Source organism: Rutidosis leptorrhynchoides, chromosome 3, assembly GCF_046630445.1.
Source record: "Rutidosis leptorrhynchoides isolate AG116_Rl617_1_P2 chromosome 3, CSIRO_AGI_Rlap_v1, whole genome shotgun sequence".
NCBI lineage: Eukaryota > Viridiplantae > Streptophyta > Magnoliopsida > Asterales > Asteraceae > Rutidosis > Rutidosis leptorrhynchoides.
In genome coordinates, this window is record NC_092335.1 from 94,283,832 (window position 1) to 94,355,920 (window position 72,089).

General features: G+C 33.6%; 2 long non-coding RNA genes across 2 annotated transcripts; both read right to left on the reverse strand.

Annotated features, from left to right (window-relative positions):
* Positions 1-16,122: 16,122 nt before the first annotated feature.
* On the reverse strand, positions 16,123-18,734 carry LOC139896493 (uncharacterized). The gene is made up of 3 exons (XR_011776258.1): positions 18,603-18,734; positions 16,865-16,923; positions 16,123-16,312 (listed from the first exon to the last, which is right to left on the reverse strand). It is a non-coding gene; the product is annotated as an uncharacterized lncRNA (long non-coding RNA).
* A 3,441-nt stretch (positions 18,735-22,175) lies between these two features.
* LOC139896494 (uncharacterized) lies at positions 22,176-24,810 on the reverse strand. Its single transcript, XR_011776259.1, has 3 exons — positions 24,685-24,810; positions 22,922-22,980; positions 22,176-22,369 (listed from the first exon to the last, which is right to left on the reverse strand). It is a non-coding gene; the product is annotated as an uncharacterized lncRNA (long non-coding RNA).
* Between the last annotated feature and the right edge of the window lie 47,279 nt (positions 24,811-72,089).

Below are 72,089 nucleotides of genomic sequence, written 5' to 3' on the forward strand. Positions count from 1 at the left end.
TTTCAACGAGTCATTCATGGATAATTTAAAAGGCTTGCATTTGCTAATTTGATGATGATTGCTTGCTATGCTTGGAGTCTTCATTACATATCATATCAATTAAAGACATTTAATGTTCTAAATACAATGTAATCTATTTATCTTCCGCTGCAAAACTCAATAAAACGTCTCATATAGAGTCGTTCTCGTTTATACAACTGTGATTTGATATAATTAGTCACAAATACCCCAGGCCCTATTTGGGGGTGTGACAATTTAAAATATAAGAGAAGCCTGTATTTATATGCTAGGATGGCAAGGTCAAACGGTCAAAAAAATGAAAGGCGTTTTAAACTTGGAAAGAGCTTAATTTTTGGTAAAATATGGAAAGATCCTTGGAGATTTTTAAATGTTGTAAAATCACACAACACAAGAAAAGATTGAAGATTGATTTTGAAATAGGATTTAACCAGACTGATAGTGTACCCCATTTCTCGAACCTGTTTGAAGCTAAATTTTCAAAAATAACAATCGAAGGTAATAATACCTCACAAAGGTATCCCACTTACCAAAACCAAAGAGACAAGATTGTGTAACAGGATTGTCTAGGTTAAAGACAAAATATGAGCGAGATCATCACTTTCAAATATTACCGCCCAAGTGACAAAAGGGGAATGAAACAACCCAACCCGTATTCAACACGACAATTTTTTTTTTAAATAATAAACCATTTACGCGCCATTCGGATGATGTACACCATTCCATACAACCCATTAAATCATACAACAGGTTTAATGTTTACAATAAGAGGCATAAGGCCTTAAATCAATTGTTTACAAGTTCGACCCACTAATATGATACTCCGTAGTTTTAATCCAAACAACACCCGAGCATGGTTTGGGGCTAAACTACCCAAAACACTAGGACGACTTCCAAAAGCTTCAACAAGCATCCAAGAAGGGGTAACTAGTGTCCAACAACCCCCTTCCCTTTCTCCGCACCTGCATCTAAAAAGTAAACAACGAGAGGTGTGACAACCCGGAAATTTTTGACCAAATTTAAACTTTATCTTTAAATGATTTAACGTTTCCGACACGATAAGCAAAGTCTATGAAGTTGAATCTTAAAATTTTAGAACTGTTTCAGTACATTTGACTGCTCTCGACGATTCATGAACAATTATATGTATGTATGTATGTGTATATATATATATATATATATATATATATATATATATATATATATATATATATTATATATATATATATATATATATATATATATATATATATGTACAAGTAAAACACTATTTGCTACAGTAAAATGACTTTGCTACAGTAAAACACTATTTGCTACAGTGAACCGTATTTTGCTACAGTGCTACAGTGAAAACTATTTGCTAAAGTAAACAGTGATTTGCTACAGTACACTATTTGCTACAATGAACACTATTTGCTACAGTACGCACTATTTGCTACAGTAAACACTATTTGCTACAATACGCTATTTGCTACAGTAAACACTATTTGATGTCGATGAACTAGCAAACAAAAACGGATAAGGCGGCCATGCGATCGCATGGCAAAAACACTGAAAACTCATGCGATCGCATGAGGTACTGTAGCAGGCCACATACTATAAGAGCTCGATTCATTCCTCCGTATTATTATTATTTTTATATTAGTATTATTATTATTATTATTATTAAGATTAATATTATCATTATTAATCTTATTATAATATTATTATTAGTAGTATATATACCTAAAATACTACGACGAGGTTATGAGCGTGTCACCTTCAAAATGGGTTTTTGAGCGGGATAGAGCTAAGGAAATTATGGGTTATTGCCAAGGAGGTTATGGGTAATGTTCGAGGGTATATTTGTGAATCAAATCTAGTGTTTATCATCTCTGTTGCGTCTACGTACTTTCCTACAATATTGAATCTCAATATTGATACGTAAGCACTCATATTTTATCTTTTATACATTAACTGTGTATCCATGTCTAGTGCTCGAGTATATATATTTATGCATGTTTGTATGCTAAATTTTGTCGTTAAACAGTTATGATGAATCACGAAGTAAATACATATATTACTGATAAAAGGTATATGATATGCATGTTTTTGGAAAGCTGGCGAAAAATCAATAACTTTTCATTTAGAAATCGCGTAATTTCGGTGAACGAATTAAAAGATATGATCAACTGAATTATGATTGACATTGATTGAAATTGCTTTTGAAACTTGTTTGTAAGAATGATAAATTGGATTTTTGAATATTACCAGCCAAGTAAATGAATCCATATATAAGGCACGTCTCGTTTTGTTGAATTATTGTCAAAATTGACTTTTTGAAACGACTTTGGATAACTTTTGTATGTCGATCTCGAGCATTAGGATTGTTATACACTATGACCTGACCTAGCTTGATAGACATTATTTGACCAACATATGTTCTCTAGGTTGAGATCTACGGTTATTTGGTAATCCGAGTTTCAATCACATTTTGGTGAACGACTTTATATGCTGCTAAGATGAGTTTCATATGATCCCTTTTACTCAATATATTTTTAGGATGAGAATACATACGACTGTTTATAAATACTGAAAATACTAGATTTATATGCGTGAGTTTCATTTGCTCCCTTTTTAATTGCTTTTGCAATCTATATTTTTGGGCTGAGAATACATGCACTTTATTTTAAACGCAATGGATACAAGTACATACTAAATTCTACACCGAGTTTGAACCGAAAATCCCTTAGCTTTGGTAACTAGTAACTGCCGGTTATAAGAACTGGTGGGCGCGAGTAGTTATATATGGATCCATAGGGCTTGATATCCCCGTCCGAGCTAGAGCACTAGCCTTTTAACGGACGTATGCTATTTGAGAAGCGTACACGTTGGTTTGCATGTATTATTAAGATGCTTATACAAAGGGTACAAATTATATATACGTTAAGTTTAGTTACCAGGGTGCTCAATTTCGTAGAATATTTTGATAAACGTTTCTGGATTGAACAACTGAAATCTTGTGATCCACCTTTATATACAGATTATGCGCAACATTAAAACTATGAACTCACCAACCTTTGTGTTGACACTTGTTAGCATGTTTATTCTCAGGTTCCCTAGAAGTCTTCCGCTGTTTGCTTATATGTTAGACAAGCTATGTGCATGGAGTCATACATAGCATATTTTTCAAGGAAACGTTGCATTCACCAAATCATCACCATGTATCTTATTTTTGAATGCATTATCAACGGAAGTATTATTGTAAATTATTATATTACGGTGATTGTCTATATGTAGAAATCATCAGATGTCGAAAACCTTTGATTTAAATATTCATTTATGGTGTGCCTTTTCAAAAGAATGCAATGTTTACAAAACGTATCATATAGAGGTCAAATACCTCGCAATGAAATCGATGAATGACGTGTTCGTCCATATGGATTAGGAGCGATCGTCACAAGAGGGGTAAGCTAACGCTTAGTGAGTGCAATAATTATACATATACATATATAATCTATCTACTTGCATTCACTTACACAACACCGCATACAAGCTAGCAATTCAATTAGCATACCAACCTCACGTATAATGCTACTAACCTCCGACCACATAAGCTAGCATAGCAATAGCATATAACACGAACAATATAATATGCTACACTACAACACACACCCATGGTTAACCAATTGTACAAGGAATGGTACTCGAATTTCCCATCGGTATTCACAACAACCGCTAGTGTACAATAACATATATCACTAACCCTTTGGCGGAACGACAACACATATCCGTTCACAAACCGTTAGTGTACAACGATATATATCACCAACTCGGACAACACATATCCATTCATAAAACCGTTAGTGTACAACGACATATATTACTAACTCGGACAACACATATCCGTTCATATAAATAAATACATTATATACATATATGTATACTTATCCCACTCACCTTATCACGCCGGTGGTGATTAAACACTTTCGTGAGCTTCAAGCGAAGTACCTAATACATTAAGTACCCGAATCAACATACAAACTAGTGGAACTAACCACCAATACTTAACTCTTGAGCATTTAATGACCCAAATGCATTAAATGACCCACTTACACCAAAACCACTCATTAATGGCCAAGACTCATCATAAATCACTAAAAGCTAGTGATTAAAGTCTACTAACACCAATTAACCTAAACTTAGGGCATTTCATACCCATTTCACCCAATTAGGTCAACCATTATCCATTTGACCAATTTTAACACTTGGACTTACAAATTTGGTCAAACTTGAAACCATTAACAATCTTTCAACATTTTACAAGTGTATTAGTGACTAACAACACAATTAACACTTACTAACCTCAATTTACATGACCAAACCCTAGATTATAACCATTAGGGTTTCCTTACATCAATTTAACCTAAATTCACCCATTTAACCCCCAAATGGGTCTTACAAGTCTCAAAGGAACAAACCCTAGCCATAAATCAACTAAAACTCAAAACACGAAGTTAAGACTTACCAACACTATCAAGTCGTAGCTAAGAACGAGGGGAACAATTTTACTTGTTGTTCCAAAGACCGAATCACCATTCTTCACTTCCAAATCTCAATTTAGATCTAAGTGAGTTTTGTGTTTTGGAAGAGAAAATGGAAAGAAAATGAAATGAGAGGATAAGGTTTGGGGTATAAAAGCTGGTCACACACAATATTACCAAACTACCCCTAAAACCCCTTAAAATAAGCTGAAAATCGGATCAGGCCCGCAGGCAGGTCGCAGCGCGACCTCAATTGCCGCAGCGCGGCAATACACTAGTTTTTCGAGCTGTTTTAATCCATTCCTGATCTTGGTTTGCGTTCAATGTCGCGGCGCGAAGGTGCCTGTCGCGGTGCGGCCCCATGCCCACTTTTGCCCAGTTTTTGGTTTACAAACCCAAGGGTCTTAACCCGACTCGTACACCCCATTCTTGCTTTGTATATACACTTAGACTACGCCACAAAGTCTCGCATGACTTAATACCTTCCTAACCCAAACGCATATACTTATACATGTATACATTCTCGTGTGTTTATATATCTCGTATATGTCAAATTAAAACTTTAAATCATTTAATCATATATACAAACGAAATATAAACGTTCCAACGATTAAGTATGTACCTTAAGACGTATGAAGAAAACGAGATGTTACAACTCTCCTCCACTTGAATCGGAGCGCGTCCTCGCGATCCAAGCCGCATGACAAGCCGGAAGGTAAACCAAAACAAACTCTTCGGATTCCTACGTAAACTCGGAACCCTTTCGATGTCGCCATTGGACCTTAAAAGTCCTCACCTTTTTGTTACGCAATAATTTAACCTTTTCATCAAGAATAGCTATCGGTTCCTCGGCGTACTCTAATTTGTTGTTCAAAGCAATCTCATCTAACGGCACCCAAGTCGAGTCATCCGAAAGACACTTACGAAGATGGGAAACATGAAATGTGTTATGAATTCCCGCAAGCTCTTCGGGTAACTCTAGTCTATAGGCAACTTCTCCAATACGAGCTAAAACCTTGAAAGGACCAATAAACCGAGGAGCTAACTTTCCTTGTTTCCGAAACCGAATAACACCCTTCTATGGTGAAACTTTAAGAATCACCATGTCACCTTCTTGAAACTCAATCGGTTGCCTTCCTTTATCGGCATAAGATTTTTATCTATCTTGCACCGCCTTAAGTCGAGTCCGAATCATCTCAATCTTACTATTCGTCTCTAAAACCAAATCGGTACTCCCGATTTCTCTTTGTCCTACTTCGCCCCAACAAACCGGAGTTCAACACCTACGCCCATAAAGCATCTCATACGGTGGCATTCCAATACTAGCATGATAGCTATTGTTGTACGAGAATTCCACCAACGGTAAGTGCTCATCCCAACTACCACCGAAATCAATAATACACGCCCATAACATATCCTCCAATGTTTGATTCGTACGTTCGGTTTAAACGTCCGTTTGAGGATGATACTCCGTGCTCATCTTCAATTGAGTACCCATATCTTCATGAAACTTATTCCAAAACTGAGACATGAAATGAGTATCTCGATTCGAAACAATAGATATAGGAACCCCATGCTTCGATATCACCTCCTTGATAAATAACTTCGACAAAGTTTCCGACGATATCATTTCCCGAATGGGAAGAAACAAAGCACTCTTCGTCAACCGATCAACTATTACCCAAATCGTATCAAATTGGGTTCTCGCCGTCTTTGATAACTTTGTAATGAAATCCATAGTAATGTGCTCCCATTTTCATTTCGGGACTTCCAATGGTTGTAGCTTACCGTACGGCTTTTGGTGTTTGGCCTTAACTTGCAAACACGTGATGCATTGTTCAACATACTTAACAACATCACGTTTCCTGCCCGGCCACCAATACTCTTTTCTTAAATCAAGGTACATCTTTGTTGCACACGGATGAACGGAATACTTTGACTTATTAGCTTCATCAAGTAGCACCCTTCGGTAATCGCCCATCTTAGGTACCCACACTCTACCTTGAAAGGACAACAAACCATGCGGGCCTAAGGTAATGGACTCCGTTTGCCCCACGATTCGTTCCTCATGTTTGTTGTTAACAAAAGCTTCGATTTGGATCTCACCAAGCTTAACAAGAAAATCGTTGGTAATAATCATGCGTAACATTCCTACTTGTATTGCCAAATGTTGACTCTTTCGGCTTAACGCATCCGCGGCCACGTTCGCCTTACCCGAATGATAGAGTATCTCACAATCTTAATCCTTTACCACATCCATCCACCTACGTTGACGATAATTCAAATCTCATTGATTAAAGTTGTAGTGACCTGAACTTTTCCATGTTTATATATATATATTAAATTAAATTATTATTTACATGATTAAGTGTTTCCAACATGTTAAGTAATCAAACTTGTTAAGACTTGATTAATTGAAATAGGTTTCATATAGACAATTCACCACCCAAGTTGACCGGTGATTCACGAACGTTAAAAACTTGTAAAAACTATATGATGACATATATATGGATATATATATAGTTAACATGATATTCTGATAAGTAAACATATCATTAAGTATATTAACAATGAACTACATATGTAAAAACAAGACTACTAACTTAATGATTTTGAAACGAGACATATATGTAACGATTATCGTTGTAACGACATTTAAATGTATATATATATCATATTAAGATATATTAATATATCATAATATCATGATAATATAATAATTTAACATCTCATTAGATATAATAAACATTGAGTTAACAACATTTAACAAGATCGTTAACTTAAAGGTTTCAAATCAACATTTACATGTAACGACTAACGATGACTTAACGACTCAGTTAAAATGTATATACATGTAGTGTTTTAATATGTATTCATACACTTTTGAAAGACTTAAAGACACCTATCAAAATACTTCTACTTAACAAAAATGCTTACAATTACATCCTCGTTCAGTTTTATCAACAATTCTACTCGTATGCACCCGTATTCGTACTCGTACAATACACATCTTTTAGATGTATGTACTATTGGTATATACACTCCAATGATCAGCTCTTAGCAGCCCATGTGAGTCACCTAACACATGTGGGAACCATCATTTGACAACTAGCATGAAATATCTCATAAAATTACAAAAATATGAGTAATCATTCATGACTTATTTACATGAAAACAAAATTTCATATCCTTTATATCTAATCCATACACCAACGACCAAAAACACCTATAAACACTTTAATTCTTCAATTTTTTTCATCTAATTGATCTCTCTCAAGTTCTATCTTCAAGTTCTAAGTGTTCTTCATAAATTCTACAAGTTCTAGTTTCATAAAATCAAGAATACTTCCAAGTTTGCTAGCTTACTTCCTATCTTGTAGAGTGATCATCCAACCTCAAGAAATCTTTATTATTTACAGTAAGATATCTTTCTAATACAAGGTGATACTCATATTCAAACTTTGATTCAATTTCTATAACTATAACAATCTTATTTCGAGTGGAAATCTTACTTGAACTTGTTTTCATGTCATGATTCTACTTCAAGAACTTTCAAGCCATCCAAGATCCTTTAAAGCTAGATCCATTTGTCTCTTTTCTAGTAGATTTATCCACAAAACTTGAGGTAGTAATGATGTTCATAACATCATTCGATTCATACATATAAAGCTATCTTATTCGAAGGTTTAAACTTGAAATCACTAGAACATAGTTAAGTTAATTCTAAACTTGTTCGCAAACAAAAGTTAATCCTTCTAACTTGACTTTTAAAATCAACTAAACACATGTTCTATATCTATATGATATGCTAACTTAATGATTTAAAACCTGGAAACACGAAAAATACCGTAAAACCGGACATACGCCGTCGTAGTAACACCGCGGGCTGTTTTGGGTTTGATAATTAAAAACTATGATAAAATTTGATTTAAAAGTTGTTCTTCTGGAAAAATGATTTTTCTTATGAACATGAAACTATATCCAAAAATCATAGTTAAACTCAAAGTGTAAGTATGTTTTTCAAAATGGTCATCAAGACGTCGTTCTTTCGACTGAAATGACTACCTCTTACAAAAATGACTTGTAACTTATATTTCTGACTATAAACCTATACTTTTTCTGTTTAGATTCATAAAATAGAGTTAAATATGAAACCATAGCAATTTGATTCACTCAAAACGGATTTAAAATGAAGAAGTTATGGGTAAAACAAGATTGGATATTTTTTTGATTTTTGTAGCTACGGAAAATATTAACAATTCTATACAAATCATATCCTAGCTAACTTATATTGTATTATACATGTATTCTAATATATTATGTAATCTTGAGATACCATAGAGACGTATGCAAATGTTTTGACATATCATATTGATCCATGTATATATATTATTTGGAACAACCATAAACACTCTATATGCAGTAATGTTGGAGTTAGCTATACAGGGTTGAGGTTGATTCCAAAAATATATATACTTTGAGTTGTGATCTAGCCTGAGACGTGTATACACTGGGTCGTGGATTGATTCAAGATAATATATATCGATTTATTTCTGTACATCTAACTGTGGACAACTAGTTGTAGGTTACTAACGAGGACAGCTGAATTAATAAACTTAAAACATCAAAATGTATTAAAAGTGTTGTAAATATATTTTGAACATACTTTGATATATATGTACATATTTGTTATAGGTTCGTGAATCGACCAGTGGCCAAGTCTTACTTCCCGACGAAGTAAAAATCTGTGAAGGTGAGTTATAGTCCCACTTTTAAAATCTAATATTTTGGGATGAGAATACATGCAGTTTTATAAATGTTTTACGAAATAGACACAAGTAATTGAAACTACATTATATGGGTGAATGATCGAAGCCGAATATGCCCCTTTTGTTTGGTAGCCTAAGAATTAGTAAACCAATCTACTAATTGACGCGAATCCTAAAGATAGATCTATTGGGCCTAACGAACCCCATCCAAAGTACCGGATGCTTTAGTACTTCGAATTCGTTTTTATCATGTCCGAAGGATTTCCCGGAATGATAGGGGATATTCTTATATGCATCTTGTTAATGTCGGTTACCAGGTGTTCACCATATGAATGAATTTTATCTCTATGTATGGGATGTATATTGAAATATGAAATCTTGTGGTCTATTATTATGATTTGATAATATATATGTTAAACCTATAACTCACCAACATTTTTGTTGACGTTTTAAGCATGTTTATTCTCAGGTGATTATTAAGAGCTTCCGCTGCTGCATACTAAAATAAGGACAAGATTTGGAGTCCATGCTTGTATGATATTATGTAAAAACTGCATTCAAGAAACTTATTTTTGATGTAATATATTCTTATTGTAAACCATTATGTAATGGTCGTGTGTAAACGGTATATTTTAGATTATCATTATTTGATAATCTACGTAATGCTTTTTAAACCTTTATCGATAAAATAAAGGTTATGGTTGTTTTAAAAATGAATGCAGTCTTTGAAAAACGTCTCATATAGAGGTCAAAACCTCGCGACGAAATCAATTAATATGGAACGTTTATAATCAATATGAACGGGACATTTCAAAAGTGATGTTTCAAACTCTTTTGATCCGAATAAATTGTACACTTGACACCATACAAGTAGTGGCGCGAAATTTTCAACGCATGTACCACCGCCGCCAATTCAAGATTGTGAGTCGGGTATCTCTTTTCGTGTTCCTTTAATTGTCGAGAGGCGTAAGCGATGACTATACCTCTTTGCATTAGAACACACCCGATTCCATTTAATGAGGCATCACAATAAATCGTCATATCATCAATTCCCTCCGGTAATACCAACACCGGAGCTTGACACAATTTCTCCTTCAACAATTGGAAAGCAATCTCTTGCTCGTTTTCCCAATTAAACCTCACGTTCTTTCTCATCAACTTCGTCAATGGAGAAGCAATTTTAGAAAAGTCTTGGATAAACCGACGATGATAACCGGCCAATCCGAGAAAACTTCAAATTTCCGTAGGCGTAGTCGGTTTTTCCCAATTCTTCACCGTCTCTATCTTCCCCGGATCTACTTGAATACCTTCTTTATTCACAATATGGCCAAGGAATTGAACTTCCCTTAGCCAAAATTCACATTTGGAGAATTTAGCATACAACTTCTCCTTCCGCAACGTCTTCAACACCTCACGCAAATGGTGTTCATGTTCCTTCATACTCTTAGAATAAACAAGTATGTCGTCAATGAACAGAATTACCGACTTGTCCAACATAGGTTGGAACACTCGGTTCATAAGATCCATGAATGCCGCCGGTGCATTCGTAAGACCAAAGGGCATAACCACAAACTCGAAATGCCCGTAACGTGTTCAAAAAGCCGTTTTCTCTATGTCTTCCTCACGGACCCACACTTGGTGATAGTTGGACTATAAGTTAATCTTAGAAAAATACGTTGCACCTTGAGTTAATCAAACAAATCGTCAATCCGAGGCAATGGATAGCGATTTTTGATCGTCACCTTGTTCAACTCCCGATAATCGATGCACATCCGGATACTACCATCCTTCTTTTTCACAAATAAAACCGGAGCTCCCCATGGTGAGGCACTCAGTCGAATAAAACCCCTTTCAAGCAACTCTTGGGTTTGATTGAACAACTCTTGCATTTCCTCGGTGCTAAACGATAAGGAGTTTTAGTAATGGGAGTAGCTCCCGGAACTAACTCAATGCGAAATTCTACGTGTCTTTCCGCCGGAACATCCGGTAACTCATCCGGAAAAACATCTTCAAATTCATTAACCACCGAAATTTCACGAATAGATGGTGACTCATCATGAGTATCAATTACATGGGCGAGAAAAACCATACCACCACTCTTAAGAAGACGTCGCGCCCGTGCATAAGTGTATAATGGTACGAGTCTTCTTCGTTTATCGCCATGAATAATCAACTCTACCCCAATTGGGGTCTTGACACGAATAATCTTTTCATGGCATGCAATATCGGCTCTATATCGATCGAGCCAATCCATACCCACAACAATATCGAACTCACCCAAGGTCATCGGAATGAGATCAATTTTAAACGTTTCGGTACCAAACACAACATTACAATCCTTATACACATCAACCCCTAGCACCATCTTGCCATCCGCTATTTCGAATTCTACCGGATGACTTAACTTAGCTAGCGGTTTGTTAAGCTTAGACACAAATGGAGGCGACACAAAAGACAAATTAGCACCGCTATCAAATAATATCCTTGCCAGATTAGAGTTAACCATGAAAGTACCTGAGACAACTTCATTGGATTGCTTGGCTTCATCATTGGTCATCAAATAATATCGCCCCCGAGCCGTACCCGCCGCTATCTCCAATCTCTTAACATGATCACCCCCAACTCGGGACACTCTGTCCTTCGATGCCCTTCTTTACCACAATTAAAACACGTGAACTTGGTTGTAGATGATGGTTTCGGACAATCACGAGAGATGTGACCTTTTTGCCCACAATTGTAGCAAGTGACCACGTGACCACCGGAGAAACCCCCTCTTTACACTACCAACACTCTCACTCGCACCCTTACTCTTCTTGTTCGAATGACTAGTAGTGTAACATCCTGATGTCGGGCCTAGGTGATTTTACCTTTTTTCCCTTTAAGTGATTTTACGTGTATTTTTAAGTGATTATTATTTATTATTGTTTATACATAATTATTCGTCCAATGGGTGTATTTTGTGGCAAGGGTCGCAGAGATTGCTTGAAAATGCTAGTTTATGAATGTAAACATGTTAGTGATTGTTGTATGTTTGTGCTTGGTCTCAATTTTACTAGAAGTAACAAGAAATGGGGGTGCACCATAGTGAAACAGCAGCCGTAGCTGCTGTTACTATTTCTATTCCGACAGCTGACCGCCGCTGCCGGCTGCAGCTGGCAGCCAGCGGTGGTGGTTGGCGGCCGGTGGTGGTGGTTGTCGTTTTTTGGTGCACGCGAGGGTTCAGTTTACTTGATTGGACCTCAACCCGTTTGTGTATAATTGTGATTTTTACTTGGGGTTTTCATAGGTTCTAGTGTGCATTTCATATGAATTATTGTTATAATTCGTGAACCATTTAAATGAAATTGCTGTTCGGTATTGTCCGTTAGCCTTGAACCATTTGTGTAAATTATGGAATTGGAGTAACATGTATTATTCAATTACCGTTTAGCCTTTGACCATTTAGCTTTTAATTATTTGAATAATTAGGCATGTTAATGTATTGAGTACATATATGTGTATATTTAATGGTTAGATCGCCCATTTGAACTCATGACCCATTTGTTAGTTTTAGATTTAGGTTGTAACTATATGAGTATGCATTTATTTGCTTGAATCTTGATCTAGAATGTTGGTTTAAGTTTGTGGATTGTTATATACTTATTGTATATATGTTGTGCTTAATTGTTAACATTTAAATTGGTCTTAAACAGCTCGAATCGCGAAAATGGTGGGTCAATCGAAGGGTGAAGCAGCTGCGTTGCTGCTGCTATTTTTTCTGCTGCTATTGCAGCTTGTTTAGCTGCTGTTTGCAGCTTGTTTAGCTGCTGTTCACAGCCTATTTTTGTTGCTATTGCACTCTATTTTTGCTGCTACTGTTTTACTACTGTTTCGTTGTTGTTTCACTGCTGTTTCTGCTGCAAATTTGCAGCTGGACCTGCTATTTTGCTGCTGTTTTTGCAGCCCTGATGTGCTTCTATTTTGTGGTTCAAGTGTTGGTTTGTTTTCCCATTTAACCCTTGACCCATTTGTATGGTTTTGACTTGTTATATCGATATTAATATGTTATGTTGTATATATATAAGTGTGTATATATATAAGTGTATATATATAAGTGTATATATATATAAGTGATATATGTATATATATATATACGTGTGATCGCCCGTTTTAACCATCGACCTGTGTGAATGTATTATATATATATATATATATATATATATGTGTGTGTGTGTGTGTGTGTGTGTGTGTGTGTGGGTGTGTACGGGTATATATATATATATATATATATATATATATATATATATATATATATGTGTGTGTGTGTGTGTGTATGTGTGTATGTAGTGTGCGTGTGTGTATATATATATATATATATATATATATATATACACTATATGATGTATATATAGAATGCAATATTATTAGTAAATGTGGTACAATTTACTAACTTGTTTAGTATTTGTCCTCAGCTGATACAGACGAGAAGAAGACTTGGTGACATTAGACTACCGAGTGGTGCGGGTATCGGTGAGTGAGACTAACAGGAGTATATAGTATAGAGTAGCATGTTATATTATGATTGCCATGCTTGTTAGATATACTTGCTACTATGGTTAGTTAGTATGTGGTGATGACTGCATGTTAGTTGATGCTTGTCTGCTGGAGCTCAGTGCGTCCCTATTGTGTGGTAGCCTCGGTAGGAGAGATCAACCTGCGGGTTGGGTTCCTCATGTGGTAGCCTAGACAATCGAGGTGTATATATATGTGAATGACGCGTCCGTCGCGTGTGGATTATATATATACACACGGTGGTGGAAGAACTTCTGGTAAGCCCCAGTCCGATCAGCTGGTGGTTAATGGTTTGTCCGAGCCGCCAGAGTCTCTGTAGACGGCACTTGGGTGATGATTATGTGTTAGCCTTTGTGACATGATTAGTATGACGATTTCTGTATGCTATTACATGTAGTTAGTTGCACTCACTTAGCTTCGTGCTAACCCCCTCCTCTTCCCTGCAGGTTGACTGTTGCTTACTTGATAGATTCCAGGGAGACAGATTGTTGGGAGATATGTTTGACTAGTCGGAACTCTGATGTCGTGTCTTTTCTATTAAAATTGTATTAATGTTTAATATAACACCCGATCATTTATTTATTAACGTGTTTATTATTAATGGGATTTTATATAGATATACATGTTTATATTATGTATCTGTAAATTGACCTTTCGCTGTATTTAAAAAAAAAAAAAAATCTATGGTGTTAAAACTTGGTATCAGAGCGTAGGTTTGGCAACATGCGCACGAAAGTGACATGTTCCCAAACCGTGAGTGGAGTCAAACATATCTCGGGGATGGGTTAAGTGAATGAAGTAAGTGTCGATGTGTTAGTTGATAGAAGCTAACAGATTATATACTAAGCTTTTGTGTGTGAGATGTTTTGATAAGATAGGTACGAAGATCGATCAAACTCTGCAACTGCCCCGTTGACCCTCAGAATCTTTAAAGTAATATCGAGTTTGACCAGTCAGGAGCATGACATATGGATGTTGAGTGGATGAAGATAGAGTGATGAGTATCCAGTGTTAGGACGGGGTTCGGAGTGCAGGTGCGATCGATGTGTTGATAGATAAGAAGATGTCTTCTTAATTATGAAGGTACGCTCTTGTTACTTCATTGTAAGTAATATTGTACTACCTGCTTATGGGTGTATGTTAGATTGTGTTCGTAAGTGGTTATAATTAATTGAAGTTTCCGTTGTTATGCTTACTTCTCCCACCAATGAAGAATTTGCCGATGACCTGACGGTTCTAGTCACCACGATAGTGTCTGGAGCTTCCATTGACATTGTTGGGAACTTGCTTTCCGTGTTTTATCTATTATGAAGTTAGAGATTAGTTTGTCATGCTTTTTGTGATCCGGTTGTTATTTGCCTGCACCATGTTTGTCATGCTTTTAGTGCACTGTTGGATAGTCATGCTTTCAGTAAAACTGTTTGATATATTCAATATGAGTTCTATGTTAGTCTAGACTTATTATTTATTGATATGCATGATTTTTTAGTATTGCGTAAGGCTTATGTACAGTGTTGACCGTTGACCGACAGGACATATGCAGTGAACCACAGAGACTGATTAGGGTAGTGGCCCTTTAAATGTTGGTTAAAGGCTTGAGCCTTATTTTGTGAGCTTGTGAAACGTTGTCTGCGTGCTTATAGTATGTGATTGAATCAGTATATTTGACTGACCCTGTAATAGCAGTAAACTTGTGTTGGACCTATGTGAATTGCAGTTCCTTTCCATGGAACCACGAGACACACGTAGTGGCCCGTAAGGATCAGAATAGAGTAGTAGTTTCCTTGTCTTCTAGTAAAGGACTCGACCCTGTATGTTGTTGTCTTATGTGTGGTATACGTGTCATGTATGATGTTGACCTTGCTGTACGACTAAACATGACTGGTCTAGATGAGTAAGATAGTAGGACCTTGAGGAATTGTTTCTCCTTCCATTAACTCCTATGAGTTGGTGGTGACCTTTAGGAAGTATGTTGATTTGAGACTTCCGTGTCGTCTTAACTAAGGGATAGGAAACTTTGTTGTGTTATCATGTGATGTGTAATACTAGCCTGACTGTACCGTTACAAGATTTGACTAGTTGTGTCAAACTCGTAGAGTTGTCCTAAGAAGCTGTTGCCTTTGCGTACTGACGTGACCTTTATGATAAGTGTAGAAGGTGTTCCGTTATTGGCTTTCTTGGAAAGTAGAGAAATATAACACCCCAGATATTTTTTTTTTAGTCACAGCGGAAACCTGTTTATAAAATCTGATACATAAATATAAAAGACACATGTACTATATTTTATTTGCATCATATCATATATTTAAAGTCCATTACATATATTAAAAACTGGGTGTTACGTTAAAACAACGACACTAGTAACAAAAGACGCGACATCAGAGTTTCGACTCGTCAAACATATCTTCAACAACCCATCTTCACCCTGAATCTAACATGCACAACCTGAACCTGCAAGGGTGGAAATGTGGGGAAATTAGCACAACTGCTAAGTGAATGGATCTATCTAACAGATCAAGTCTAAGCATCAAACCAGCTTCAACTACAAAGTATGCTAACGTCCTAACAACATACAACAAAGATAATGACAATATGAGGATCGGCGGCTTGTACGAGCACATGACTCCTAGCTGATCTGGCTAGAGTCTACCGATAGTCCTCGCTACTCGATTCACAGTATAATCATTCAGACACAGGGGATGCGTCATTCAAACTATACTCCACAATCAGTAGCCTTTGGACCCAACCTCCCCAGGCTCGGTTGACCTCATACGGACTCTAACCTCCCCAGGCTCAGTTATGAGTCCCCAGCCTCCCCTGGCCCGGCTGGCGTCAAACACAGTGCACATAATTTCACACAATATCATCAACATGTAATAATTCACTAACATGTTAACCATTATCTAAACATGGCAATCAGATATAACACTAATATAATAAATAGAGTAAACAACAATATCACGTCTTGCTACTCAAACTCTATCCGGAGATAGACCCACTCACCGATCGCCAGCTTAACTCGGTAGTCTAATATCACCGAGTCTTCTCCTCGTCTGTATCACCTGAGAATAATACTGAACAAGTTAGTAAATCGTATCACATTTACTAACAATACTGCATATATATAAATACCGCACCATGTACTAAAATACATATAAGTACGCGAATATACTATTCCGTTATAGTATCACCCGAAAACGTCCAACAAACGGGTCAATGATCGAAACGGGCGATCACATATAGTTATATCTACATACACATGTATTTATCCATCACTATACACATATATTTGTCAACACACACACACACACACACACACACACACACACACACACACACACACACACATATATATATATATATATATATATATATATATATATATATATATATATATATATATATATATATTCACATATGTGTACATAATATATACATATATCTATATGTATATCTGTCAACACATGATACATGCACAATATACATTTACACATATATATTTTCGCACATATATATCTATATATATATATTCATATATACATATCCACATATCCACATATATATTCTCGCACGCACACACACACACACACACACACACACACACACATATATATATATATATATATATATATATATATATATATATATAATGGTCACTAGCAAATCTAACAACCCGCGCAAAAGTCCGCATATGCAATTACAACCCAAATAAACTAACAACTTGAGATTATATTCTCAGAACGACCTAAACCAAATAATCTTCCCAAAAAAAAATGCACTTAAACATTTTACCCAAATTAATATTACTAAATGGGTCACAAGTAAATAAAGCAATCTACCCCAAAAGTCCATTTATACATTTACAACCCAAATTACCACTAAAATTGGGTTATGGACTAATAACGGCAATTTACGACCCGTATTTAAATTTACCAAAATGGTTCGTGGCTTAAAATGACTAAACCAAACAACCGAATTTTAGTATGAACGGGTCGGGGTCCAATCGGGTAACCCAAAATTCAAAAAAGACAAATAATTGGGTCAAAGATTCAACGGGCGGTCCGAACAACATAATTTACACATTTACATCTTAAACCCAAGTTCAAGACTAACACAAGCGGGTTACAAGCTAAATGGGTTATCAGTTGAACAATACACTCCAACTTATATATATATAAACATCTATCTAATTATATAAGTTAATAAAACGGTTCGAGGGTTAAACGAGCATAACGAATCAACAAGGCACGAACCACAAAACAACTACCACCGCCCTCGACCACCAACCACCACCGCTGGCCGCCAGCTACAGCCGGCAGCGGCGGTCAACCTCCGAAACAGAAACAGAAACAGCAACAGAAGCAGGTGCAGCTGCACCTGCAAAAGCAGAACCGAAAAGCAGCGGCAGCAGCAGCCACCGCCAGCCGCCACCGCAAGCCGCCGGCAGCTGCAGTAGCAGATTGGTGGCTGCGGGTGGTCGAAACAGAAACAGCATCAGCAACAAAAAGCTACTGCCACAATTTGAGTTTAATCAATTTTTGGTGTTTCTTGCATTTCTTGATCAAATTACAAGTCCACAACGATTACATACATTTACTAACAAGTATTTAGCAATTATCTAACACAAAAACAAGTTTAACAACATAATTAGAACAAGATTCAAGTAATTTTTGCATTTTTATAACTTATCTCAAGAACCCTAGATTTACAAGAATCAAAATACAAATTAATGAGGACAAACCTTATTGTAGTATGTAGGAGATGCACAAATTCGAATCTTGTAGCTTGCATGTAATCATCTTCATCAATTTAAAACTAGGATTTAGGGTTGGTGTTGGTTCACGAACGAGAGAAAGAAGAAGGGGAAAAGAAGAACTGGAAAATAAAATGAAATAGGTACGTTCCTAAACTTTAAATGGGTAATTAAATTCATACCCCATAATTCACGGGTATTTACCAGTTTACTGAAACACAACGCACCGCGGTCGGGGGGCTCAAACGAGGTCCAAAATTAATAAATAAAATATTACTGTGACCTTGTCACAAAACGCACTCACTGGACTAATAATTAATTAAAAACATTCAACAATTAATTAATTTATTAAAATGTTCTATAAAACAGGAAACAGACAAAAAGGCAAAAAGGTAAATTCTAACTAAGCCCGACATCGGGATGTTACAAATCTACCCCCCTTAAAGAGATTCCGTCCTCGGAATCTGGTCAATCAAGGTCAACAAAGGTCATGAGTACTATAAACCACCTCAGCAGGTCACAACTAGACCTAAGTCAAAATATTTCTTACGGTCATATGCCTTTCAAAGCTCTGTCCTTTTCTCGTGGATCAAAAGTTAACTCACCCAAGTCTAGGTTCTCCATACTAACTTCTCAAGTCACTACTAACAACCCACTACATTGTATCTACCACCCATGATTTGAGGTTATCCCCGAGTCACGTTCATCGAATTTTCCCAAATCATCTCAGTCTAAAACATAGCTTAATGACTATCTTTTACCTTAGAACACCCAAACCTAGCTAATTTCATCACTTCAACATCACTAAGTCAACTCGGATTACACTAAATTACCAAAAGTCCGTAATTTAATACCTGTTTCAATCCTGATATTCAAGAATTTCATTGAAATTCGCTTATCCAAGTGAATATTCACCCAATTATTCAACGACTAGTTTGCATTTCTGGCCCATTCATCCATCGTAGAACCGCTTACCGACACAGTTCCAAGTCAAATCTAATCACTAATCACTAATCTCAAGTATAGAATAACCATCATCCTATACCGGAAGTAATTATCTACTGGTTAATTTCCTAGAATAACCTTAATTCTTCTGTCCGACATCGTTAAAGTTACTCCTCAAAGGTCATGATTAGGTTAAGATTCCATCTGAATCCTCAATCCAAGCCTATTAAACTAATAATCACACAAAGTCTAGGTACATTACATCCGTCAACACCAAGTCAGAAAAGTCAGCTTTTGGTCAAAATCCTCCGAAATTCAAAACAGACTATCAATCACTACATCTCCTCCGACTCCCGAAACTACTATATGATTTACCATGATGTATTCCTTTGGCCAGGCATAGTACATCATCCCAAATCATATCTTCAATTCGGGTATTTCGGAGCAAGATCCTAATCAAATATGTCAATCAATCGTAGCCTATTACTTTGATCACTGATAGTTATAATTCACTAATAACAAATATATTCTAAACTCAGGGTTTCTAAATTTGTTATCTGATTACAACTATCTTGGCACATTTTCACTGTTCAAATGTACCCAACTAATCCTTCTTTCGCAACACACTAGTAAATTACACACTTCTCTCTAAGTCCTCTACAGTCACAATACCCCCTGAACATTGTATTATCAATTACATCGATTCGTCCTTAAGTGATTCTAATCACAACTTCACTCACAGTCGAACATTCACCCTAGTCTTAGGGTCAACTCACACCCAAAACTCACTCCTCAGTCTGGTCAAAGTCCGTCTCTATCTACTCAAGAGACAAATACAAAAGAACCACCTACATTTACACTCTAAGGACCACACACAAGGTCACGGCACAAGGTCACGGCATGCCAAAGAAATAAAGACGGTTCCTTAGGACAACCGGGTCCTATACAACAAGTCCAGTCATACCAGGATACTACAGGCCCAATCATATCTACTGGTTCAGTCACCGTCTTCAAACATAAAGACTACACGTCAAGCGGACACAAACTAAGGATCAAGTCTCTGGTCAAGTCATAAGGGAACTACGACCCTAAAACAGCCCTAGGGGCACTACGTGTCCCGCCGGTTAATAACCAACGATAAAGAAAAAGACTTCCTACAAGTCTTAATTCCCACTAACGGATCTTGCATAGTAGCATAAACTAAATCTGGACTAATAGGCCAATCGTGTTCAGTATATCTATCCAATACCTAAAGCATGGCACTTATTTCGACAATACTAACACATCAACAGGTTGCACGCATGACAAATAATCTGTCTCAACTAGCATAGCAACCTATTACAATAATTAAGCCATTATGCACTACTAAGCAGGAAACTAGTCTAAGGCCATTCAAATAGTTTCCACTATATCGAACAACAAATGTCTAGCACACATTTCCACATTGACGAATTACTATATGCAACTACATATTACCAACTGTAATAGTAAAAATTACAAAAATGTAATAAACACGTACCGTCAGTCGAGTTGTCATATGTGTCACCAGCCCCTGACACATCTGGTATGCTCCAACTGCTGTGGGTTTCCTTCTCTCTTGTCCGACCACGAGAGCAGAAGATTATCCGGCTGAAGAAATCTGTGCCGCAGACCCCGCCCCAGAACTCACTCTCCGATCTGTCGAACACCGAAACACTCCGTGTCCCATATACTGAAAATCCAATATATATACTACCTCTGCTAGAACCCAACTTGGTCTCTTGATCTGTCATCACATCTCGTAGATATCATCGATAGAATAAATCATATCCCAAGGTAGGGCGACATGTACCTATCACCCCCTACCTTTTACAAAGAACACGTACCGATCCGTCTTGATTCTTCTACTTGGTTAAGTCCACTAAACTTCCTAAATTACTGACTGATTTAACCTGGAATATCCAAGAGGTCAACCACTCAAATTCTGTCTAGCGAAATCCTTTCCTTTATTATTACTATTATTATTTTATTATTTTTCTACCGGTGATGAATGCTTCTGTATCGAATAATGGTACTGTTGCCGAGCTAATACTGAGGTTGCATCATCAGTGACCGAGAAATATTACCCACCACGATTTCATCTAAACAGAAACTGAATACCCACCTAACATTGACTAGACCGTCTGATCTGAAGGCACAATATCTGAGTCCACCTACACTTACTACTCTAGCTCATATTACCTGTCATGAACCTTCGGTAACTGTCCTTACAACCCTGACATCAGTTTTCGAGATTCTGTACCTGATACACATCTGTAAGCTGTAGCTCTAGCTCTGACTGTTCCAGGGGTGTTGGGGGTCATAGCGTCACCGTCACAATCAGCCATACCTGTACTGCACAACATCTCACACCAAAGCTTAGTATAACACTGGTTAGAAACTAAAAACTAACGTCGTTATACCTATTCCATTCACTTAACCCATCCCTCAAGATATGTTTGACTCGACACTTGATTTGGGAACATGTCACTTCCGTGAACACGCTGCCAAATCCACGCTCTGATACCAACTTATAACACCCCAGATATATATTTTTTTTAGTCACAGCGAAAACCTGTTTATAAAATCTGATACATAAATATAAAAGACACCTGTACTATATTTTATTTGCATCATATCATATATTTAAAGTCCATTACATATATTAAAAACTGGGTGTTACGTTAAAACAACGACACTAGTAACAAAAGACGCGACATCAGAGTTTCGACTCGTCAAACATATCTTCAACAACCCATCTTCACCCTGAATCTAACATGCACAACCTGAACCTGCAAGGGTGGAAATGTGGGGAAATTAGCACAACTGCTAAGTGAATGGATCTATCTAACAGATCAAGTCTAAGCATCAAACCAGCTTCAACTACAAAGTATGCTAACGTCCTAACAACATACAACAAAGATAACGACAATATGAGGATCGGCGGCTTGTACAAGCACACGACTCCTAGCTGATCTGGCTAGAGTCTACCGATAGTCCTCGCTACTCGATTCACAGTATAATCATTCGGACGCAGGGGATGCGTCATTCAAACTATACTCCACAATCAGTAGCCTTTGGACCTAACCTCCCCAGGCTCGGTTGACCTCATACGGACTCTAACCTCCCCAGGCTCAGTTATGAGTCCCCAGCCTCCCCAGGCCCGACTGGCGTCAAACACAGTGCACATAATATCACACAATATCATCAACATGTAATAATTCACTAACATGTTAACCATTATCTAAACATGGCAATCAGATATAACACTAATATAATAAATAGAGTAAACAACAATATCACGTCTTGCTACTCAAACTCTATCCGGAGATAGACCCACTCACCGATCGCCAGCTTAACTCGGTAGTCTAATATCACCGAGTCTTCTCCTCATCTGTATCACCTGAGAATAATACTGAACAAGTTAGTAAATCGTATCACATTTACTAACAATACTGCATATATATATAAATACCGCACCATGTACTAAAATACATATAAGTACGCGAATATACTATTCCGTTATAGTATCACCCGAAAACGTCCAACAAACTGGTCAATGATCGAAACGGGCGATCGCATATAGTTATATCTACATACACATGTATTTATCCATCACTATACACATATATATGTCAACATACACACACACACACACACACATATATATATATATATATATATATATATATATATATATATATATATATATATATATATATATATATATATATCTATATATATGTATTCACATATATGTACATAATATATACATATATCTATATGTATATCTGTCAACACATGATACATGCACAATATACATATACACATATATATTTTCGCACATATATATATATCTATATATATATTCATATATACATATCCACATATATATATATATATATATATATATATATATATATATATATATATATATATATATATATATATATTCTCGCACACACACACACACACACACACACACACACACATATATATATATATATATATATATATATAATGGTCACTAGCAAATGTAACAACCCGCGCAAAAGTCCGCATATGCAATTACAACCCAAATAAACTAACAACTTGAGATTATATTCTCAGAACGACCTAAACCAAATAATCTTCCCAAAAAAAAAATGCACTTAAAAATTTTACCCAAATTAATATTACTAAATGGGTTACAAGTAAATAAAGCAATCTACCCCAAAAGTCCATTTATACATTTACAACCCAAATTACCACTAAAATTGGGTTATGGACTAATAACGGCAATTTACGACCCGTATTTAAATTTACCAAAATGGTTCGTGGCTTAAAATGACTAAACCAAACAACCGAATTTTAGTATGAACGGGTCGGGGTCCAATCGGGTAACCCAAAATTCAAAAAAGACAAATAATTGGGCCAAAGATTCAACGGGCGGTCCGAACAACATAATTTACACATTTACATCTTAAACCCAAGTTCAAGACTAACACAAGCGGGTTACAAGCTAAATGGGTTATCAGTTGAACAATACACTCCAACTTATATATATATAAACATCTATCTAATTATATAAGTTAATAAAACGGTTCGAGGGTTAAACGAGCATAACGAATCAACAAGGCAAGAACCACAAAACAACTACCACCGCCCCCGGCCGCCAACCACCACCGCTGGCTGCCAGCTACAGCCGGCAGCGGCGGTCAACCTCCGAAACAGAAACAGCAACAGCAGCAGGTGCTGCTGCACCTGCAAAAACAGAACCGAAAAGCAGCGGCAGCAGCAGCCACCGCCAGCTGCCACCGCAAGCCGCCGGCAGCTGCAGTAGCAGATTGGTGGCTGCGGGTGGTCGAAATAGAAACAGCATCAGCAACAAAAAGCTACTGTCACAATTTGGGTTTAATCAATTTTTGGTGTTTCTTGCATATCTTGATCAAATTACAAGTCCACAACAATTACATACATTTACTAACAAGTATTTAGCAATTATCTAACACAAAAACAAGTTTAACAACATAATTAGAACAAGATTCAAGTAATTTTTGCATTTTTATAACTTATCTCAAGAACCCTAGATTTACAAGAATCAAAATACAAATTAATGAGGACAAACCTTATTGTAGTATGTAGGAGATGCACAAATTCGAATCTTGTAGCTTGCATGTAATCATCTTCATCAATTTAAAACTAGGATTTAGGGTTGGTGTTGGTTCACGAACGAGAGAAAGAAGAAGGGGAAAAGAAGAACTGGAAAATAAAATGAAATAGGTACGTTCCTAAACTTTAAATGGGTAATTAAATTCATACCCCATAATTCACGGGTATTTACCAGTTTACTGAAACACAACGCACCGCGGTCGGGGGCTCAAATGAGGTCCAAAATTAATAAATAAAATATTACTGTGACCTTGTCACAAAACGCACTCACTGGACTAATAATTAATTAAAAACATTCAACAATTAATTAATTTATTAAAATGTTCTATAAAACAGGAAACAGACAAAAAGGCAAAAAGGTAAATTCTAACTAAGCCCGACATCGGGATGTTACAAGAAAACCTTAACCTGAATAAGAATTCTCTTAAATTCAGATTATGATGAGTATTGGATAGATCTGGAGACGTGCTTAGAATCGTGACCAGATTTTACTGTTAAAGTAGAATTACTAATCTGGTAAGTGTGGTAGGGACTTTTGTAAGTTTTATGTCCTTTAGGATTTGAATGTAAGGTCAAAGATGATCATAGTATTTGCGAATAAGATAATTTTATAGATGTGGTCTATTGAACGTTGGATAAAATTTACAAATCCGTTTGCTAAAGAGGATTTAGTAGGATTAAGATTGAACTAGAACTGAGTTAGATGTTTACTTTCGAGACTTTTGCGGTTTTGATAATCTTGGATTGTAAAACCTATCAGTTTGGGATACATTAGAGATCTATAACTACCCGTGAGTCGAGAAAGTAGACCGTGTTATATTGGTGAACTCAATAGGGATCTTTGTAAAGACCCGTCCTAATCCATAAGAACGAATACAATAACATATGATTACATCGCGAGGTATTTGACCTCTATATGATACATTTTACAAACATTGCATTCGTTTTAAAAGACAATCTTTCATTACATCGAAAGTTGACAGGCATGCATACCATTTCATAATATCCATCTATAAATGCTCTAATCTGAAATTTACTTAATCATAATCATTACTGAACTCAACGACTTGAATGAAACGTCTTTTGAAATATGCCATGAATGATTCCAAGTAATATCTTTAAAATGAGCTAATGCACAGCGGAAGATTTCTTTAATACCTGAGAATAAACATGCTTTAAAGTGTCAACCAAAAGGTTGGTGAGTTCATTAGTTTATCATAATCATTCATTTCCATCATTTTAATAGACCACAAGAATTTCATTTCCAGTTCTCATAAATATACGTCCCATGCATAGAGACAAAAATCATTCATATGGTGAACACCTGGTAATCGACATTAACAAGATGCATATAAGAATATCCCCTATCATTCTGGGAAATCCTTCGGACATGATAAAAACAACATCGAAGTACTAAAGCATCCGGTACTTTGGATGGGGTTCGTTAGGCCCAATAGATCTATCTTTAGGATTCGCGTCAATTAGTAGATCAGTTTACTAATTCTTAGGTTACCAAGTAAAAGGGGCATATTCGGCTTCGATCATTCACCCATATAATGTAGTTTCAATTACTTGTGTCTATTTCGTAAAACATTTATAAAAATTGCGCATGTATTCTCAGCCCAAAAATATAAAGGGTAAAAAGGCAAATGAAACTCACCATACTGTATTTCATAGTAAAAATACATATAACGTCATTGAACAAGTGCAAAGTTGGCATCGGATTCACGAACCTAAATTAATTATATATATATATATATATATATATATATATATATATATATATATATATATATATATATATATATATATATATATATATGTGTGTGTGTGTGTGTGTGTGTGTGTGTTGGTCAATAATTGTCTAACAAATTAGGTCAAGTCATAGTGTATCACAATCCTAATGCTCGAGACTAATATGCAAAGGTCAACAAAAGTTAATTTGACTCAAAATGATTTCTAAAATCTATACATAATTAATATATATTTTAAATATCGTCGTTTTATATTTTTAAATATTTAAATTTTTTTTATTAGAGTAAATAATATAATTCATTTATTAATAAATAAAAATTTATATTAAAATTTATATAATAAAATATACTTTTATATATATTAAGTAATAAAATTTATAGAGTTCATTTAATATCATAAAGATAATATGATAGGTATTATTAAAGAAATTTTATTACATGTAGTAAAATATGTTTGTATCATATATTTATTTGATAAAATAATATCTATAATAATAGTAAGTAAAAGTTGTATTATTTAAAAGTTGTATTATTTTGTAATAATAATTATTATTATTCTATTAATAAAAATTTCAATATTTATATTTACTAAAAATGATATTATGATAAAATGATAATTCTAATTATGATAACTTTAATATTTACGATAATTTTTAATATTAACTTTAAAATAATAATTTTATTTAAAATGATAATAATAATGATATTTCATAATAACAATGACATTTCTATTAAAATGATAATGTTTGTTAAAATAATTGTTTTTAATATTAACGATACTTTTAATAATAATATTAATGATAAAAATAATAAGAACGATAATTTTATCTAAATCAATATCTTTCATTAATTTAATTTCATCATGATACTCATACTCATTATTTCCTAATCGATTCGACAAATAGCTTTTAATCGTCTTTTATATCGCGTTCATGTTAATAATAATAATAATAGTAATCATAATAATTAGGTGTTAATAATATTAGTTTCTAGTTATAATAAAACTAATGGTAATAAATATTACGATAATATTAATTCTTAGTCAACTTAACCAATGGAGACGAGAAGAAGGCGATCCTTTCCACCCACCAACCTGCACTCTTGGCAAAGAACCTGAAGCACTTACCGGCGAATCCATTCGAAACACCATTTTCACACTCATTTTCCTAATATCTAGCCACGATTATATTCTATCTAAAATTCTAAACCTTATTCATTCGCTCGTTCCAACCGATAATCATCCCAAAATAATGGAAGAAGTCAACGAGCTTCGCGCCCGAGTTGTAGTCTTGGAAAATATGGTACAAAACGTACCAGCTTCATCAACATCACCGGCACCAACAGTACTACCAACAACCCAAGTTTTAACATCACATGCCTCAACATCTCATTCTGTACCCCGAGTATAATCTTCGTTCTACTTATCATTCTACATCAATTATCTTCGTTCTTCATGGCGATTATGTAATCTCTAATGTTTTAGAGATTATGTATTCTAGTTCTAACGGTAAATTAAATGAGATTAATATTATATTAACTCATTAAATCCATGATTACATCTGAAGAAAATATATATGTATATATGCTTTCATAAAGATTGTAATTAAAAATTCTTTTGTACAAATCGTTAATGGTGAAAATATTTTAACGGGTAGGTAATACCCGAGGAAATATTTAGCTTTCATATTAACATGTTATACTGTACATTCTTCGAATCTGATTCAACAATCATTTACTATCCTACTTACAACCACCGATATACGTATCCGTTCACCACAGAATAACCATTTTCATCCAAATCTCATAATTGGATTTTAATTTATCAGAATCCAACAAGTGGCATAATGAAGAAAATATTGGACAAAATAAAACAAATTAACTATGAGAAAAATTTTGTTAAGAATCCACGCTAACTGTTCCTAGGTAACTGTTCCTAGCTAACTGATTACATTTTATTTATCGCAATTTATATTCTCGCAATTTTATTTATCGTCATTTAATTTCTGTTATTTATTTTACGCACTTTAAATATTGGGACACGTATACAAGGTTTTGACATATCATATCGACGCATCTATATATATTATTTGGAATAACCATAGACACTCTATATGCAGTAATGTTCGAGTTAGCTATACAGGGTTGAGGTTGATTCTACAATAATATATATACTTTGAGTTGTGATCGAGTCTGAGACATGTATTTAACGGGTCATGACACGTATTAATTAATTCGAATATTATATATTAAACTATATATGAATTGTTATACTACTAATTGTGGACTACGAACTGTGGACTAATGACATTGGACAATTAAAAAGAATTAAAATATTGATTATAACATATGAAACTAAACATCTCTTCAAGTTGCCACTTGATTTTCAACTTAAACCTCATTTGTATCTTGACAATTACAATCTGCGTTCAAACCTTTCATGATTCTTGAAAACACCTCAATCGAGAGGATGAACCAACCGCACTTCATTTACGGAATAAAAGATTGATATATATAGCTGTGCTAATTCCTTTAGTGTTATTATTACCGAAAATAACTTTGCAACTCCTGTTCAAGATACATAAAGTTATGCACCTGAAAACCCTCGAAAACTGAGTAAACGTTTAACACGTAGCTGTGCTAATTCCTTTAGTGTTATTATTACCGAAAATAACTTTGCAACTCATGTTCGAGATAGCCAATTTTGTCACAGCTCCATCAAGTCAACTTCGACTTTTCGTTCGAAACAACCTTATTATAACCTTAATATATATGCGTGTTCTTTTATTGTTACCAGGGAACCTTTTATATTCCACCCTATTACCAGTAGATGTAAAAGCAAGCTCGTTGCTCCTTGCCTTAAATCCCTCCGACAAATCACTATATTTATCTATTGAAGTCTCATCATATTCTCATCCGCATCTAGTAACGAGAATTGCCATACCAATTACTGAGAATCAGCAATCAGTATTTCGAATCTCGTAGCGTTTCTACATCAACAGTTATATGTATACATATGACATTTACCTCTTAGAATTATGATCTTTCATTCTGAAATTCTGAAAAGCAACCAGTCTATGAATCAATACTCGGAATGTTGAAAAAGCTCAAAGATTTTGATACTGAAAAATGAATTGAGCAAATCATGAAGGAGACTCTGAACAAATTACAAGGACTAAACGTGTACATAAAGGATTCAGATGATTCTATTTCTGATAAAATCTTTAACGAATACCTTGCTCCTTAATCGCTCTAAATCATCGTGAATGAATTTCTTCATCACAATTTGATTCTAAAATTCTAAGATATTATCGTATCTTTCATTATTAATACCCTAAATATTTCTGAAGATATCTTCATAATATTCTCGTCCGATATTAATCATCTCTCCGCACTGTCTGTGTTATTTCATAAAAGGAAACTGTTTTAGGTTCAATATTCTGTAAATCTTCGAATTTAAAATATGAATGTTTTGAAGTAGTGTTAGAAATTGATGCATGAGTTAGTATAATATATTGACACTTGATCAACGTGATTATATTATAGTAAGTCATGCTGAGTTTCTAATGGAACGTGATGATTCACAGATTATAACGTCATCATGTGCCATGTTACACGACTCTTACATTCTACATAATCTCCAAATATATCAAGAACATATCTTTCTGATAAGTTCTATCTTTTCTCTTGAATTTTAGTAATTTAACCAATCAAGATCGTGCTATTACAATCTCTTAGAACATTAGCCATGTTCATTCGAAACTCCATACCAACGAATTCTGGACCATTATTCGCTTGACTAAAAGTTGAGAAAAGAAAACTAAAATATGGAACTCCAAAATATAAAGGAAATGAAGAGGGTGGATTTATAATGAAATATCCGACAGTGCAATCGAAACAGATTATCGCATTTAACCAAAGAGGATCCTAATTTCCTTAATTTTTGAATAATCGAATCTTATTATAAAGATTTACTTTAAATCCCTTTAATTCCGGAATTCAACCATGATTACAAAAAAAGTTAAGACGAATATCTATTTCTCTATTTCATTCTTTTGTGATAACATCATTCGTACTCTTCGAATAATCGAATTATTTCATCCTTATTACTCAACGGTAATAAAAATCTATTTATCAACTCATATGAGTCATGAAGACATTCTTATTGTCAGCCATGACGATTCCAATCAAATTTCGGGACGAAATTTCTTTAACGAGTAGGTACTATGATGACCCGAAAATTTCCGACCAAATTTAAACTAAATCTTTATATGATTTCGACACGATAAGCAAAGTCTATAATGTTGAGTCTCGAAAAATTGGAAACTATGTTCATGTATACTATTATCTTCGACCAGTTTCGACGATTCACGAACCATTAATTGTAAATAGATATGTGTGTATATATATATTAATTTAAAATATTATAGGCTGCTCTTATTAAAAGTAATTATGTAAAATAAAATAAAAATGATATTATGATAATTATTATTTAAAAACATATCTATATATATAAATAAAGTATATTAATTATATATATTTTGTGATTTCGAATCTATTTAGTAAACGACTGTTACACTCAATTGCCATTCGATGGATATTACATGAGTAAAATACGAACTAATATTATTTTAAAAATAAACGGTGATCCGAAAATGATTGATATAAAGTATAGGCTTATTAAAAATGTATTTAGGATCTAGTTATTAAGTTTTAACATTTATTTTTATATTTTAACCATAAACGAGAGGGACAGTTGATGTAATATTTATTTATTTATTAAACTAATGACTGAATTTTATACCATAATGACCGAAATAATTAAAGAAACTTAATATAAAATTTTAGAATTTTTCTGAAGACTTTTATTCGCCAATGAATTACAACGGAGTACGAATTAATATCCCTAATAAACTGTCGGTAGGATATTTCTAAAAATCACGCTATATTCTTGTTACATGTTACCATTAACTTTATAATTTTTAATAAATAAACTATTACTGTGTTTGTATATATGCACATGGTATTATTAATCAAACAAGAGATCGAATATTTTGCTGTGCATGATATTATGATTTCAGATGTCATTATATTATTATTATAATTATTGAGATTGAGAATCGGGTGAAAATATCTATATGATGTATAGATATATTATTTATATAACATCACCACCAAAATCATTCATTCATATTTCTGTCTTTTCTTTTCTTTCATTCAACTCAAACCACTATGTGCATACATAATAGATTACATTACAACTATCTATCTCATCTTCTAACATCATCAGGTATCACCTTTCTCTACTAACTTTCGATTCATCATAACTCCTCACTAGCTTGTTTTCTTCATTTTGTCGTGAGCCATTCCAAACCCATGAAACCACTACTGTTGATTGTTCGACCTACAACAACATCAAACAAGACTATTGCTCGTGTTAAGTTTCTAACCCAAACCGACACTATAACTTTGATACTTCCTTTCTTTTGTATCAATTAAACCCACTTGTAATGTTTGATCGATTAAACCCACTTGTATTGTTTGATCAATTAAACTCAACAACACATAAACCTTCAAACCATAACCCGCCATCTTCATCCTTCATTTACTCACCACCTTCACCACCACTTTATCACCATCATGTACCACTTCCAACTCCTTGTACACTACTACGCTTATTTTACTTGTAAACCGAACTACTCTCATCCTTTATACTACTATAGAACCATCAAATAATCAAACCAACTCAATCATACTTAATTGCTGTGAAGTTCTGTTAAAATCCGAAATAATAAGCCATCAACACCTTCGGCCATCATAACCAAAGAACCACCACCACTTCACTACCTCCAACACCACCTACGACCACACTCACCACCGTAAAACATCACCACCACCAGATAACTACTTTTCACAAATGTTACAGTTAAACCATAAACATCAACACACCTTTGTATACGCTATTATGTTCTTGTTACCTGTAACTATACTAACAACCAACCACCATGATAACCGCCATATTCTGTAGCCTGCAATTCATTCAAAAATGTTTCTATTTTCTTTTCCTGTTTCAGCTGCAAAAGAACATCATAAACGTAACTAAAACTGCTACTTTTATTTCTTTGATCAATTCCTGTTATGATCGAACGAAGAACATGAAAGAAGATGATTATGATCCGTTTTCCTTTCTGTCGAAGCATAGAAATTTCACAGCTTCCTTCTTCCTATTTTATATATAATATTACAGAGTATATATATATATATATATATATATATATATATTTTAAAGGATGTATGGCCGACAAAACCTAAACTAAAAACTCTACCTTGTTTCCCACTTAATTCATGAATAATCGGGAATTATTGCTGTTGTTGTTGTAGTCGATGAAGGTTGCAGGAAATCCCTTGATTCTTGCAAATATAAACCAAGCACCGAAAACCCTTTTTGGGACTTTTGTTAATAGGCTAGTTTAGTGGGCTTAGATAATGAAGTTATGGGCCGTAAACTTTCTGGTGATGCTGGGCCGAGAAATCAGTCTGTACATCTATTATAAACGATTTAAAAGAAGAAACAGGAGGGAAAAATAGAAAATATAGGATAAATCAAAATTTATTTTGGTATTGAAATAGAAATGAACGATTGGAGGCACAGTTGTAGGGGTGTTTGGGTTATCGAGAGGTCACAGGATCAATCCTAGTCTGTGGCATATCTTTTTATTATTAAAAGAAGAAGGAGAAATGGAAACAGAAAGGAAGGTTAAATAATTTGGGATGTGGGGTTAATCAGATAAAATAAAACAGAAGAATGGTTAGTGTGTTGTGTTGTTGAACGAGAGGTCGCGGGTTCGAGCCGGGCTCATGGCAATATTTTTTTTAGAAAAACTTGTTGAAGGTTCGTGAATCCGAGGCCAACCCTACACTTGTTTAATGTCGTCATATGTATTTTTACTACAAAATACAGTATGGTGAGTTCATTTGCTCCCTTTTTCTCTTTATATTTTTGGGACTGAGAATACATGCGCTGTTTTTACTACTGCTTTATTAAATGCTTTTGAAATATATTTTAAGCTGCGAATACATGAAATGCTTTTATAAATGTTTGACGAGATAGACACAAGTAAAACATTCCTCGAATGAATTATTATGCAGACAGAAGTTCTGTGGATTATTATTGAATTATGTGGACATGATAATTGCCACCAATTGATGTGAATATTTTCCCCTAATTATTATTGCTTGGTAACCTAAGAATTAGAATCGGGTATGGTCCTAATTCACGCGAATCCTAAAGGAAGCTACCGGGTTTAACACCCCCACCCAGAATGTTCACCAGACGGAAGAGCTAGTGGGCGTGGTGTTTAGTACTTCGAGGTTTATATATTATACAGACGAGATGTTCTGTCTTGGGGATATTATTGATGCGCATTATATGTTAAGGTCGGTTACCAAGCCAAGCAATGAAAGAAAAGTGAATGTTATGTATCGAGAGAATAATTTTTTTATACACAGGTGATGTGTATGTTATTTTTGTGCACGAGATATGTGTACGGTTATTAAAAATCGCGAGGCAACCTACGGGGGAGAAAAGGATACGAACCTACTATGCCAAGCATTATGAAAAATGGTTTCGTATACGAGATAGGTGTACTGTATTTAAATCTTGTGGTCTATCAAAATGATGAATTTTATTGTTTACGATAAACCTATGAACTCACCAACCTTTTGGTTGACACTTGAAAGCATGTTTATTCTCAGGTATGAAAGAAATCTTCCGCTGTGCATTTGCTCATTTTAGAGATATTACTTGGAGTCGTTCATGGCATATTTCAAAAGACGTTGCATTCGACTCGTTGAGTTCATCAAGATTATTATTAAGTCAATTGATAGTTGGATATATTAGGAAATGGTATGCATGCCGTTAACTTTCGATGTAATGAAAGTTTGTCTTTTCAAAAATGAATGCAATGTTTGTAAAATGTATCATATAGAGGTCAAGTACCTCACGATGTAACTAAATGTAATGTATTCGTCCAGATGGATTAGGACAGGTCATGAAACATATGGCTAAATCCTAGATTACAAACCTTAGGGTTTCCATACATCAAGTTCACCCCAAATTCGCCCATTTAACCTCAAAATGGGTCTTACAAGCTACACATGAACAAACCCTAGCTATAAATCAAATTGAACTTGAAACTTGGAGTTAAAACTTACCAACACTATCAAAAAGTAGCTAGAGATGTAGGGAAAAACTTTAAAACTTGGACTCGGGCAAGATTTGGTCTCCTTCTTCCCCAAAATGAGCTCTCTCTCTCTAAAACTCTAACTCTCTCTAGAATGAAAGTGTGTAGGTGAAAGAGTAAGAAATGAGATAAGGTTAAGCTTTGGATCAGTTCTTATGGTCTCAAACCGTCCACAAAGTGAAAAGATCAAAACACCCTCAAAAGTGCTCATTAAAAACGAATTTAATACCAGATCTGGGCAAGTGTCGCGTTTCGCGACGACGGTTCGCGATCCACGATGAACTCAAACGTGAAAGAACCTAACAAAACGCGATAATCTGATCAGGGATGGGGGTTTTCGAGTTGTCACATTTTAAGCATACATGTCGCGTACCGCGGCACACCAAAACGCGATACACACCTTCAATATGCGACAGATTACCAGATTTCACCCCAAACTCAATTTCCAACCATTTTAAGTCATATGTAACTATGTAGATGCGTTTTAAAGATTAATTACGTACCTTTAGACTATGTGAAATGTTCCATGCGATGTAACTAGAAAACGGGTGTTACAGATAGAGCCAACACATTATCTATTGAGAGAGTATCTCTACCATACATAATAGTATCTACAAAGTGTTCATATGACTGTGGCAGTGAAGTCATAAATATGATGGCCCTATCTTAATCTTCTATTTAAACTTCAATGTTTTTTAAATGAAGAATCACTTTGTTGAATTCATCTACATGATCTACCAAGGATTTACCAGTTTCCATCTAGGATGTATATAACCTTTTCTTTAACTGCAAACGGTTAGCCAATGATTTGACATGTACAAATTTTCCATTTCAGCCCATATGCATGCAACACTAGTTTCTCTATCTACCTTACGTAGAACTCGATCACCAACACTCAAGATTATTTCGCTATGTGATTTCTCCATAATCTTTATTTTTCTTGATCAGATGATGTTTTTGGTAATCTTTCAATACCTTCCAACGCTCCTGCTATTCCCAGATGAATTAATAGATACTTCATCATAATAAATTTCCATGCATCTAAATCATTTTCCACCAAACTTCTGAATATCAAACTTAAAGATGAGATTTTAACTTCCAATTTCATTTTTATCGCTTCAGATTCAAACGTCTCTTTTCTCACTAAAGACCAAAACCATAGCTCTGATACCGTTTGTAGTAAAATTAGACAACAATAAAAGATTGAAGATGGAATTGAACTCGTAATTAACCAACTATTATTACCGAACCTTTAATTGGATACAAGATGAGAGGAAATGAACCAAATAGAAATCTACGATCAACAAGAACTTATACGAGAAAATGATCAAAACAAAGAAGTAACAAAATAAACCCTTAAGTTATACAAACATAAACTTGATCTCTGAAACTATGAAGGCTTGTCAATAACAACCCTTTAACGTCATAAAACGCATTGCGCCAAACCATCTTGTGATCTTTCGTCATCTTTGAGAAATGATGTAGCATATATAATGATAAAGTTGGGTAGGCTTTCTCATATTTATTTTAATTTTTAAACTTCGCCTCAAGTTAAAAAGTAAGATTTCTTACATGCAAATTGGATAGAGAGTCGATTATACCATTTTACTATTTTGGTAAGGATGTTTGCAAGTTGATATTTCGATCTCGAGAACGATAGCGAGATGATCAATGCTTTGAGTTTTTCTTTGATAAAATGTGTAAGACCCTGATTCGATTTTCAGTGAAATAGCGCGCCGTGCAACTTTGCTGCACAGAATGGGCTGTTTTGCAGTATTTTAAAAGTCTGGAGGGACCATTGTGCAATTATGCATGTGACGAGTTTTAAGACATAAACTGAGCTGGAACCTCACATATTCTTCCCAAGACTTCTAGAGAGCTCATGAGTTTACATGAGAAAGAAGTCTAATCTGAGAAAGCTTCAACTTAGGATGAAGGTGTCAGTCTCTCCCCAAATTGGAGTTTATCCTTGTTGTACCTACAACTAGGCTTTATCATGAGTTGAGGTAAAACCCTAAATTGAAGTTTTAGTATTTGATTTTGAAAGTTGGTTGGGGTTTGGGTGGTTGATGTGTGTAAACCCTATTTCACTTAGAAATTTAGGTTAATGGTGTCCATTGATGTATGTAAACCCCTTTGAAAGTGGGTTTGGGTTTGATGAAGAAATCAGAACATTTAGTCTTGGTTTTGAGTGTATTGTTGTTGTTGATTTAGATTTGGGTGATTTTGGGTGTTGGATTGTCAAGGAAATGGGTCATGCACACTAAGTGTTTGATGAAATGTCCCAACTAGAAATTTGTGTTGTTGGTGATGATAATTGTGGTTAAATGAGTCCTTTAAGTGTGTATAAACTGATTTTGATCAAATAAAGGTGTTATGGTTCATTTTGAGTTGAAATGGTGTCATTTTGGTGAAATTCGTATTATGGACAGATTCGAAGTGTCATTTGTAAAGGTCATATCTTGCCAACCATGGCTCTGTTAGGGGCGTGTGAGCACTTTTCAGATAGGTATTTGAGTGTACTTTCCAATGAAAAGTTTGTATTTACTGATTTGACGATTTAATGGGTCAAAATTTGCTGTCAATAAGGGGCTGTCCAAATGGTCAATTTGGGTAAAAATGGTTTAAAGTGTTGTTGATTAGGATTTTGGGCATGATGCAAGTGTGAATAAATTTAGGGTGTTGTTGGACTTGAATTACCACATGTAGTGTTGATGGGTTGAGTCTTTTGGGTCAAGTATTATAGGTGTTAGATTGTACTTGTTTGTGTGGATTAAAATTACCACTCGTAGTGGTAATTTAGTTATGTCGAATTAAGTGACTAAATGGGCAGATTTTGGTGAGCAAGGCGGAAACCCTGGGCTAAGGGTGTCAGTGTCGGATTCTCTTATAGAGAATGGATGTTTATGTGTTTGTGTGATTTATATAGGTGATTACTTGCTTGGATGCGGAGACGATGGTATAGCATACATGACTTGTGTGTGCGCTCTAAGGTGAGTGGAGTATTTATATGTGTATGTAGAATGGACGTTTATGTGTTTGTGTGCCTATATTTATATAGGTGATTACTTGCTTGGATGCGGAGACGGTGGTATAGCATACATGACTTGTGCGTGCGCTCTAAGGTGAGTGAAGTATTTATATGTGTATGTATATAAGTTGCTTGCTTGCGGGCGAAGTGGCGAGTGACATTCAGGCGTAAGGATTCACTCTTCGTCGGCCATTTGATGCAAAGTGGTAGGTGATATCCGTAAGGATTCACTTTTCGTCGACCACGTTTGTGGTTGTGATGTGTGGCGAGTGTTAATCACTCTTCGTCGGCCACACAGTGTGGTAAGTGTCCCCTAACGATTTCGCTTTTCGTCGGCCACATTCGTGTGTGCACATGGTAGTGTGAAAGGCGCTGCGTCGGCCGCATACATGTGTTGGATGGTGTTATATAATTTGATGACTAGCACTATTGGGTATGGTTAACCATATTTGTGTGTTTGTAGTGTAGCATATTGTATTGTGATTATATGCGTTTGTGATGATATCTTGTATGCAGATTTGCGTATGTATGTGTGAGCAGTGGCGAAATATATGTAGGACAGGGCGGGGCATCCGCCCTATCTGGATTTCGGAAAAGACAGTTTACACTAAAAAAAATTATTAAAAAATAAGGTTTTTTTAGTGTTTGACCCAGCTATAAATGAAATTTTTAATAAGTTTTGCATCTGCTCAATCTATGATCGGGTTCAAGTTCCGCCACTGTGTGCGAGTACGTAGGTTATGTATGTATGCATATTGCACTCACCAAGCATGTTGATTACTCCCTCGTTGTTTGCCTTTTTATAGGTACCCGTTGAATGTATTGAAGAATTCTAATAGTTCGATTAGAATGCTAGAGGTTTGCTTGAGATTGGCGGACTGGCTTGTAGCCTTTGGATTTGGGTGGGAGATTGGTAAAATCCCTGGGATCACGCTCGTGATATTGGGTTGGGTTATCGAGTCAAAACCCGATGCCTTGTGTATTTGGGTAGGAATTGCCACTTTCGTGTAACGGGCCGTTAAGTCCCAATGGTTGAATTGGTAAAATTTGTCGCTTAAAATTATTGTAAACATGATGTATATGAGTATGGCAAGCATTAAGTAACAAATATGCGATAATTCGATTTTGGGTGAAAATTGATTTGTTGTATAACTTATAAGCAAATCTGACTTGCTTTTCAGTTACACGGCGCGCCGTACAAGGCTTTCGCGCGCCGCGCAAATGTTTCAAAGCTAGTGTTCAGGTCTGGTTGAAGGTTCGGCTTTGAAAGCACGTTATGTGGCGCGCCGCACAGATCCACATTTAAAAAAAAAATGTGTCGTTTTCGTGTAAACGGTATTGGGTCATTTCAAAATGCTGGTCTGTTTCAATGTGTTTTGTTCGGTCATGTTTTGAGTTCTCTGAAATCTTGATAGATGTTTCGTTGTCGTACATCTCTGTTAGAAGTTTTCACATCCATGATGCTTCAAGTTTCCGCCAACTAAGGTGAAGTAAACCATGTTCAAAGTGAAACATTCTACGATTAATCAACACGGCATGCAAAACAGCATATGCCGAATGTAAGTTCGTATAACAGAAACGATATCACATATTATTGTATTTCTTAAGTTAAAAATTCATAAAATAAATAATACCATCTTTTTACTTAACCGTGAATCAAAGGCAAAAAAGAAACTCTTAGACCTTTTTTCTCTCACAGTCAAATCACAAAACCATACAGAAAATTTCGTTGTTTTTAATTGGAATTAAAATGCCTTTTTTTATTTCTGTGATCGTCAACAAAAAAATAAAAACAAAGAAAATAGTTGCAGTGTGTTTGATATATAATAATATATTCATGACTCTTGATAAAACAATTTTTTTTTTTTTTTACTATAACATTCATAATTTAAGTTGGTAAAAATAATATATTTTTTAATTCTCGTTACTCAATATAATAAAGGTCGTAGATGTGTTTCATAGGTTTTGACTATTACTTTGGGAGATTTAATTGCCATTTAAGAACTACTCATAAAAAATAAGACATGAAGACCCGAACCTCCAAATTCAATGTAATATTGGATTTCAAAGTCAACTAAATAAGTACTTAATTAATTATATAATCTTCTTTGTTTAACAAAATTATATTTTATTAAAGACAAAATTACGCTCGTCGTTCCTGAACTTGTATTCAACCTTCTCAGATCATCCTTAAACATTTTTTTCTACTGGCGTCATCCCTGAACTTGTACTTTGTAACTCCGGTCGTCCCTCCATCTATATTCCATTTAATTTGTTTGTTAAACTGACTCACGTGTGAATCATGTGAGGGTATTTCAGTCTTTTTAACTCGTTTACTCCTTTTAAACTGGCGTAATTTTTTCTTATATCTAATTTTCATCTTCTCCTCATCTTCTCCACTCTCTCATATTACAAAACCCATAAATAAAATAAAAAATAAAAAAAAAATCCAATGCAGGAAGTCACCTGATACAAGATGCTGAACACCTTTATTATGTTCCAAGTATTTCGCTTGACGTGTTTTAACGCTAGTTATAGTATTTAATAGCCATATGTGAAAACTGCAAATCCATAATACTATCAAAAGTAAAAACACTTCAAATCTAAAACTATCACTAAGCATATAAATCAAAAATCTTTGAATGGCAATTGATAAGCAGGTAGGTTTCTTGCGACTTTCCTTCACCCTACGCCGCCGTTATTCTCGCCGTACGCCGCCATTACATGATCTGTAAAACGACACCTGCACATCCTTGAAATCCAACAAATCTAATAGATCTCAGTAAATTCATTAAATTTAGTGAAATTTGCAGATGGGTTTCTAATTTGCAACATATCAATAGATTTAAAATTAAACCAATTAAATCAAAGTTGATCCAACAGATCAACACATAAAATTTTCCTTTCATGAAATTTGCAGGTGGATTTTTAATTTGTGAAGGAAATGGGTTTCACCTTAAAAATTTAAATTCACAAAGTGAAAAAGCTGTTCGCAAATTTGGTTGTGGTTGAAGATGGTGGCAACCATGGTGGTGATTGAATATTTGATCCATTCATTAGAGATCTGCCTTTGATTTCAATTTTGGATTTTGAATGGTGAAGGAGATTAGGTGAGATGAAATGGGTATCTGACAAATAAGAAAGAGAAAGAATGAAATGAGTTTTGAAAGAGAAAAAAAAAAAAAAAAAAAAGAAAGAAGATAAAAGATAAAATTAAATTATATTATTTTGAAAAATGATAAAAAGACTGAAATACCCTCACATTATTCGCACATGGGTCAGTTTAAAATAGAAATTTAACGGAATATAAACGGAGGGACGACCGGAGTTACAAAGTACAAGTTCAGGGACGACGTCAAAAAAAAAAAGTTTTAGGATGACGTTAGAAGGCTGGATACAAGTTCAGGGACGACGAGCGTAATTTTGTCTTTATTAAATTATGGTTAAAATTATAGGTTATAGTTATATATTATATCAACCAGTGTTGTAAAAGTCGGCCGACTTGGCCGACGCGTCGGCCGATGCGTCGGCCGATGCGTCAATTTTTTGGGTTCTCCGTCCCGTTTTTTCTAAAAACGACTCAAAAGACGGTCAAAGCTAAAAGTTCAGTCAAAGTCTGTCAATGACGGTCAAAGTTGGTCAACAACGGTCAAAATCAGTCAAATTTTCGTCAAGATGTGATATGTTTTAAAATTAGGGTTTGTTTTCATTTTTTGGGTCGCTCTTTTCTCTGTGTCCTTACTGATTATGTACTCGGTAACATTAATTGAGTTTGAAGTTTGATTGTATTTAAATTCAAGTTCTTATTTAAGAAATTTATGGTACATAATCAACTATTTTATACATATATAAATATATATTTAAGAAATTATTAATAAAGTCAACGTTGGTCAACGACCGATGCGTCCCCGACTCGGCCGATGCGTCCTTTTTAATTCTCGACCGATGCGTCCCCGACTCGCGACTTTTACAACCTTGATATCAACACAACATAATTATTGATGTCAAAGCGATTAACAGAATATATCAACCGAATGCAGGTTATAACTATATATATCATTGGAATATAGTCATTGGTGTCTAAGCGACTAAACATGTGACTTTATACTCTCATATGTAATTAACAAGAAAGGTGGGGTTCGCGCGCTGCTGCTTGAAAAATGTTAGCGATTTAACTAAAATTTTTTTTTTAAAATATTATATATTTTAAACCGTGTAATAGCAAATGTATGTATTCATGTATACTATCCTATCAACTTTCTCCAAATGATAAAGACATAGTAGGACAAAAAAAAGACAAAAAAAAAAATATATTTAAAATGATGAACATGCTCGACTAATAGGGATCCGAAGAGAAAAAGAAAAAAAAGTGAAGGGATCCCAAAAAAAAAAAAAAAAAAAAAGGCTGCTTGAAAAGTGTTAGCGATTTAACTAAATTTTTTTTTTAAAAATATTATATATTTTAAACCGTGTAATAGCGAGTATATTTATTCATGTATACTATTCTATCAACTTTCTCCAAATTATAAAGACATAATAGGGCAAAAAAAAAGACAAAAAAAAAATATTTAAAATGATGAACATGCTCGACTAATAGGGATCCAAAGAGAAAAGGAAAAAAAAAGTGAAGGGATAAAAAAAAAAGGTGAATAGTGGCCGGCCAATAGAATTTGAGAATTCCACTTTCATCCTTAGTATGCATAGTAATGATATAGTTATGTATTCTACTCATGGAAATAAATCGTACATACTACCTCTTATGCATGACACAACATTTTATAACTATATAGATAATGGTTAGTGTAATGACCCGACTTTTTCGACTTGTATCTGTGCTTAATACTTTCACGAAACTGCGTATTTGTGCGTTCTAAGCTATATTATATTATGAGATCTTAATTCATGTTAATTACTTTCGTTAATACCTTACAACGTGCCATTAAGTACGTTGTTACTTAACTTGATCCCCGAATGCTTTTATGACCGTTAGTGTCACTTGACGTTTAAAACGAGCTATATATTTTGATACACGTTCGACTTTGGTCATAATTGGAATATTATGACTACGTAATACTAATTGTTATTTTTATAATGACAATTACTTGGGTTATTGTTTGCTTAATTACGCTTAGTAATTTACTTATGCTCACTAGTTAGTCTTGTTGGACTTTCTACCTTATTGAACTTTAGCCCACCCTACTCTAGCTAATTGACCATTTAATTAGCCCAATTTTAATAAGTTAATGACCCACTAATATGAAAGACAAAAACCCATTAATAAGAGCCAACATACTAGCATTTTTGTTCACCATTACCATACATATTGCATGGGATCCTAACAACTAGCACCACCTTTAGACCACCACTAATCAAAAAGCAAAAATGTGACAACCCGAAAATTTCCGACCAAATTTAAAACTTAATCTTTATATAATTTCGACAAGATAAGCAAAGTCTGTAATATTGATTCTCAAAATTTTTGAACTAATGTTATATATTTAGTTAACCTTTGGCTATTGACCGACGATTCATGAACCTCTATTTGTAAATATATATATATATATATATATATATATATATATATATATATATATATATATATATATATATATATATATACAATAAATTAGAATATTAATTATTAAAATTAATTATAAATAACTTGCAATGTGTATTTAAAAACTGATTTATGTATATTAAATAAAGATATATACATATATATAATTTCAAGTTATTTAGTAAACGATAGTAACATTCGTTTATTGATTCGATTGATATTTAGATAAGTTAACTAAAACGTTTAAGATGAACAAGTAAAACACTATTTGCTACAGTAAAACGACTTTGCTACAGTAAACACTATTTGCTACAGTAAAACACAATTTGCTACAATAAAACACTATTTGCTACAGTGAATAATATGTCGACAAGCAAGAAAACAAACGAGTGTGGGATGGAAAGGTACCCCATGCGATCGCATGGGAAATGGCCTATAATGCCATGCGATCACATGACAGGGTTGTTGAGGCCAAGTACTATAAAGCTCGACGTTTTCTGGCCGAATTCATCCATCTGTTTCTCTAAATCTCTCTACACTATATATATATATATATATATATATATATATATATATATATATATATATTATTAATATTAAGATTAATATTATTATTATTATTAATCGTATTATTATTATTATTATTATTATTAAGTATTATACATAAAATACTACGACGAGGTTATGCTCGCATGTTTTTAAAACGAGTTTTATGAGCAGGATAGACCTAAGGAAATTATGAGTTATAGCTATGGAAGTTATGGGTATTATTTGGGGGTTATGATCATGAGTCAAAGGTCAACCTAGCGTTTATCATTTCCGTTGCGTCTACGTACTTTTCTGCAATATTGAATCACAATATTGATACATGAGCATTCATATCTTATCTTTTATAAATTTAATAGTGTATCCATGTCTAGTGCTCGAGTATATATGTTTATGCATACTTGTATGCTTTAATTTTGTCGTTAGATAGTTTATGATGAATCACGAATTTGATACATATGTTATTGATATAAAGTATATGATATGCATGTCGTTGGAAAGATGTCGAAAAATTAATAACTTTTCATTTAGAAATCGTGTGTTTTCGAGAAACGGATTAAAAGTTATGGTCAACTGAATTATGTTCAACGTTAATTGAAATTGTGTTTGAAACTGTAAATTAAGATTTAAACAACTTGTCTATGAGATTGATAAATTGGATTTTTGGATACTACTAGTCGAGTAAATAAATTCTTATATAAGACACGTCTCGTTTTGTTGAACAATTGTCAAAGTTGACTGTCTTATCATGTTTTAAAGCTTTATAAACACTATAATCTGATTTTACAAGTATTGGAAAACTATGTGAAATGTTAAAATATATTCAATTGCCATGATCATTCAAATATAATATAACTCCTGAAATAAATAATGTCTTGAGTTTGATAAACTATAAATTCGTTCAACTTTCAAGAATTATACTATGTTAATATAATAAACATGTATAGATTTAAAGATCATATTGGGTCATGTTGACTTTTTGAGATGACTTTTGTTAACTTTTACATGTCGGTCTCGAGCATTAGGATTGTGATACACTATGACCCGACCTAGCTTGTTAGACATGTATTGATCAACATATGTTCTCTAGGTTAAGATCTACGGTTATTTTGCATTCCGAGTTTCGATCACATTTCGGTGAATGACCTTATGTGCTGCTAAGGTGAGTTTCATATGCTCCCTTTTTAATTGCTTTTGCAATCTATATTTTTGGGCTGAGAATACATGCAGTTTATTTTAAACACAATGGATACAAGTACATACTTAATTCTACACTGAGTTTGAACTGAAAATCCCTTAGCTTTGGTAACTAGTAATTGCCGGTTATAAGAACTGGTGGGTGCGAGTAGTTATATATGGATCCATAGGGCTTGACATCCCCGTCTGTTCCAGGTTTAGAAACCCTAGCCTGAACTATAAAACAGACGTATGCTATTTGAGTTTAGTACATGTTGGATTGCGTGTATTTTACATGTTGGTTGCATGTATGTTAAAACAGGGGTACTTATTATAACGTTAAAGTTTAGTTACCAGGGTGCTCAATCTTGTAGAATATTTTGATAAACGTTTCTTGATGAAAAAACTGAAATCTTGTGATCCACCTTTATATACAGATTATGCGCAATATTAAAACTATGAACTCACCAACCTTTGTGTTGACACTTTTAAGCATGTTGATTCTCAGGTTCCTAGAAGTCTTCCGCTGTTTGCTTATATGTGATACAAGCTATGTGCATGGAGTCATACATGCTTTATTCGAGAAAATATTGCATTCACAAAATCATCACCATGTATCTTATTTTGACTGCATTATCAACGGATGTAGTATTGTAAACTATTAATTACGGTGATTGTCTATATGTAGAAATCATCAAACGTCAAAAACCTTGGAATTTGATATTCAATTATGGTGTGCCTTTTCAAAATAATGCAATGTTTACAAAACGTATCATATAGAGGTCAGTACCTCACTGTGAAATCAATGATGGATGTATTCGTCCAAATAGATTTGGAAGGGTCATCACAGTTGGCATCAGAGCTTGAGGTCATAGGGAACCAGAATTTGCATTAGTGTGTTTAACTGGTAATTGTTAGGATGCATTAGTGAGTCTGGACTATGACCGTATTTGTTTTTACCGATTTTTGCTTATCATTTCTTGTCAGAAATTACCTGTCTATCATCTTAAGTCTAAACGTGTCTTACTGCATTGATTGCATAGATAGTGTATAGACAAAATTCATATCTTGGCATATCTATTATAGTAAACTTTTCCTGACATCTTCCGTAAAATCCTCCGTAACTTATGGGATTCTGGTATTATAAATACATATGTAAACTATGTATTGAGGAATACCAAATTAGTCTTATAATCTATTTCATTCCAAAAATCTTTTCTTTGATTACACAAAATGGATCCTGTATCTAGTTCAAATTCCTTAGATTCCGAAAGCTATTCCGATATGGATTTTCACTCGAGCTCTGAAAGTAGTGTGACCGGAATGGATCAACCAATTAGCCATCATCTATTCTGGATGAATTGGGGATGGGTTCGTAGATTACTTAATCATTGGAGACAAGAAGAAGGCGATCCCTTTCATCCACCACATTGCCCTCTTGGCGAAGAACCTGAAGCACTTACCGGCGAACCTGTTCGTAATACCATTTTCTATCTCATCTCCAGAGTATCTCATTATGATTATATACTCTCTCAAATTCTGGATCTTATTCATCCGCTCGTTCGAACCGACAATCACCCCGGTGTAATAGAAGAAGTCAACGAGCTTCGCGCTCGGGTAGTGACTTTAGAGAATATGGTGCAAAGGATACAAGCACCAGCAGCATCACCGGCATCAACAGTACCACCATCATCAACACCAACAGTATCATTACCACCACCAACAACAACATCCGCATCCCACATCTCAACATCATAATCTGTACCTCGAGCATCAATGTCATACTCACTATAGATACCAAGGAGTACCAACAACAATAACCGATGAAGTATTGATTCATAACTTCATTAGAGAAATATTCTGTGGTGATTATGTAATCTCTAAAGTCTTAGAGATTATCTATTCCAGCTGTAACTGTAAATCAGATGAGTGGACCGAAACGATAGAAGGAAGAGTAGAAACCCTGACCAAAATGGTGCACGATTTACAAGCTAGACTTGTTTTACCAGCAGCATCAACAGTACCGTCAGTATCACCAACATCGGAAAAACCTGTAGCACTACAAGTTCCGCCAATTTCATAATCACCAACATCATCACAAATCAACAACGCGTATATTGTATCAACGAGTTACGAAGTGTTAACTCATTTCCCCTGAAGAAATTATATGTATATTTAATATATATGAATTTTGAAATCAAAATAAATCTTTTTGTACCAAGCTATTACGTGTGAATCATAACTGATAGGTACTACTCAGTTAGTTCATATTACTAATATGCAATGATGTACATCCTTCATTAACGACATAACCATCGTTAACTACAATCTCTGTTTCAAATTCAATGAATTTCTTTTCATAATAAACTAAGTGTATTATTCAATTACACGTTTGATTTTACACTTTCATTTTTTATGTACTCGAAACTTTCTAGAAAACGTCATTCGTACCTTGAGAAGTTAGCAAGAGTTCCATAAGCACCAACATGATTCACTGAGGAAATATCAATAAAACTGAATAACGAAGTATTGATTACATTAGTGAAATACTCCGCGAAGATTATTAAATCTTTAATGTTTTAGAGATTATTCATTTCTAATCCAGCCGAAAATCAAATGAGCTTAATATGATATTAACTCATTAAATCTGTATTACATCTGAAGAAAATATACATACTTGTATTTTCATAAAGACTGTAATAAAATTCTCTGGTACAAAATATTACTTGTGAAACTTTTAACGGGTAGGTAATACCCGAAAGATATATAAATTCACAATTAATATGTTACATTCTTCTATTTTGATTCAGCAAATCATCAACTATACTCACTACTTTCAGAACGATATACATTCTTTCCTAGAAATCAAAACAACCATTCGCATTCAAATTTGATTACATATTCTGATTTTGAAAAATCAGAATCCAAGCTAAGATTTAATAGAAAACATCACTCTTAGATTCTTACATCTTTCAAAGCTATACTTTGACTTCAAACTGTGCCAGAACATCACTTTTATTCATAAAACCCAAAAAAAAATTTGTATCATTCAAAATTCTAGAAATCATATGTATCTTGACAGTTACAATCTTCATGCAAACCCTTCAAACTTTTGAAAACACCTCGGATTGATAACCGATGATTCGGTTATGATAACTTTGGATGCTGATGAAGCAGCAAAAACTATAAACGACCTTAACAGCCAAAAGTTTGATGATAAAGAATAGTGTGTTGGCAAAGCTCAGAAAAAGAGAAGGTTTGGAACTGGAAAACGGATTGAGCAAACCATGAAGGAGGCTGTGGACAAATCACAAAGACTAAACCTACCTTCAAAGAATCCAAATGATTCAGTATCTGCAGAAGTCATTAACGAATACCTTGCTCCTGACTCTAAACCTTTACGGACAAATCTTCTTTATCATCTTTCGATATTAGAAATTCTAAGATATCATCGTATCTTTCATTATAAATATTCTCGATATTTCTGAAGATATTTTCGTAACTATCCTTATCTGGAATCATTTATCTCCTCGCGCTATATGTGTTACATCATAAAGGAAACTGTTTTAGTTTCAAGATTCTGAAAAATTCAAATTAAAATTTGAATGTTTTTGAAGTAATGTTGGGAATTGAAGCATGAGTTAGTATAATATAATGACACTTGATCAACGTGATTATATTACAGTAAGTCATGCTGAGTTTCTAATGGAGCGTCATAAAAATTCACAGATCATACCCTCATCATGAACCATGTTACATAACTCTTTCATTCTATTTAACCTCTAAACTATCAAGAAAATATTTTCTTAATGATTCGGTCTTTTCCGAGGTATTCTGGTAATTTGACAAATCAAGACCATACCATTACAATTTCCTTCTTAGAACATCAACTATGTTCATTCCGAAATTCATATCTGCGAATTATGGACCATTACATGCGGTGCTTAATGGATAGAAGAGAAAACAGAGCATGAAGCTCCGAAATAGAAATGAGGGTATAAATCGCAGCAAATAGAAGAGAGCATTAACTATGGATGTCGATGATTATATAAAGACAGAAGCAGGGACTCTAAAAAATAAGGAAAGATATAAATCCCGACGACAAAACATAAATTACAAACCGTGTATATCAATAAGTGTTGCAACGTAAAGACACGGGAGAACTAAAAATACTATAAAGCCAAGAGTATAGTAAAAGTGAATAGATTCCCCCGGCGGCAGATGAAAAAGAAGAATGATAGATATGAAAGTTAGGAGTATATCAAGAATCAGAACTGGATGAAGCATATTAACGAATACTTTAAAGTATGAGTTGATGGAGGAAGAATAGAAGGTGAGCTGTGGAAATAAAGAAACAAAGGGAGTGGATTTATAGCAAAAAATCTGACAGAGCAATCGTGACAGGTTATCGCATTTAATCAAAGAAGATCCTAATTTCCTTAATTATCGAAGAATCAAATCTTATTACGAAGATTTTCTCTAAATCCCTTGAACTCCGGAAATCAATCCTATCTACTTCAAAAGATATGATGAATCTACATTTATTCATTTCAATCTTTTGTGATAACTTCACTCGTACTCTTCAAAAAATCGAATTGTTTTATCTATATTACTCAATGATGATAAAACTCTAATTTTCAGCTCGTATGCGTCATGAAAACATACTTATTGTCAGCCATGACCATCCCAATAAAATTTTGGGACGAAATTTCTTTAACGGGTAGGTACTGTGACAACCCGAAAATTTCCAACCAAATTTAAAACTTAATCTTTATATAATTTCGACAAGATAAGCAAAGTCTATAATATTGATTCTCAAAATTTTTGAACTAATGTTATATATTCAGTTAACCTTTGGCTATTGACCGACGATTCACGAACCTCTATTTGTAAATAGATATATATATATAAATATATATATATACAATAAGTTAGAATATTAATTATTAAAATTAATTATAAATAACTTGCAATGTGTATTTAAAAACTGATTTATGTATATTAAATAAAGATATATACATATATATAATTTCAAGTTATTTAGTAAACGATAGTAACATTCGTTTATTGATTCAATTGATATTTAGATAAGTTAACTAAAATGTTTAAGATGAACAAGTAAAACACTATTTGCTACAATAAAACGACTTTGCTACAGTAAACACTATTTGCTACAGTGACACTATTTGCTACAGTAAAACACTATTTGCTACAGTGAATAATATGTCGATACGCAAGAAAACAAACGAGTGTGGGCTGGAAAGGTACCCCATGCGATCGCATGGGGAATAGCCTATAATGCCATGCGATCGCATGACAGGGTTGTTGAGGCCAAGTACTATAAAGCTCGACGTTTTCTGGCCGAATTCATCCATCTGTTTCTCTCAATCTCTCTACACTCTATATATATATATATATATATATATATATATATATATATATATATATATATATATATATATATATATATATATATATATATATATATATTATTAATATTAAGATTAATATTATTATTAATCGTATTATTATTATTATTGTTATTATTATTATTATTATTATTATTATTATTATTATTATTAGTATTATTATTATTAAGTATTATACATAAAATACTACGACGAGGTTCTGCTCGCATGTTTTTAAAACGAGTTTTACGAGCAGGATAGAGCTAAGAAAATTATGAGTTATAGCTATGGAAGTTATGGGTATTATTTGGGGGTTATGATCATGAGTCAAAGGTCAATCTAGCGTTTATCATTTCCGTTGCGTCTACGTACTTTCCTGCAATATTGAATCACAATATTGATACGTGAGCATTCATATCTTATCTTTTATAAATTTAATAGTGTATCCATGTCTAGTGCTCGAGTATATATGTTTATGCATACTTGTATGCTTTAATTTTGTCGTTAGATAGTTTATGATGAATCACGAATTTGATACATATGTTATTGATATAAAGTATATGATATGCATGTCGTTGGAAAGCTGTCGAAAAATTAATAACTTTTCATTTAGAAATCGTGTGTTTTCGAGAAACGGATTAAAAGTTATGGTCAACTGAATTATGTTTAACGTTAATTGAAATTGTGTTTGAAACTATAAATTAAGATTTAAATAACTTGTCTATGAGATTGATAAATTGGATTTTTGGATACTACTAGTCGAGTAAATGAATTCTTATATAAGACACGTCTCGTTTTGTTGAACAATTGTCAAAGTTGACTGTCTTATCATGTTTTAAATCTTTATAAACACTATAATCTGATTTTACAAGTATTGAAAAACGATGTGAAATGTTAAAATATATTCAATTGCCATGATCATTCAAATATAATATAACTCCTGAAATAAATAATGTTTTTATTTTGATAAACCATAAATTCGTTCAACTATCAAGAATTATACTATGTTAGTATAATAAACATGTATAGATTTAAAGATCATATTGGGTCATGTTGACTTTTGTTAACTTTTACATGTCGGTCTCGAGCATTAGGATTGTGATACACTATGACCCGACCTAGCTTGTTAGACATGTATTGACCAACATATGTTCTGTAGGTTGAGATCTACGGTTATTTTGCATTCCGAGTTTCGATCACATTTCGGTAAATGACCTTATGTGCTGCTAAGGTGAGTTTCATATGCTCCCTTTTTAATTGCTTTTGCAATCTATATTTTTGGGCTAAGAATACATGCACTTTATTTTAAACACAATGGATGAAATGCCCCGTTCATATCGATTATAAACGATTCACAATAATTGATTACATCGCGAGGTTCTGACCTCTATATGATACATTTTACAAACATTGCATTCGTTTTTAAAAGACAAACTTTCATTTCAACGAAAGTTGACAGGCATGCATACCATTTCATAATATATCAAACTATCAATGACTTAATAATAATCTTGTTGAACTCAATGACTCGAATGTAACGTCTTTTGAAATATGTCATGAATGACTCCAAGTAATATCTCTAAAATGAGCAATTGCACAGCGAAAGATTTCTTTCATACCTGAGAATAAACATGCTTTAAAGTGTCAACCAAAAGGTTGGTGAGTTCATTAGTTTATCATAAACAATCATTTCCATTATTTTAATAGACCACAAGATTTCATTTTCATTTTCATAAACATACATCTCATATCAGGCATTTCGCAAACTGCATAGAGATAAAAATCATTCATATGGTGAACACCTGGTAACCGACATTAACAAGATGCATATAGAATATCCCCATCATTCCGGGACACCCATCGGACATGATAAAAATCGAAGTACTAAAGCATTCCAAATTCCAGAATGGGGCTTGTTGGGCCCAATAGATCTATCTTTAGGATTCGCATCAATTAGGGGTGCACTAATTCTCAAAATTAGTGATGTTCCCAAATTCTTAGGCTACCAAGCTAAAAAGGGGCATATTTGATTCTATAACCCAACCATAGAATGTAGTTTCGATTACTTGTGTCTATTTCGTAAAACATTTATAAAAGCAGCGCATGTATTCTCAGTCCCAAAAATATATATTGCAAAAGCATTTAAAAAGGGAGCAAATGAAACTCACAATTCAATATTTTGTAGTAAAAATATTCATACGACGGAACTGAACAATGCAAGGTTGACCTTGGATTCACGAACCTATATCATTCATATATATTAATACACATAATCGTAATTGAATAATTATATATATTATTATTAGTAATATACTAGTTATATTATATGTTACTTAAATAGATTTAATATATTTAATTTATATATTTTATATACTAATAATTATCATTCTTTATAGTATGATTTTAATAAAATTTATATTAGGATTTATATATGATAACAACATATATTTATATATTAATTATTACATTTTATATATATAGTTTAGTTACTATTATTTTAATAAAAATATAGGGATATGTAATATTAATATTATGGTAATGTATTTTTATATAAAATATCTATTTGTCATAATACTAATAATGGTAAGTATAATAATAATAATAATGATAGTAATAGTAATAATAACAATAATAATAATAATAATAATAATAATAATAATAATAATAATAATAATAATAATAGTAATAATAATAATAATAATAATAATAATAATAATAATAATAATAATAATGATGATGATGATGATGATAATAATAATAGTAGTAGTAATAACGTTTATTTTAGTATAAAGGGTAGTTTTAAATAAAAAGATAATTTACTTTAATAATATAATGATAATAATAACAGTGTTAATAATAATAATCAGATTTATCATAAGCTTTATGTTTGATTTATAAACTTAAGACTACAGTTTTTATCACTTATATTTGTAATCGTTTTTATAATTGTACTTGTCTTCCCATAGTTATAACTATTTTTCCATAATTTTTAACACATCACTTTTATTATTAATTTTGTAACATGAATGTAGTTAACATGTTCATAGTCATATTAATGCTAATAATCATAGTAATGCAATAAATATAATACTAACAATGACAATAACAATAATAATCATAATAATAATAATAAATGATACTTAATATTTGTAATAATAAAAATAATAGAATAGCTACCTCAAGGAAAAGCATCCAAAAAGAAAATAAAGTGCCTCAGCCCGGGCTCGAACCCGAGACCTCTCGCTCAACACTCACACCCTTAATCATCTACTCTGTTTGATTCTTTCAGTTGTAATCCATACATTAAATTGTTTTAACATGTATGCGTGATGGATTTAGATTACAGAAATGGCCCAATAACAGAACTTGTAACACGGCCCAATCAAATCCAGACAGCCCAACCGTAATTAATTAATTTCGGCTCAGACTTGCTAAGTAATCCACTTAGCTTAAATCCTTGATCCAGTAGATAAAAAAAATCGTAAATGGTGGCATAATCCAATCATATCCGTAGTGTTTCATCTGCATCATCATACGTCTTCCTCATCATGTTTCACCATATCATCATGTGTTATGCATCGTCACTATTTTTATCATCAACTACTCGTGATCGATTATCATATCACCAAATCATGCTCGTTACCACCATCATTATCATATGGTCACCATCATTATCGACATCTTAAAAATATATCATCATCGTTTAACACGATCTATTTGATTGAAACAAAAACTAACGAGTAGTAATAGTTAATTAAATGGGTTTTGTGGGTTCAGTTTATTATCACCTTTATTATCATCATCATCCATATTCTTCGTTTAATGCCACCATTCATCATTGTTACACTAGAAACAGAAAATGCACAGCTGCAATAGCATTTAATCATCATCATCATTCACGTTAATCAAATCATCACCCACTTCTATCATCATCAAAACATCAGTTGTAGGTGAGGGTGTTCGAGCTGGTTTATGAAAGAAATAAGAAGAATTAGTAAACAGAAGCAAAATAAGAACTTTAGCAGAGAATTTAATGGTGTAGCAGTTTGATGGAGATGATGGTAGCTGTTTTGGGTATCATTCGAATAAGAAGGAACCGAAGAGGATACTAATAGCTGTAGCATTATTTCTGTTTTATTTTGGTGTTGATTGAAAAGGAAAAAAATAAAAATAAAAAAATAATAAACAAGAGTAGATCATGGCTAAGAGTTTAATTACAATGGTTATGGTTTATGGGTTGTAAATACAGAAAGGAAACAGAAAAATAATGCCAGTGGGTGTTCCAGTTTGTGGTGGTAACAGGCGGTATTGAGCTATAGTGATCATAGGGTTGTTCAAGGATGGTGCAGCAACAAAACTTGATGGCTTTTGGGTTCTTGTGGTCGATAAGAAAGAAACAGAAAAACCGTCACTGTAGCAGCCTGGTTCAATCAAAAACATGAAGTATCATTTTCATCTTCGTTTGCAGGTGGATGGTGGTTGTTAATGGGGTTGTAGAGATAGAGACGATCGACGGTTGTCACGGTGGTGTAGTGGTGGAGGCCGGAGTAGAAGAAGATGGTTGAGGGTTGCCAGGTGTTGAAAGCTAGAAGATGATGTGCACTCATATATGCATATACAAGTTTATATGAATGTGTATGATTTATATTATCATAAAGCAAAACACAGTAATGCACAGTTAATCAATTATAATATCAATCATGTATAGTAAAATGAGTAGGTAGCACTATAATATTGGATTATTCTACCGACACTCTTCCCTGGATATTATATCGTGGTCCGTTGATAATTAGTGGCGGAATAAAAGTCTTCTAAAAAATCCCATATTTTTAAATTAAATGTATTTATTTATTTTGGTCATTATGGTATAAAATTCAATCATTAATTTGATAAATAAAATTACATTAATTATTCACTCCCAACCCCATGAAAAGTTTTAAAATTCAATATATAGTTCCTAAATACATTTTTAGTAAGCCTAAAATTTATAGAACTCAGTTTCGGATCACCGTTTATTTTAAAATCATAAGAGTTCGTTTTTAACTTCTTTAATATCTACCGAATGGTGATTAAGCGTTACCGTCGTTTATTAAATAACTTCGAAATCACAAAATATATATTCTATATACTTTATATATATATATATATATATATATATATATATATATATATATACTCATTAAATAATAATTATAATATATTATTTTTATTTTTCAACATTGATTATAACAATTACAATATATAATATTTCTTTTTATAATATACATATATATTTGTATATATATATATATATATATATATATATATATATATATATATATATATATATATATATATATATATATTTAATTATATGCCTATCTATATATTATATATTAAATTAATAATATATACTGACATTATTTTATATATTTATTTCCAACAATCTAATCATATATTATTTCAAATAATATTTCAAATAAAATTATATATATATCTATTTACAATTTAGTTATTCGTGAATCGTCGAGAATGGTATAAGGGCAAATGCATATATGAAAACAGTTAAAAATTTTGAAACTCGACATTACAGACTTTGCTTATCGTGTCAGAAACATATAAAGATTAAGTTTAAATTTGGTCGGAAATTTTCGAGTCATTACAGTACCTACCCGTTAAAGAAATTTCGTCCCGAAATTTGATTGGGATGGTCATGGCTAACAATAAATATATTTTTGTGACACATACGAGCTGAAAATTAGAGTTTTATCATTATGGGATAATATAGATAAAACAATTTAATTTTTGTGAAGAGTATGAGTGAAGTTATCACAGAAGAGTGAAATGAGTAAAAGTAGATTCGTCTTAACCAGTGACGTAGTCACGGTTGATTTTCGAAAATCAAGGAATTTAGAGGAAATCTTCGTAATAAGATTTGGTGCTTCGATAGTTAAGGAAATTAGGATCATCTTTGGTTAAATGCGATAATCTGTTTTGATTGTTCTGTCAGATATTTCACTATAAATCCACCCTCTTCATTTTCTTTATATTATGGAGTTCCATCCTTTTGTTTTCTCTTCCCGACTTTAAGTCAAATGAATAATGGTCCAGAATTCGTAGATATAAATTTTGAAATGAACATAGGTAATTGATGTTTTAGCAGAGGGGTATAAAATACTATTAAATTTTACAAGAAAATACTATTAAATACGATACAATTTTACACAAGATATTTATTTATTTATTGAATGGATATACTTAAACCTTGCTACAACACTTATAGGCAGTGTACCTAATCGTACAGTAGTGTAGTTTTTAGTAAGTCCGGTTCGTTCCACAGGGAATCTTTTTCACAAAGCTTAACGCTATATTAGTTTAAATTTATAAAAATACAAATATATATATATATATATATATAAGTAATATTATTATTATAAAGGGGGGTTTTTACCATTTAATGACCGGTTTGTCGATTTTAAAACTTTAGTCGCAGTTAAAACCAAATGTAAAATATTAAAAAGACTTAATTTAAAGCGTAAAGTAAATAACGATAATGAAATTGCGAATAATAAAAGTGCGATAAAATAAACTTGCGATAATTAAAAAGTACGATAATTAAAAGTGCAATTAAATACAATAACAATAAATAAAAATGCGATAATTAGAAGTGCAATTAAATATAAAATAAAGGAAATTAAATATGAAATAAAAGAATTATGCTTATTTAAACTTCCGTAATCAAGATGTTTGACGTGTTGATTTTAGTTTTATGCCCATGGGTTAATTGTTCTTTGTCCTGGATTATTTAATATGTCCATACGGATTTGTCCATAATAGTCCATCAGTCATAAATATAAAGAGCGAAAGCCTTCGTCAAATTATTCTTATTCCCGAAGTTAAATATTTCAACTAATTGGGGATTCGAATTGTAACAAGGTTTTAATACTTTGTTTAATGAATACACCAGGTTATCTACTGCGTGTAAACCAAGGTTTTACTACTTTGTTAACAATTACACCAATTACCCTTGAATGTAATTCACCCCTGTTTCAACAAGTCTATTAACTATTAATCCAGTTCCGTGTCCGGTAAAATGAATAATTATTGGTATTTATAGATATCCCGCCTACCGTACCCAGTCAAGCCTATGTGGTTATATATAAATACGTCAAATTATAAGTTTGTATATTAAATTAACAAGGTATTGTTTAGTTAATATAAAACCCATTAATAGCCCATACTCTAATTTCCACAAGTGTCGTTCTTTTATCCAAACCCCAATTATGGTACAAAGCCCAATTACCCAATTTTAGTAATTAGTCCAACATCATGATTACTTCGGTATTAAATAAGCATAATAATAACTTAGCTACGAGACATTAAATTAAAAAGGTTGAACATAACTTACAATGATTAAAAATAGCGTAGCGTTACACGGACAGAATTTCGACTTATACCCTTACAACATTCGCTAACATACCCTTATTATTAGAATTATAATTAAAATTAAAATTAAAATATAAATATAAATATAAATATATTTACGTATACATATATAGAGAGAGATTGAATTATGGTTATTTTTTTGCGATCAAACTGCGTTTGCTTTATAGGCAGTTTCAAAATTTGGGGCTCCGCGACTTGCGGCCCTTTCCTTCTTCAAACTCCGCGAGTCGCGGAGATCGTTTTTACAGCTCACCCACATTTGGCTCTTTGTTTGACGACGATTTATTTTATAAATATAATATATATATAATTAATATAATTAATTATATATTATATTATATTTATATACATAATTAACTTGTAATTTTTAGTCCGTTGCGTCGAGCATTGAGAGTTGACTCTGGTCCCGGTTCCGGAATTTCGAACGTACTTGCGTACTATTTTATATCTTGTACTTTGCGTTTTGAATCTTGTACTCTTGTAATTTCGAGACGTTTCTTATCAATAATTGGAACCTCTTTGATTGTATTTTGTACTTTTGAGCTTTTTGGTCGTTTGCGTCTTCAATTCGTCGAATCTGTCTTTTGTCTTCACCTTTTATTATTTAAACAAATATCACTTGTAAATAGAACAATTGCAACTAAAAACTTGTCTTTCTTGGGGAATAATGCTATGAAATATATGTTTGTTTTTAGCATAATCAAATATTCCCACACTTGAGCGTTGCTTGTCCTCAAGCAATATAGTCTTGAAATACCAGAATCACTTCTTTATTCTTCACACTTTGTACATCAGTGATTTCTATACGGCGGTATAAACAATGGTAGTAACGATATGGTTTACAGTCCCACATGACTATAAAAATTTAGATCCATTAAGGAAATTGGATCTTTATGAAAACATTTGATCTTTTGAAAATTAAATCTAGTTTTTACCCTAGATAAGTTTTCCGGAATAACCCTTCACCGGTGTTTGCAAATTATTTTTGTGGGTTTGGTGGGTTTCAGATTTGAAAATTTTAGCTCAAAACTTATGGTTTTGTGTCACCCACTTGCTAACCTTGTATTAGGAAAGCAATACGTCCAGTTTACTTGTCCCGTATATTACCTTTCGGTAAACTACCGTCCGGTTGTAAAGGAAAGCGTTGAACAAGCAACTGTTAAGGCAATGTCCCCTGACATGCTTTTAATTATGGTCTATAACGTGTCGGACGCAATTACTATCCTTTGTAGGAGCAATAGTAAAGCTCACCCTTTTAATTTGTTGATCTGGCATAAGGTCCTGTCTTTGACCATGCTATGCAACCACCGTTCTTACGGTTGACACCCGATTTGGTTCAGGTGACCTAATGAATTCCAGGTGAATTCCTAGGATTTTACGTTCAATGGTAATGAACGCATTGAAAATGTGTTTTCAGAAAACAAACGCCAATATGTTTGGAAACTTTGGTAAAATTTAATCATTTCTACGCTAATCACCCTCAATAATTTAAATTGTTACTGATTTCTTGCAAATGAGGGCATTGCAAGATCTTAAGTGTGGGAAGGGGTTAAATTCTTTCGGATTTTAAAATTTTTACTTTATACACTTGGTTACCATTAGAAATACTAGTAAAGTAGTAGTTGTATTAGAATCTAGTGCTCTCTGATAATAAAGAACAGCCCTAGTCTTATATACTGACTACCCAATTCTAGTAAAAATTTTCAAAATTTTCAATTAAATGAACTCAAAATCATGTTTATACATATTTATGAACGATAAAACTAGGTTTTAACACCGAAATTATTGTTACTTCAGAAAAGACATAAATTGAGAAACAAACCAAAATATTAAAATTCATTTAAAATGGAATAGAGGACAATAAAAAGAAAAATAAAAGCCAAGTGTGGGAAAATTTACCAAGATATTTTAAACATATGTCACATATTTCTGTAACAAATAACTGAAAATACTTTTGTTTTGGACTAAACTAAACTGTTTTACCCGATGAAAGAAAAGAAGAGATGGATCTACACGATGAATCAATTCCATCATTAAAAGGAAGTAAAGTCTTCCGAAAAAGAAACGCGCTTCTTGATTTAGGTCATGAAGTTGTCGTCCAGACCAGCTGTAGGTTGACGAAAAACCTAGAAAAGTCATCACTAAAATCAGCAGGAAATCCACGGACCTCAGCATTAAACAGGGTCGCCAAGTGGTCAGATTTATCCTAACCATGAGAAGGATTTATCTCGTATAATGGGGGGCACCGTGCAAATTAGCTTGATAAGACTAATGAATCATATCCCCAGAAAGGATAATCTCCTTAAAGATTAAAAATCAGCTTTTAAGACTGATATTACTCAATCCTTGAGATTGACCTTAAAGATTGAGAATTACAAACTCATGGAATTCAATGATATCTAAACTCGAGCTTGAACAAGAAAATATTTTGATCAAATTATAAACCGATTTGTTTTCTGAAAACCCATTTTCAATGCGTTCATTACCATTGAACGTAAAATCCTAGGAATTCACCTGGAATTCATTAGGTCACCTGAACCAAATCGGGTGTCAACCGTAAGAACGGTGGTTGCATAGCATGGTCAAAGACAGGACCTTGTGCCAGATCAACAAATTAAAAGGGTGAGCTTTACTATTGCTCCTACAAAGGATAGTAATTGCGTCCGACACGTTATAGACCATAATTAAAAGCATGTTAGGGGACATTGCCTTAACAGTTGCTTGTTCAACGCTTTCCTTTACAACCGGACGGTAGTTTACCGAAAGGTAATATATGGGACAAGTAAACTGGACGTGTTGCTTTCCTAATACAAGGTTAGCAAGTGGGTGACACAAAACCATAAGTTTTGAGCTAAAATTTTCAAATCTGAAACCCACCAAACCCACAAAAATAATTTGCAAACACCGGTGAAGGGTTATTCCGGAAAACTTATCTAGGGTAAAAACTAGATTTAATTTTTAAAAGATCAAATGTTTTCATAAAGATCCAATTTCCTTAATGGATCTAAATTTTTATAGTCATGTGGAACTGTAAACCATATCGTTACTACCATTTTTTATACCGCCGTATAGAAATCACTGATGTACAAAGTGTGAAGAATAAAGACGTGATTCTAGTATTTCAAGACTATATTGCTTGAGGACAAGCAACGCTCAAGTGCGAGAATATTTGATAATGCTAAAAATGAACATATATTTCATAGCATTATTCCCCAAGAAAGACAAGCTTTTAGTTGCAATTGTTCTATTTACAAGTGATATTCGTTTAAATAATAAAAGGTGAAGACAAAAGATTGTCTCAGTATTGAATTAACAATGGAACAAAGAGAGAATGTTTCATATATAAACCAAAGGCCTGGAAATTATTATCAGAATAATTATCAACCGCCAAGACCGATCTACAATCAAAACCAGAATTATAAGCGAAATATTCCATACAACAACCAACAAGGTCCTAGCAATCAACAAGTATCTAACAATACTTACAACCAGCAAAGACCTAATTTTCAAAACAAACCACCACAAACCGATGATAAAAAGCCGAATTTAGAAGATATGATGACGAAGCTAGTTGAAACTCAAACGCAGTTTTTCACATCTCAGAAACAAACTAATGAACAAAATGCTCAAGCATTTAGAAATCAACAAGCTTCTATTCAAAACTTGGAACAAGAAGTAAGTAACCTAGCAAGGTTAATAGGTGAAAGAAAACCGGGAAGTCTACCTAGTGATACAAATGCTAACCCCCGGAATGAAACAGCTAAAGCCATTACCACAAGAAGTGGTACAACACTTAAACCACCTGAAATACCTGTAACTTCTGATGAAGCTATTCCTACTCCACAAGAACCACAACCTGATCAAGATAAGGAAAAAGAACCGGTAGTTGAGAAGGTTAATGAAGATAACAAAGTTAAAGCTAAACCTTATGTTAAACCATACCAAGCACCACTTCCTTACCCGAGTAAAATGAAGAAAGAGAAACTTGAAGCCGAGCAATCCAAATTCTTGGATATGTTTAAACAGATAAATGTAAATCTTTCTTTCATTGATGTGATTTCAGGAATGCCTAGATATGCTAAATTCTTGAAAGATCTGATGACGAATAGAAAGAAAATGGAAGAACTCTCGGCCGTTACTATGAATGCTAATTGTTCAGCAGTGCTGTTGAATAAGATACCAGAAAAACTATCTGATCCAGGAAGTTTCACAATTCCATGTTTTCTGGGTAGTCTTAGTTCAATAGAAGCATTGGCAGACTTAGGTGCTAGTATAAATCTAATGCCGTATTCACTATACGCTAAACTAGACCTTGGAGAATTGAAACCAACAAGAATAAGCATACAACTAGCCGATAGATCAATAAAATATCCTAGAGGGATAATGGAGAACATGCTAGTTAAAGTTGGTACTTTAGTATTTCCAGTAGATTTTGTTGTTTTGGACATGGAAGAAGATTCTCAAGTTCCTCTCATATTAGGAAGACCATTCTTAAACACGGCTAAAGCAATGATAGACGTGTTCGGTAAGAAACTAACCCTAAGTATAGAGGACGAGAGTGTTACCTTTTCAGTTGATAGAGCAATGCAACAACCACAATCTGCAGATGATACATGTTATTATATTCAAACTATAGATGCACATGCAGAATTATTAGAAGAATTTCCAGAATTACAAGGAACAGGAGAATGTTCTTTAGGAGAAGGAACTGAACCAATTGATGAAGCTGAAATGTTAGCTACACTTATAGCTAATGGATATGAACCAACAACAGAAGAAATTCAAATGCTAAAAGAAGAAGACAGATATCGATATAAATCATCGATAGAAGAACCTCCGAAATTAGAGTTAAAGCCACTTCCAAACCATTTGGAATACGCTTATTTACATGGTGAATCTGAATTACCTGTAATAATATCGTCTTCTCTTACTGAAAATGAGAAATCACAACTCATTTCTGTGTTGAAAGCTCATAAACCAGCCATTGCATGGAAGATTCATGATATTAAAGGAATAAGTCCTTCGTATTGCACACATAAAATCCTTATGGAAGAAGGTCATAAAACGTATGTGCAACGCCAACGAAGACTAAATCCGAATATGCAAGATGTAGTTAAAAAAGAAATTATTAAACTGCTAGACGCAGGTCTAATTTATCCAATTTCTGATAGTCCATGGGTAAGCCCAGTTCAATGCGTGCCTAAGAAGGGTGGCATGACTGTCATTACAAATGAGAAAAATGAGCTTATTCCTACTAGGACTGTAACAGGATGGCATGTATGTATTGATTATAGAAAATTAAATGACGCCACCAGAAAAGATCACTTTCCCTTACCTTTCATTGATCAAATATTGGAAAGATTAGCCGGAAATAGTTACTATTGTTTTCTAGATGGATTTTCCGGATATTTTCAAATTCCAGTAGCACCCGAGGACCAAGAGAAAACCACGTTCACGTGCCCTTATGGTACTTTTGCTTACAAACGCATGCCATTTGGACTTTGCAACGCCCCTGCAACTTTTCAAAGGTGTATGATGGCGATTTTTCACGACATGATAGAAGAATGCATGGAAGTTTTCATGGATGACTTTTCAGTCTTCGGTGATACATTTGAATCATGTCTAGTTAATCTGGAACGAATGCTTATTAGATGCGAACAATCAAATCTAGTACTTAATTGGGAGAAATGCCATTTCATGGTTAAAGAAGGCATCGTTCTTGGACATAAAATTTCAAAAGAAGGAATTGAAGTGGATAGAGCTAAAGTAGATGTAATTGCTAAACTTCCACATCCCACCAATGTTAGAGGAGTTAGGAGTTTTCTAGGGCATGCCGGTTTTTACCGACGTTTCATAAAAGATTTTTCTAAAATTGCCACTCCTATGAATAAACTCCTAGAAAAGGATGCTCCATTCATCTTTTCAGATGAATGTATCAAATCTTTTAATATTCTTAAAGAGAAACTCACTAATGCGTCGATCATGATAACACCGAATTGGAATCTACCATTTGAACTAATGTGCGATGCAAGTGATTTTGCAATGGGAGCCGTTTTAGGATAAAGGATTGAAAAACGATTTCAACCTATATATTATGCTAGTAAGACGTTACAAGGAGCACAAACAAATTATACAACTACTGAAAAAGAACTCCTTGCTATTGTCTTTGCTTTTGACAAATTTCGATCATATCTTGTTCTAGCAAAAACGGTGGTCTATACCGACCATTCTGCTCTTAGATACCTATTTTCGAAACATGATGCTAAACCACGATTAATCCGTTGGATCTTACTCTTACAAGAGTTTGATATTGAAATCCGAGATAAAAGAGGAGCAGAAAATCTCGCCGCTGATCATCTTTCTCGACTTGAAAATCTCGAATTAGAAGTTCTAAATGAATCAGCCATACAAGACAACTTTCCTGATGAATATCTATTGAAGATAGATTATAAAGAAATTCCATGGTTTGCAGACTATGCAAACTACTTAGTATGTGGATTTCTTGAAAAAGGATTATCGTACCAAAAACAAAAGAAATTCTTCAGTGATATAAAACACTATTTTTGGGAAGATCCACATCTGTTTAAAAGTTGTCCAGATGGAATAATACGCCGATGTGTATTCGGAGATGAAGCTAGTAAAATTTTAAGCCATTGTCACACAGGACCAACAGGAGGGCATTATGGGCCTCAACTAACAGCCAAAAAAGTTTATGATGCTGGATTCTATTGGCCTACAATTTACAAAGACGCACACCTTCTTTGCAAATCCTGTGATGCATGTCAAAGGGCCGGAAAAATAAGTCAACGTGATAAAATGCCACAAAATGTCATACAAGTATGTGAAGTATTTGACATTTGGGGTATTGACTTTATGGGTCCATTTCCAAAATCTCATAATAATCTCTACATTCTCGTTGCCATTGATTATGTATCTAAATGGGCGGAAGCACAAGCTCTCCCAACTAACGATGCACGAGTTGTAGTCAACTTTTTAAAACGTCTTTTTGCAAGGTTTGGAACACCGAAAGCTTTAATAAGTGATCGGGGTACTCATTTCTGTAATAATCAACTTGAGAAAGTTCTCAAAAGATATGGAGTAACTCATAAAATCTCCACTGCATATCATCCACAAACAGTGGACAAGTTGAAAATACCAACCGAGCTTTAAAACGTATTCTAGAGAAAACCGTAGGATCAAATCCGAAGGAATGGTCCATTAAATTGGAGGATGCACTCTGGGCTTTTAGAACAGCCTACAAAACTCCAATTTGAACCACACCTTTTAGACTTGTTTATGGAAAAGCATGTCATCTTCCAGTAGAAATTGAACACAAAGCATTTTGGGCTTTGAAGACATGTAATCTTGATTTACATGAAGCCGGACGTCTACGATTAAGTCAACTAAACGAATTAGAAGAATTAAGACATGAAGCATACGAAAATTCGTTAATCTATAAAGAAAGAACGAAGAAATGACATGATAAAAGAATCAGAAGTTTAAAAGAATTTAAAGAAGGAGACAGAGTTCTTCTTTTCAATTCACGATTCAAGCTATTTCCTGAAAAATTGAAATCAAGATGGTCTGGACCATTCATAGTCAAAAGAGTTTTCCCATACGGAACGATAGAATTAATAAATTCAAATGGGATTGAATTTAAAGTTAATGGTCACAGAGTTAAACACTACATAGATAGTCTAATGGAATTCGACAATGAAGTTAATCACAATTTCGATACCACAGCTAACTAAGTGTGGGGAGAATCAAGTCTTTAAAGGATAATATGTATTTCTGTTAGAGTTAGATTGTCTATTTTTGTGTAGTTCTCGAAAATGGAACTCGAATGGTCTTTCCCTAGCAGACCCTAAAGAACTAGTCTTCTCCCCCCATTCTGAATTTTTATTTTTTTTAGGTTTTTACGAAATGAAGACTGCCTGTGAACTAAACCATGGTCTAATGCTACACGCTTTGATTACTAAACGTAATAATGACACACTACAGAGTGAAATAGTATCAGTAATCAGGGAAAGATTGGACGGAGTAAGAAAAGAATCCAGATGCGAAGATAATAAGTCACAATTTGGTAAAGGAAAATCAAAATCCGCATCGAAAAGAAGAGCACGACACCTAGAATGATGTCACAAATGCGGAAAACGGTCACATGGAGGTAAATGTTCAAATAATCAAACCTATTCAAACACCGAATTTGTTACTTTATGCAGAGACGGACCGTTCATATGTTTAGAAGAAAAAACACTGAATGCTCGAGGTTACGCCTATGTAGCCATGGAAAACCAATTAAACCGACTATCTTATGAATGGGATAGATCATATAACTAAGAATACTATATCACAGGTAAGTCTGTACAGTTTTTTATTTTTATTTTTTATTTTTAACCTTTTGATAATAAACGCTAATTTGTTCGCTATAAAGTATTAAATTGGTATTGAATAAAATTAGGTTTGGCGACCGAAATTATCGATATCATACAAAAATTTATTACATCACTGCGAAATTTAACGTTTATTCTTAAGGTATAAATATCTTTAATCAATCAACCCAAAATATTTCAAAAATTCGTCATGAGTTAAATTAGGTTATGGAACCGAAATTACTTTACCGAAAAGAGGGGCGTATATTTTTGATAATGTTTGATTGATTAAAGTGGGATAAAAAGCCAAAAAGATTTTTAATTTTATTTTTACCATGTTTTTAAAATTAATATATAAATCTTAAATTAATATTGTAAACTTTGTAAAATCAATATATTTAAAATTGTAAATATTTGAAAAAATTAATATAAGTTTGGTGTGAATTTATAATATGAATTTTTAAATTAAGTTTGGTGTGAATTTTTTTTAATTTTTAAAATATGAATTTTATTTTTATGCATTTTTAATTTTAAGTTTGGTGTGAATTTTTAATATTAATTTTGAATTTTATATTTAAGTTGTGTGATTTTAAAAACAAAAATTTACTTTATGTCGCTAAGTTAAAAATATAATTTTTAAAATTCGTCGTAAGTTGAAGACTAGGTCTTTGAACCGAAATTGCTTTACCCGAGGGAGGGACGAGAACTTTTATTATCATTATTTTTAATCTTATTGAATTAAAGTATGCAAAAAAAAAAAAAAAAACCAAAAATCTTAGCTTTTAAAACAATCGCTACAAAAAGACAAATTTTAAAATTTTGTCGAAGGACGGACTTGGACATCGATCCGAAACGACCTCATCCTAAATAACAAGGGAAACAAAATTTTAAAATTACTTACTTAATTGTTTTAATTAGTATAAGATGTGTAAAAAAAAAAATACAAACTTCGCGACTCGCGGAGTTTGAAGGGTCAAACACCGCGACTCGCGGAGGGACCAAAATATAGAAAAAAAATAAAACGCAAAAAAACTGATCAGTTGAACATTACCACACCAAAAACTGCGAAAATAACACCCGAAAAAACCCGAAAAAACACCGCCAAATTCACAATTTTTGACCGTTAATCATCAAATCTTTTACTAAAATCATGTTAAGAAGGATGCTATCAAGGAATTACTCAAGAAAAACGGTAAATTTCTACACCTAACACCATTTAATCCAAATATTAGTGTTCTTGAGCAATTTTATACCCAATTTGATTTTGATGATTTTTAGTGTAATTATGTTTAAATTGCTTATGTATTATGCTTGTATAACCTAGATTGATGCTATTTAACATAATTAGAAGCCTTAAACTTCAAATTTTGAGTAATCTAGGGTTTGTGTTCTTGAGCAATTTGGGGCTTTTTGATATAAACATGTTATGGCCGATTTTTGTCATGAATTGTTGCTAAATTAAGTAGTGTAACATGTTTAGGTAGTTAAATGATCCAAACTTTGAGCCTAAACATGATTTTGAGAATTAAAGTGGACTTTTTCAAGTCTAAAATTCATGAACTTGATTTTTGAGAGATAATGCCATTTGAAACTTGTTTAATTGCTAGTAATGATTATTTTGACATGTTATTTGAGTTGAATGCTTATGAACTTGGCGAACATTTTCGTATATGCTTATTTGAAAAAGTGTAGATTTGATGAAAATATAAAAATGAGCTTAAGTTTGATATAAATTGATCATGTCATTGTAATTATTTTGATTGATGATTTTGCTGACACTAATGCATATTTGGATGCACAAAAATTGTGTTTGATGTGTTTTGCAGACTGAAAGGGGTGAATCTTCATCCCAAGCTCGCAATGCTCCTGCTGAGAATGTGGAACAACAGGAGGTGGATAACTACTACAAACAAGAAATATCTCATCCAGTCATGACATTTTCTGATATGCACTTGGAAGATTTGCACCCGAACCTGAGATTTGACAGACTTTGGATAGATTATCCAAAATACCAAAGGGGTTTGCATACTCTTCATTCTAAAGCTGTTGAGGTACCTAGGGTCATAGAATGGGGACCATTAGAAGCTGTAGAATTGGCCGGACCAATTAGGGAATTACTTGCACAGAGGTATGGCAATTCTACTTTTAATGATTGGGTACGGTTATTCAACATACGTAGACCTGTATATAAAGTATGGTGTGAAGAATTGTTGTGTAGTATAGAATTAAATGATCGGGTAGCTAGTTTAACTGATCGATCTTTTATTAGATTTTTGTTAGGAGGTTCGATGCGCCACATGTCTTTACTAGACATGGCTCAGGCTTTACGTATATATACGCCTGAGGAGTTAGCATCTGCCGATTGTAGAGGGTTAATATTGAACGGTAGGAAGATAGATGAAAATTTTGATACGCATGGTGTATGGAGTCAAATGACTAGCCATCACCGATTCAAAGGGGGAAATTACTCTTATTTGGATATAGATAGAGCTGAATTAAGAGTAATTCATAGGTTTTTAGCTAATTCGATTACACAAAGAGGTAAGAACAAGGAAAAGGTAAATGAACAGGATTTGTTTTACCATATGTGTATTCGAGACCCACAAAGCGCTGTAAGTATACCTTATTGTGTGGGTTATTATTTATCAGCTATAGTTAGGGGTATGAGATCGCATAGCATAATAGGAGGTGGTATATTTATTACTTTGATTGCTGAATATCTCGGTGTGGATATAAGTCGAGGGGGGGTTACTAATCGAAGAACCAGAACCCCGAGATACAATAGGTTTAAATGTATACCATGGTGCGAAAGTTTTGAAAAGGCGAAATAACGCCGCAGTATGATATAATGGTAGACATCCACAGGTTGAGAGAAACCAACAGCAAGGTAATGTAGGAGGGGGAAATGAAATGGCAGAAATGCAAAGGTTTATAGCTTCACAAGAGTATGAAAATGCTAGACATAGAGCATTTGAAGATTGGCAAGTTCATCAAAATCAAATCATAGCTTATTGCCAACATATAGGTAGAAACTATATTCCTACTCCGTCGCCCATATTCCCTCCCTGGTCTATAGAGATTCAACCACCGTATCCTACGTATAACCCAGCCGAAGCATTATATAGCACCTATGGTTATGCATGGAACCCCTACTGGTATCAGTATCATCCCTAGTCTACTTAGTTTTATTTATTTTGTAATTTGTAATGTTGATACGTTTAATACTTATGTTGGATTTGTAATAGTTTTATTATTTTCTAACTTTTATTATTAGATTTTAATAATTTTTGAATGTGGGGTAATATACCAAACTTCAAAAAAATGTATATATGTTTGCAGTTTATCTTATGTACACAACAGGGTAAAACAACGCATTTTCAAAGACTGACATTAAGTTCAGCAAAAGCAACTAATTTTGACGACAAGATGCAAAATATATATGAAATAACAACAAGACGGAATGAACAAATGATGTGCACCATTTATCATTCAGAAAACAAACGCCAATATGTTTGGAAACTTTGGTAAAATTTAATCATTTCTACGCTAATCACCCTCAATAATTTAAATTGTTACTGATTTCTTGCAAATGAGGGCATTGCAAGATCTTAAGTGTGGGAAGGGGTTAAATTCTTTCGGATTTTAAAATTTTTACTTTATACACTTGGTTACCATTAGAAATACTAGTAAAGTAGTAGTTGTATTAGAATCTAGTGCTCTCTGATAATAAAGAACATCCCCAGTCTTATATACTGACTACCCAATTCTAGTAAAAATTTTCAAAATTTTCAATTAAATGAACTCAAAATCATGTTTATACATATTTATGAACGATAAAACTAGGTTTTAACACCGAAATTATTGTTACTTCGGAAAAGACATAAATTGAGAAACAAACCAAAATATTAAAATTCATTTAAAATGGAATAGAGGACAATAAAAAGGAAAATAAAAGCCAAGTGTGGAAAAATTTACCAAGATATTTTAAACATATGTCACATATTTCTGTAACAAATAACTGAAAATACTTTTGTTTTGGACTAAACTAAACTGTTTTACCCGATGAAAGAAAAGAAGAGATGGATCTACACGATGAATCAATTCCATCATTAAAAGGAAGTAAAGTCTTCCGAAAAAGAAACGCGCTTCTTGATTTAGGTCATGAAGTTGTCGTCCAGACCAGCTGTAGGTTGACGAAAAACCTAGAAAAGTCATCACTAAAATCAGCAGGAAATCCACGGACCTCAGCATTAAACAGGGTCGCCAAGTGGTCAGATTTATCCTAACCATGAGAAGGATTTATCTCGTATAATGGGGGGCACCGTGCAAATTAGCTTGATAAGACTAATGAATCATATCCCCAGAAAGGATAATCTCCTTAAAGATTAAAAATCAGCTTTTAAGACTGATATTACTCAATCCTTGAGATTGACCTTAAAGATTGAGAATTACAAACTCATGGAATTCAATGATATCTAAACTCGAGCTTGAACGAGAAAATATTTTGATCTAATTATAAACCGATTTGTTTTCTGAAAACCCATTTTCAATGCGTTCATTACCATTGAACGTAAAATCCTAGAAATTCACCTGGAATTCATTAGGTCACCTGAACCAAATCGGGTGTCAACCGTAAGAACGGTGGTTGCATAGCATGGTCAAAGACAGGACCTTATGCCAGATCAAAAAATTAAAAGGGTGAGCTTTACTATTGCTCCTACAAAGGATAGTAATTGCGTCCGACACGTTATAGACCATAATTAAAAGCATGTCAGGGGACATTGCCTTAACAGTTGCTTGTTCAACGCTTTCCTTTACAACCGAACGGTAGTTTACCGAAAGGTAATATACGGGACAAGTAAACTGGACGTGTTGCTTTCCTAATACAAGGTAGCAAGTGGGTGACACAAAACAATAAGTTTTGAGCTAAAATTTTCAAATCTGAAACCCACCAAACCCACAAAAATAATTTGCAAACACCGGTGAAGGGTTATTCCGGAAAACTTATCTAGGGTAAAAACTAGATTTAATTTTCAAAAGATCAAATGTTTTCATAAAGATCCAATTTCCTTAATGGATCTAAATTTTTATAGTCATGTGGGACTGTAAACCATATCGTTACTACCATTGTTTATACCGCCGTATAGAAATCACTGATGTACAAAGTGTGAAGAATAAAGAAGTGATTCTAGTATTTCAAGACTATATTGCTTGAGGACAAGCAACGCTCAAGTGTGGGAATATTTGATAATGCTAAAAACGAACATATATTTCATAGCATTATTCCCCAAGAAAGACAAGCTTTTAGTTTCAATTATTCTATTTACAAGTGATATTCGTTTAAATAATAAAAGGTGAAGACAAAAGACAGATTCGACGAATTAAAGACGCAAATGACCAAAAAGCTCAAAAGTACAAAATACAATCAAAGAGGTTCCAATTATTGATAAGAAACGTTTCGAAATTACAAGAGTACAAGATTCAAAACGCTAAGTACAAGATATAAAATAGTACGCAAGGACGTTCGAAAATCCGGAACTGGGACCAGAGTCAACTCTCAACGCTCGACGCAACGGACTAAAAATTACAAGTTAATTATGTATATAAATATAATATAATATATAATTAATTATATATATATATTATATTTATAAAACAAATCGTCGGCAAACAAAGAGTCAAATGTGGGTGAGCTGTAAAAACGATCTTCGCGACTCGCGGAGTTTAAAGAAGGAAAGGGCCGCAAGTCGCGGAGCCCCAAATTTTGAAACTGCCTATAAAGCAAACGCAGTTTGATCGCAAAAAAATAACCATAATTCAATCTCTCTCTATATATGTATACGTAAATATAT